This window comes from Zingiber officinale, chromosome 1B (assembly GCF_018446385.1).
Source record: "Zingiber officinale cultivar Zhangliang chromosome 1B, Zo_v1.1, whole genome shotgun sequence".
Taxonomy (NCBI): Eukaryota; Viridiplantae; Streptophyta; class Magnoliopsida; order Zingiberales; family Zingiberaceae; genus Zingiber; species Zingiber officinale.
In genome coordinates, this window is record NC_055986.1 from 137,441,204 (window position 1) to 137,513,049 (window position 71,846).

At 39.9% G+C, this 71,846-nt stretch overlaps 3 protein-coding genes and 1 non-coding gene across 4 annotated transcripts; all 4 read left to right on the forward strand.

The window, feature by feature from the left end:
• Window positions 1-12,717: 12,717 nt before the first annotated feature.
• On the forward strand, window positions 12,718-14,415 carry LOC121981453 (geranylgeranyl diphosphate reductase, chloroplastic-like). The gene is made up of 2 exons (XM_042533983.1): window positions 12,718-13,736; window positions 13,805-14,415. The coding sequence occupies exons 1-2, from the start codon at window positions 12,751-12,753 to the stop codon at window positions 14,238-14,240; spliced, it is 1,422 nt and encodes a 473-aa protein (XP_042389917.1). The 5' UTR covers window positions 12,718-12,750; the 3' UTR covers window positions 14,241-14,415.
• A 4,862-nt stretch (window positions 14,416-19,277) lies between these two features.
• On the forward strand, window positions 19,278-19,358 carry TRNAL-CAG. The gene has a single exon. It is a non-coding gene; the product is annotated as a tRNA-Leu (tRNA).
• A 4,785-nt stretch (window positions 19,359-24,143) lies between these two features.
• LOC121981460 (ABC transporter B family member 19) lies at window positions 24,144-32,035 on the forward strand. Its single transcript, XM_042533994.1, has 10 exons — window positions 24,144-24,580; window positions 24,679-24,733; window positions 24,895-25,070; window positions 25,139-25,339; window positions 26,564-26,823; window positions 27,096-27,412; window positions 27,492-27,715; window positions 28,253-29,078; window positions 29,155-29,396; window positions 30,656-32,035. Exons 1-10 carry the CDS (start codon window positions 24,326-24,328, stop codon window positions 31,862-31,864), a joined length of 3,765 nt encoding a protein of 1,254 aa, XP_042389928.1. The 5' UTR covers window positions 24,144-24,325; the 3' UTR covers window positions 31,865-32,035.
• A 31,127-nt stretch (window positions 32,036-63,162) lies between these two features.
• LOC121981471 (protein TPR3) lies at window positions 63,163-71,734 on the forward strand. Its single transcript, XM_042534005.1, has 27 exons — window positions 63,163-63,305; window positions 63,747-63,855; window positions 63,960-64,139; window positions 64,233-64,346; window positions 64,433-64,591; window positions 65,699-65,876; window positions 65,952-66,075; window positions 66,154-66,269; window positions 66,380-66,542; window positions 66,652-66,761; window positions 66,844-66,913; window positions 66,988-67,061; window positions 67,145-67,240; window positions 67,319-67,414; window positions 67,542-67,669; window positions 67,761-67,995; window positions 68,072-68,236; window positions 68,322-68,411; window positions 68,511-68,657; window positions 69,494-69,604; window positions 69,697-69,876; window positions 69,951-70,079; window positions 70,153-70,248; window positions 70,412-70,600; window positions 70,678-70,844; window positions 71,176-71,433; window positions 71,526-71,734. The coding sequence occupies exons 2-26, from the start codon at window positions 63,776-63,778 to the stop codon at window positions 71,384-71,386; spliced, it is 3,408 nt and encodes a 1,135-aa protein (XP_042389939.1). The 5' UTR covers window positions 63,163-63,305; window positions 63,747-63,775; the 3' UTR covers window positions 71,387-71,433; window positions 71,526-71,734.
• Window positions 71,735-71,846: the final 112 nt, after the last annotated feature.

Below are 71,846 nucleotides of genomic sequence, written 5' to 3' on the forward strand. Positions count from 1 at the left end.
CGTTTTAAAGTCATGAAGAAGAACTACCTCCGCTCGGATACTTTTAACGATAAGGTCATCGATCGGGCTCTACGCCTCTTCGATCTGGCCATCGATGGGATGATCGATCAGCTCCGCGAGGGAGGTCATCTGTCGGCAACTCTGACAAGCAGCATCATTAGCTAGGATAAGCTCACTGCCGCACTGCCTGATGATGTCTTGGACTATATTGAGTGAGACCGAGTGTTCCTGAGTGAGGTCGAGCGTTCCTGTAAGATGTAAAATTTTTGAAGTTTAAATGCATGCTCGTCCGTTCGGACGAGCTTTACCTCCTTGTATGTTTTTCAACTCCTTTTGATTATTTGAAAGAGCTCGTGGCCTCATTTATGATTATTCTATCAGCTGACCAACCCCTCTGGTATTTGGAGTTCATGATTCCACGATCCCTCGCTCGGCCCTGGGAGTATTTTAAAGAATAGTGTTGAACGGTCGCTATATTATGAAGACTTCGAGCTTTTGAGTAGCCCAGGCTCACGGTCGGCTATTCATCGATGCTTGCCCGCTCACTGAGCTTTCGAAGACTGCTCAACCCCTAACGGGGGAGACAAGGAATCCCGTATGCTAGTTCGAGACCAGAGAAGACCACTCGACCTTGAACGGGGGAGGTTGAAATCCGATGTGCTAGTCAAAGACCAATGAAGCTCACTCGACTTCTAGAGCTCGTAGCTCCAATATAACCCAAAACCCGGCTGATTGGCTCGGAAGTCTTTGACTCAAGGGTTTATAGTCGCCACTCGACTGTTGATGAAGACCCGGGTTATAGGTCGTCGCTCGACCATTGTTGAAGAATATGCGAAGACTCGAGTTTAAGGTCGCCGCTCGACCGTTGATGACGACTCAAGTTTAAGGTCGTCGCTCGACCATTGATGGAGACACACATTTAAGGTCGTCGCTCAATCGTTGATGGAGACACGCATTTAAAGTTGTCGCTCGATGGTTGATAGAGACATGCATTTAAGGTCGTCGCTCGACCGTTGATAGAAGCATGCGTTTAAGGTCGTCTCTCGACCATTGATAGAGGCATGCATTTAAGGTCGTCGCTCGATCGTTGGTGGAGACAAGGATTTAAGGTCGCCGCTTGACTACGGATGGAGACAAGGGTTTAAGGTCGTCGCTCGACTACCGATGGAGACAAGGGTTTAAGGTCGTCGCTCGACTACCGATGGAGACAAGGGTTTAAGGTCGCCGCTCGACCGCTGATGGAAACAAGGATTTAAGGTCGTTGCTCGACTGTTGATGGAGACACGCATTTAAGGTCGCCGCTAGACCGTTGATGGAGACACGCGTTTAGGGTCGCCACTCGACCATTAATAGAGACACACGTTTAAGGTCGTCGCTCGACTGCCGATGGAGACAAAGGTTTAAGGTCACTGCTCAACTGTTGATAGAGACAAGGGTTTAAGGTCGCCGCTTGACCATTGATGGAGACACGCGTTTAAGGTCGCCGCTCGACCGCCAATGGAGACAAGGGTTTAAGGTCACCGCTCGACCGTTGATGGAGACACGTATTTAGGGTCGCCGCTCGACCGTTGATGGAGACAAGGGTTTAAGGTCGTCGTTCGACCGTCGATGGAGACAAAGGTTTAAGGTCGCCGCTCAACTGTTGATAGAGACAAGGGTTTAAGGTCACCGCTCGATCGTTGATGGAAACACGCATTTAAGGGCACTGCTCGACCGCTGATGGAGACAAGGGTTTAAGGTCCCAGCTCGATCGTTGATGGAGACAAGAGTTTAAGGTCACCACTCGACTGTTGATGGAGACACGTGTTTAAGGTCACCGCTCGACCACCGATGGAGACAAGGGTTTAAAGTTGTCGCTCGACCGTTGATGGAGACAAGGGTTTAAGGTCGCTGCTCGATCATTGATGGAGACAAGGGTTTAAGGTTGCAGCTCAACCACCGATGGAGACAAGGGTTTAAGGTTGCCGCTCGACCGCCGATGGAGACAAGGGTTTAAGGTCGCCACTCGACCGTTGATGGAGACCCAGGTTTTAGGTTGCTGCTCGACCATTGTTGAAGAATATGCGAAGACTCGAGTTAAAAGTCGTCGCTCGACCACTGATGGAGACACGCATTTAAGGTCGCCGCTCGATCGTTGATGGAGACACACGTTTAAGGTCGCCGGTTGACCGTCGATGGAGACATACGTTTAAGGTCGTCGCTCGACCGTTGATGACGACTCGCGTTTAAGGTCACCGCTCGACAGTTGATGGAGACACGTGTTTAAGGTCGCCACTCGACCGTTGATAGAGACACGTGTTTAAGGTCATCGCTCGACCGTTGATGATGACTCGCGTTTAAGATCGCCGCTCGACCGTTGATGGAGCCATGCATTTAAGGTCGTTGCTCGACCGTTGGTGGAGACAAAGGTTTAAGGTCGCCGCTCGACCGTTGATGACGACTCACGTTTAAGGTTGTCGCTTGACCGTTGGTGGAGACAAGGGTTTAAGGTCACCGCTCGACCGCCGATGGAGATAAGGGTTTAAGGTCGACGCTCGACCATTGATGGAAATAAGGGTTTAAGGTTGCCGCTCGACCGTTGATGGAGACACGCATTTAAGGTCGCTACTCGACCGTTGATGGAGACACGCGTTTAACGTCGCCGCTTGACCATTGATAGAGACACGCGTTTAAGGTCGCCGCTCGACCGTTGATGGAGACAAGGGTTTAAAGTCGCCGCTCGACTGCCGATGGAGACAAGGGTTTAAGGTCGTCAGTCGACCATTGATGGAGATAAGGGTTTAAGGTCGCCGCTCGACCGTTGAGGTATATGCATTTCAAGAGGCCTCCACTTTTTATTCAATTTTTGCCCTGCATTCAGGAAACATACAAAGATACATAAATTCACTTGCGCATCTCTCATCTGACCTTGTTGGGTTGGAGATAATTCGCGCTCTACAGTCGTTCTACCTTCTTCTTATGTTCTCAATCAGTCGTAATTAATATGGTGGCCTCCGTTCGGCTTGGATGATTCTAGACTTCAGGGTTTACCTCTAAGCGCGGGTTCTTCTGAGCTCTTTTTGTTTCGGTCTTGACCATCTCAACGTAGCATCGCTGAGCGGCCAGCTGATCACTTCTGACTTCACCCACACGGTCATCCACTAGGAACTTGATCTTTTAGCAATAGGTAGACACCACAACCCGGAATTCATTGAGGGTCGGTCGGCCCAGGATGACGTTGTAGGCCGATTGTGCGTCCACCACGATGAAGTTTGTGGTCTTAGTTCTCCTCAGTGGCTCTTCTCCGAGAGAGACAGCCAGTCGGGCTTGTCCGAGAAGTAATACCTTGTTACCTGTGAAGCCATAAAGTGGGGTCGTCATGAGCAGCAGCTCACTTCGATCAATTTGCAATTGATCAAACGCCTTCTTGAAAATAATGTTCACTGAACTCCCTGTATCAATAAAAGTTTGGTGAATAGTATAATTAGCAATTAGCGCTCGAATGATTAGCGCGTTGTCGTGAGGGATCTCTACTCCCTCCAAGTCGCTTGGGCCGAAGCTGACCTCGAGCCCTTCGGCCTTCTCCTTACATCCCATGGCGTGGATCTCCAAATGCCGAGCGTATGTCTTCCTGCCTCAGTTTGAATCATCGTCGGTCGGCCCTCCGGTGATCATTCCTATTTATCCTCGGGACACGTTGCTTCTATTTTCTTCTTTCCAAGCGGATGGTCTACTTTGTTCGGTTGAGATTCGGGAGGGATCGACGTTATCCCTCCCCTGGTGCAAATCGGACCGCTCGGGCATTCCTCTTTCATACTCTCGTCGCTCGCCGATCTGGGGTTGGAGATCAGTGGCGGTATCCTCTTGAGGCCGGTCGGCTGACGACGGGTGTCAGACCACGATAATCTCGTGTGTTATTAGTCGATGATTGGTGAAAGGAGCAAAATATGGGCGTCTATGCCTTGCCACTCGTCGTTTTCGGCCAACCGGAGGTCATATATTGCATGACATGTGTCCTAGTCTCCTGGTACAACCACTCTCCCCCCGCTTTCAACTCTTTTGGGCGGTTGATGGCTACTCGATGGTCGACGCTCGGTCGGCGCCGAGGGTTCGATCGGCGCCTCTTTTCTTCTGGCCGCTTGGGCTTCTTCCATATTTATATACTCATTGGCTTTCTTGAGCATGTGGTCGAAGTCCCTGAGTGGCTTCCTGATGAGCGACCGGAAAAAATCTTCCTCGGCAAGTCCTTGAGTGAAGGCATTCATTATGGTCTTGGATGAGACCGAGGGGATGTCCATGGCAACTTGGTTGAAGTACTGAATATACGCTCGCAGCGCTTCCTTGGGCCTTTGCTTCAAGGCAAAGAGGTTGACGCTTGTCTTCTGGTAGCGTCGGCTGCTGGCGAAATGATGCTGGAACGCGTCTCAGAAATCTTTGAAGCTTCGTATCGAGCCGTCCGACAGTCTTCTGAACTTGCGTTGCGCCGATCTGGAAAGCGTAGTGAGAAAAACTCGGCACTTTATTCCGTCCGTGTACTGGTGCGGCATGGCTTCGTTGTCGAACCAATCCAGATGATCATCTGGATCGGTCGGCCTGTTGTACGTCCCACCTGCTAGTGGGGTGTAATGTCTAGGCAGAGGGTCTTATAAGATCCCCTCTAAGAATTGTCGATTGATCCATCCGGGAGACGTGTTACCTTGGGGCGCCTTGCCCTTTTGCGCGTCCCGACGATCCCCGCTCTTGATGTGCTTGGGCTATCTCTGAGGGAGTTTGGAACAAGGCTCGATGGAAGGGATCGGCGCGGGCGGCGCTTCCCCCTATATGCCGATCAACCTTATGTTCTGCCCCCATACAGAGATTTTCTCCGCTCGGTCTTCTAGCCCCATTCGTCTCTCAGCCGCCGATGTTGCAGGTTGTGGCACTTGTCGATCAGCTAGCGCCTGCTGTTGTTGCTGCTCGATCATTTTTGTCACTCGGGCTTGAACGAGCATCTCAATCTCTTCTTGGGTGAACGTCACAGTGGTGAGTCATCCAACGTCCTCCATCTTCTTGGCTCGGATGCAGACTACGTTCCCACAGACGACATCAAATATGATCATGTTCGAAAGTTGAAGAGACGGAAAGTTGGGGATGTGGCGCTCACGCTGACCTTCTGTGGACTCCGCGCGGACCTGCAATACAACCTACGTCAGTGTTGAGCTAGGGAAGGGGTCCCTGACATTAACCCTCCGACGCTCAAGTCAGTCATTGACGATAAGGAATGAAGCGGAGCAACAAGAATTGTAGCACAAACAGTGAATTCGCGTGTATTGCGTACCTTCGTCGATACTTGGACCCCTCTTTATATAGAGCTCCGGTAGCGCGTGCGCGCGCTTCCCAAGGTGAACATGCTTCCCAAGGTGAGCACGCTTCTCAAAGCTTTCCCTGAAAAGACTTGTCAGTAAAGTGTCCCTGACACGGTACTTTAACGGGCCGAGCAAATCTCTAAAGTGACAGTAGAAGCTTTCGTCGTACGATCTTCTGGTAGCCTATACCCGATGTTAGCGGCACCAACTCCCAAAAGTATGTTGAGGGATATCAACGTACTATACCACCAGGACGAGCGGGTTGGCCGCTCGGCCGTCTATTCGCCGCTCTGGTGCCCTGTTCGGTCGGCCAGAACCTCGATATTCCTTGCCTGCTTGAACGAAGTTCTACTCTGCCACTGTCGAGTCTGCTGTCAGGCCAAGCGAGGTAGCCGCTCGGCCGAAGTTGAACTCTGTCGATGCCAGGCCTCGTTGTCTGGCCGAGCGGGGCAGCCACTCGGCTCGGCTTCTGCACATCGTTCTCCCTTGAGCGTCGATTGTTTGAATGCTCTTTGTGTCGAAGGCGACGGTGGATCGAATCCTTCTCCCTGGTAGGGGCATGGTTCGCCCGACCGATCGATCCCCTATACGTCTTGACCGTCTTGACTTTGATCTCCTCTGACCTCCATCGTGGCAGCAGGGTAGGACCCCTCGTCATCATCGCATCATTATTTGAAATAAAAAATGAGGGTATTGGACATTTGAAGGAATGTGAGTATTTTGAAAAGATGTATTTTCTTTCGCATTTGAAGAATTTAAAAGTGATACGGTGTTTAAAATGGGCCCCTTTGGGATGAGTCAAAGTCTAGGAGACCGGCTAACATGGGAGCCAAAGTCAAAGGGTGGTCGACATCATTCGGAACAAGAGAATGGCTAATCGAATCGACCGGACCTCTAGTCTGACAACCTTGGTTTCGAGCCTCATGCGCGGGTGGAAGGTTAAGTCAGGGGCTTATCTGATCGGGCCTTGAAGACAAGTTTCTTAAACAATACCAACATGAAGACAAGTATCAATTACTCTAATTGAGTGTTCTAGCCGATCGGACATATAGTCCAATCGGACACACTAGTCGCTTGGTTGCTTACGGGTTGAATAAGGAAGTCGAATGAAAGCCGAATCACCCACTACATTCATAAATACCGATCGGTTACTGTTTGGAAAGAAGGGTCAGTCGGACTATATCAATAATGTGATTGGTTGGTCAAAGTAGTCTGTGGTGAGTTCCACAGCCCAATCAATTAGTACGCTTTTTTTTTACAGTTTGTGCTATGAAGGATAGAGAATATCCTGTAGATAAATCACACTTTCGAAGCTTCCAGTCTGTCAAATCATAGAGATTTGCGGGCTCATTTTAAGAAATGTGTCAAAGTCACTTTATGACCTTTCCTTTCTTGGAAGTGCTTCAAAATCTGTGCATATACACAACAATAACATTATAAAAGGAGTCTTAATCTACTGGTGCTAGTACGTGATGTTATATGTAAAATACTAAATAAAATAGTAGATAAATAATAAGGTTTAATAGACTAATAGCCTTAACAAAATTTTTAGAAATTTTTACGGATTTAATCGGAGACCATAGGGTGTATTTTGAGGGATAAAATTATAGGCTTTGGAAAAGGTCTGTTTAGAATACCCAAATTTGGGAGTTGATTAATTCTATTAACCTAAGGTATAAAACCAATACCTAAGTTTATTTTCTCTAATTTCCCTTTTTCTTCTTCTTCTCTCGCCGATCCCTTCCCTTCTCCACCCGCGTCAAACCTCTTTGCCCCAAACCACCGCCGAACCTCCTTCCCTCTCCCTCTCGTGTGTTCCCGCAACTAGAGCCGCCGGCCTCTCCTCCTCTTCACGCGGGCACCAGCTGCCGCATCTTCTCTTCCCCTGGGCCCTCACATCGCGACGCCGTCCTCTCCGTCCTTCCTGCCCTCTTGCGAGTTCCCGGATGCCGCCAACCTCTCCTCACGCCAGCACCTGAGGCACCGCACCACCGCCGGTCACGACGAGCCCCAGCCGCCGACCTTTCCTCCTCACATGAGCAGCACAGCCGACAACCTCTCCCTCACACGGACAGCACAACGGCGATCCTTCTCCCTCGCACGAGCACCGCGAACCACAGTCGTTGATCCTCTTTTCTCCGAGCCGTGCCCTAAGTGGTCCGGCAAGTATTCTCCATACGTGGGTATGAGATCAGGGAGGTAAGGATTAGGTGCTAGGTGTTGGTGCAACCTTAGGTCAAGGTTGACCTGGTTGACCCGACTCGAGTTGACCTGACTCGAGGTGTATTTTGATGTTTGACGAGAATAGAAAAGTTGTATCTTGATGTTTGACAAGAATACAAACTTGGGAGATTGTGGGTGCAACCTTTGGTCAAGGTTGACCTGGTTGACCCAACTTGAGTTGACCTGATTCGGGTAAAGTCCAAGTATGGAGACTTGGCACGGAAAAGTCCAAGCAGGGAGCTTGGCACGGGAAAAGTCCAAGTATGGAGACTTGGCACGGAGAAGTCCAAGTATGGAGACTTGGCACGGAAAAGTCCAAGTATGGAGACTTGGCACGGGAGAAGTCCAAGCAGGGAGCTTGGCACAGGAGAAGTCCAAGTATGGAAGCTTGGCATGCGAAGTCGAAGAGGGCTCGGCAGCTCGTTCTTCGGACTAGGTCAGAGAGGGCTCGGGAGCTCGTTCTCTGGACCGGACGTGGAAGTCAGAGAGGGCTCGGTAGCTCGTTCTCTGGACTGGATGAAGTCAGAGAGGGCTCGGTAGCTCGTTCTCTGGACTAGATGGAGTCAGAGAGGGCTCGGGAGCTCATTCTCTAGACCGGACGAAGTCGGAGAGGGCTCGGTAGCTCATTCTCCGGATTAGGTCAGAGAGGGCTCGGGAGCTCGTTCTCTGGACCGGATGAAGTCGGAGAGGGCTCGGTAGCTCGTTCTCCGGACTAGGTCAGAGAGGGCTCGGGAGCTCGTTCTCTGGACCAGACAGAGTCGGAGAGGGCTCGGTAGCTCGTTCTCCGGACTAGGTCAGAGAGGGCTCGGGAGCTCGTTCTCTGGACCAGACAGAGTCGGAGAGGGCTCGGTAGCTCGTTCTCCGGACTAGGTCAGAGAGGGCTCGGTAGCTCGTTCTCAAGACCAGGAAGGCCTTAGGATTTAGGAATGAGAAGCTCTAAATCCACATGGGCATTGGATCGGTCAGCAGACCGATCCAGTGATACTCAGGTTTATCTGATCGGTCTGGTGACCGATCAGTAACCGAACAGAATGTTTCTGTGGGTTAACTGATCGATCTGTAGACCGATCAGGAAGCAATGGACTTCAGAGAGCGATAGGAGGGGATCGGTCTATGGACCGATCCACCTATAGTTTGATCGGTCCACAGACCGATCAGACTTCGAAGCCAACTCTCTGTGAGAGTTGGTTGATCGGTCTGGGGACCGATCAGCCTAGGGCCTGATCGGTCCACAGACCGATCAGGTTGGAGCCTGATCGGTCCAGGCCTAGCCGTTGCGACACAACGGCTAGATTTCTGTGTTGCTCTTTGTCTTCTTCACAGGTGCAGCAGGTGCAGGATATATATCGAAGTCAAGGGCCTCTACAGTAACTGTTGTTCTGGTTCCTCACTCTTGCGATCTGAGCTTTGCTGAGCTCTGTGTTTCTGAAGCTTTGTGTGAGCTTCCCTCGGCTGGTTTGCTGATCAGCTGCTGTTGACATCGTGAAGTTGCTGTTTCATCGAACTCCAGTCGACGAGAAGGCAAGCAAAGTGTTTTTACATTTATATTGTTCTTGTTTTCTTTCTCTATTGGTTGTACTCCATTCTTGTTGTTGCAAGAGAGATTGTGGCGAGGTTTCTCCACCCAGAAGGAGTTCATATTAGCCGGTTTTCCGGGGTCTCATCCACCGACGGATTGATAGGGTTCGTCCACCTTACGGACACGCCGAGGAGTAGGAGTATCATCTCCGAACCTCGTTACATCATCGTGTTTGAGGTTTGATCTTCTCCACTTTCGTTTCTACATTGTATTTCCGCTGCGCTAACCTAAATTGTAGGAAGAAACGATAATTTGAGGTCGGCTATTCACACCCCCCCTCTCTAGCCGCTATCCGAAGGTCCTAACACTAGGTTATGATGATTGTCTACTTGGATGAGTCGTGATTTGAGTTTTCGGTAGTGTTCCTGTATGTTCTTGCTTGTTCTTGCATCATTACGGGTTTTCCTCTCTGATTTCCGCAATGAAATTGGGTATAACAAGTGAATAGTCGACTTTATTCGGTTTCTTTTGACGATTTGAGTTAGGGATCCTGTTCTTGGTAGTCTCGGCTAGATGTAATGGTATTTGGCCTCCTCTTAATGTTGCCGAAAGCTTTGGGATAGGTTGTAGGTGCTTTTGCGCTTTGATTGATACTGCCCTTGCTGCTCCCTATTGTTTCTAACATGCTGGACGAATTCAAAAGTGTGGATTTCAACTCAAGTTTGTGTTGTATCATGTCTTGCATCACTGTATTTTTGGTGGATGTAGTGTAGGGTGATTGGAGGTTAATTTATTGGTAACCTTGTTTTCCCATGAGCTAATTGCTGATAGATCTAGTAGGTGGAAACATGAGTTCAATGTAGTTTCTTTTCCTTGTGAAGGCTTCAAATTTCCTTTCTTCTGGACAGATTTCAAATTTCAAATTTATTTCTTTTTCAGTTTTAGGATGGTGTAACAGATTTTATTGGATTGGGGATTTGTCTCCATGGTCATTTTATTTTCATGATGGTTTCGGGCTTCTAGTAGCAGATTCGATTGTTGACAAATTGACTTCAAAGTTGTAATGTTTCCGCATAGGGGAATGGATGGATTTAGTTAACTGGTTCATGTTTGACATAGCTATAATATGCATCATGTGTTTGCAGGATTTTTATTTGATACGGTGGTTTGACGTTGGGTTGGTTTGGCACGATCTTCGCAATAAAGGCGGGTACTTCTTACTTTGACTCTTTAGTTCTTTGAACTTAGTGCATGAGTTATCTTTGGATAGAAACTGCTTTAACTTTGACTCCACTCTTATTTTCCTGCGTTTGATACTTCCACTCGATCTTTAAGATATTCGTTTCCATATCTATATAGTCTCTCGTTGTTATCTATGATACGTAGCAGATACTAGATACCATGTTTGCATGTTTGGATTGTTGTTTACTTATGTTCCGTATTGAGCATGTTGGCTTCATGTAGCATACCTAATTTCTGTTTATATTTGTATGATGAATGTTGTATGATGCGCATCATATCATTGCATACATGTTAACGACAAATTCTCCCTTGCAGTCGAGAGAGTCGTTAACTAGTGTCGTACGCTCGACCACTCGAGAGAGTGGTAGATGGAGCAGATGCCGCTTGTCCTGTCGTGCCGTACTCGGCCACGCATGGGTAGTGGTAGCTGGAGTTGCGAACAGCAGGGACCCCCCTTCGCTGTGTAGCTAGTTAGCTACTCAGCACCTGTCCACTCGGTCACTCGAGAGTAGTGGCGACCTTTGAGTGGTACAGTTGTCATCGATCCGACCTCTCGACCATACAGAGGTCGTGGTGCAGAGAGGTGGGCGGGGTGACCATCCGTGCATACACTGTTATTATACTTGTTTTGACTGCTGTTGGTTGCACATGCTGTTGTTGCTTACATATGTTGTTGTTGCTAGCTTATGCTACTGTTGCTTACTTATGCTGAAATGCTTATATATGTTAAGATATATATCTGTTGTATGTGTTTAGACTGACTTACCTATTGGTAATATGTATATACCTCACATGTTACCCTTGTAGTTATGAGAAACTCTGTAGCAGAGTTGTTCTACTCCTGATTTTACTAACCTAGGATATGGTTACAGGTACGAATATTTATTGTAATTTTAGTTTAGTATCTGCTATCTTTTCCTTTTATGACACTGTATACTGTTGGCACTCTCTATTTATATGTTATGTTCATGCACTATCTTTCCTATACCCGCTGAGTTCCAATACTCACCACCTCACAAACTGGTTTTCTTTCGCCAGGTAACAGGTAGATGATTGAGAAGTTGCTTGGAGAGTCCCGGCTGCCAGCCCCACGTTACACTTGAGGATAGTTTTTTTTTTTTTGGTTACTGTTTGGGTGGTATGCTAATTTTGCGTATTTTGCTTTTGAATAAGTCGATGTGGATTTTGAAGTCTAGTGTGGTGGTTACATGTATTTTAGTTAGTGACTTGTTGGTTTTACATTCGTATTATTTTGTGATTTTCCGCTGCATTTACTTTCAGCCGTGTAGGCTTATTATACTGCATGGCTGTGCTTATATCCAGCCGTGTGGGCTGTTGAATATGTTACATGTTGTGTGTATATGAATTTATTGCTCCATATTATCACCGGTACAGGGGAGATGCTGTCGGATTTTTGTCTGGCAGAGACTTTCCTTTGGAGCGTGACATTATATATTTCTACATGCTCATTGCTATAGTTTTTTTTACTATTTCTCTCCAAGAATTTATCACTGACTTGAGCGTCGAAGGGTCAACGTCGAGGAACCCCTTCCTTGATACGACACTAATACTTTTTGTGACACGTAAGATAGTGAGAAGTCTCCATCCAATCAATATCAGAGCGGAATATCAAGTTAGTCATTTTTTCAACTTTATAACATGATAAAAAAAATTATAAAAGAAGTATTAAATTTTCATCTATCTCAACTATAAATAGAGAAGTAAAGAAAGATAGGAGAGGAGAATCATAACATAAATGAAAATAAAAAAAATGAGAGATGTATTTATAGATTTTTATTAAATTAAGTTTAACAACAACTTTTTTTAACAAATATTAAAAAAAATCTTTTTAATTTAAAACAACTTAAAGAACGGCTCTATCGTTATGAGCAAGGATTTTTTTATCATGGTCCATTATATTAATTGGAGAGATTTAATGATCTCTATCTATTAAATAGATGGGGGCTATTGAATCTTCCAATCACTATCTCTGGTCTAGAAACGAATAATGACAGATTGGACCAGAGATTTCCGGCTGCCTAAATGCCACTCTAGAAGACACGTTCACATTGAGAGCTCGGAGCTCCCGTGGATGCCCCAAGAGCTCTTAGAAAAAAATAAATAAATAGTAGAAATAAATTAACCTACTACAACTTCCCTTCTAAGATTAATAAGTGGATGTTCCTACTTTGGAAGACATAAATTAAATGCCCGTGCCATGTGCTACGTGGCCTGCCCTTAACCAGTTATATTGTCCGAAAATAATTTAATGAAATTTTATAAGAGAAAAATCTCCCCACCTCATCCACATCGGATCCGAAGCGTCCAACCCTCCCATCCAACGGTTCAAATCCACGCAATCCCCGGGACGCTATCCACAGTCCGCGCCGGTGAGCACAAATATCGGGAAAGCCCAGTCGGAAGCATCGAAGCGGAACCAAGATGGCCTCTCTCTCCGCTGCTGTCCGCTCGGCCGCCGGTGACTCCCTCCGCCCCTTCTCCGACCTCCGCCGCGACACCCACCTGCTCGGAGCCTCTGGCGCAGCGTCGATCAAGTATGCGCCGCCTGCTCCACGACGTCGCCTCGCGGTCCGCGCTAGCCGGGCGAGTCCCCGCCTCAATGGGCGCAAGCTGCGGGTGGCGGTGGTGGGCGGAGGCCCAGCAGGAGGCGCGGCGGCGGAGGCGCTTGCGAAGGGCGGTGTTGAGACGATTCTTATCGAGCGAAAAATGGACAATTGCAAGCCCTGTGGCGGCGCGATCCCCCTTTGTATGGTGGAGGAGTTCAGCCTGCCTCTCGACCTGATTGACCGGCGCGTGACCAAGATGAAGATGATCTCACCCTCCAATGTTGCCGTCGACATCGGGCGAACCCTCGGCCCGGACGAGTACATCGGGATGGTGCGCCGCGAGGTGCTCGACGCGTACCTCCGGGGTCGGGCCGCGGAGGCGGGGGCGTCGGTGATCAACGGGTTGTTCCTGCGGCTGGATCAGCCGGAGGGTCCCAGTGGCAGCTACACAATTACATACACCGAATACTCGGGAGGGGGCGCAGGGGAGAAGAGAACGGCGGAGGTGGACGCAGTGGTGGGGGCGGACGGGGCGAACTCGCGGGTGGCGAAATCGATCGGGGCAGGGGAGTACGAATACGCGATCGCATTCCAGGAGCGGGTTAAGATACCGGAATCGAAGATGGAGTACTACAAGGAGCGAGCGGAGATGTACGTCGGCGACGACGTCTCGCCGGACTTCTACGGGTGGGTGTTCCCCAAGTGCGACCACGTGGCCGTCGGCACCGGCACCGTCACGCACAAGACCGACATCAAAAAGTTCCAGGCGGCCACGCGGCTAAGGGCGAAGGACAAGATCGAGGGCGGCACCATCATCCGCGTCGAGGCCCACCCCATTCCCGAGCACCCTCGCCCCCGACGGTATGCTTCCTGTATCCACCGCTACCTCGCGGTTCATTACTCAATCTGAAGCATGACCCATGAAACAGAGTACTGGGAAGAGTAGCTCTCGTCGGCGACGCGGCCGGCTACGTGACCAAGTGCTCCGGCGAAGGGATCTACTTCGCTGCCAAGAGCGGGCGGATGTGCGCGGAAGCCATCGTGGAGGGGTCGGAGAACGGCAGCCGGATGATCGAGGAGAGCGACCTGAGGAAGTACCTGGCGAAGTTCGACAAGATGTACTGGCCGACCTACAAGGTGCTCGACGTATTGCAGAAGGTGTTCTACCGGTCGAACGCGGCGCGGGAGGCCTTCGTGGAGATGTGCGCCGACGAGTACGTGCAGAAGATGACTTTCGACAGCTACTTGTACAAGAAGGTGGTGCCGGGAAACCCCCTGGACGACCTCAAGCTCGCGGTCAACACCATTGGCAGCCTCGTGAGGGCAAATGCCTTGAGGAGGGAGATGGACAAGATCACCTTATGAAACAAAAAGGAGGGAATTTTAACGGCAATGGCACAAAACCAGGCGTTTGCTTAGATCAAAACGGCGTGATTTATTTGTAATCTATGACAAGAAATTAAGCTCATTCAATTTCCTTAGACTGATTAGATATGAGCTATTATTCATCCAATAAAAGATGCTGAGCTAATTTGAAGTTTCTGGGAAGAGTATGGATCGAAGGAGAACAACTGCATTCTCTGATTGGCACCTTGCTGAAGAAAAGAAATAAAAACATATGATTCAGAAAATGTGCACGGTTCAATCTAACAAACTGAAGAGGCCAACTGCCTGACTGTTGTTACTCAGAAGTTTGAGAATACATTTTATCTAACACGTGACTGTCTGCCTAGCGGAGGGTGGCAATGCTACCATAAGATCTGGGGTTAAATCTCTATTAATAATCGGGTGTTTGTTATTTTCTATATGTTATTTAATTGTTTCAAGCTAGTAGTTATTTGTGATTTTCCTTTTCTGGGTGTTTGTTATTTTCTATATGTTATTTAATTGTTCCAAGCTAGTAGTTATTTGTGATTTTCCTTTTCTATGTTAGTCTAGGGATGGATTGGTAGAGATGTTAGAAACATAATTTGATTCTAGATAAGTATAAATACACTTTGGGATTATATCATATGATACCCCTTGTAGAGACTTGTTTGATTAAAATTGAATAAGCCTTCGTAATATATCCTATTTTAGAATGTATAGGGCATCTTACCGATCGAGGCATTAGAGCATCCATGCCAGAATTTTCATCCAAAATTTAAAATTTAAAGTAAAAAATACTTTATTAAATTTATATATTCATTTTTTATTACATAATATATCAACTTCCCTATAATTTAACACATATTCAATTTTTTATTATTTTTTATCTTTCTTTCCTATTTTTTTTTATTATTGATAGAGGAGAGAGAGAAATACTATTTTAATATTTAAGAAATAGAATTATTTCTTAAATTTAGATAATTACTATTGATAAAATGTATATTAAAGGTATAGATAGGGTAGCTCATATATATGTTTTCTTATATATAAAATATAAAATTTAAGGTAAAAATTTAGTTTAGGATAATTGATGTGGATACTCATTCACACGAGATATCTTATCCAAAGACTTTACTCTAAATTTTAGATAGGATAATTAAAAAAAATTTTACATTAGCTATCCTATTCATTCTTTATATTTAATATTTATGAATAATATTTCTTTAAATTTAGAGAATAGATTTTATTTTTTAAATAGTATATAGAAGAGAGAGAAAAATAGAAAAAAAAAATTATATATTATATTATGTAGTGAAAATAAATATTTAAATTTAATAAAGTAATTTTATTTTAAATTATATATTTTAAATAAGAAAGTTGGTATGAATCCTAGTCTAACGGCCTTCCCTTTAACAACAGTGAGGAATATAGAATTTCCATTTCATAATTTTTTTTTTTCCAAAAAACGATTCCATCTTAGAAAATTGACACGGACAGGAGATTAATAACTTAGATTACAGGTTCAGTTTTAAGAACGTTGGGCCATCTATAGCCACTAATTGCCTTTTGTATTTTGTGTGTCGATTTCTAAGGTTTTTCCTTTTTTGTTTTTTTCAATGATTGTACAGTTGTCATGCGTAAGAAAAGATAACTATACTCATCTTAAATATTTCTCATAGTCCGGTCCGTCTTCAACTTATATAATAGGTGATTAACTTATAGTTGATCATTAAATTGGCTAAGGGGTAAAAGGGATTTTTTTCCCTCATTGTGTCGGTAGGATCGATGCCTGTGAGAGGAGGAGACGCAACGGAAAATAAAAACAATAAAAACAAGCGAAACAACACAAGGTTGGTTACTTGATTTGGACCCTTCGACGACTTCTACTCTAAGACTCAGACCTTCAGATCTATCAATGGGCAATCCACTAAATTTTCTTCTGGAACCATCGAAAGAATAATCCGAATACAAATGAAGAAGAAAAGTATAATAACCTTACATTTTTCTTTTGCAAGTATATAAAAGAAAATGCACAATAAAAGAATTCATTACCAACGCTTATGGGGATTGAATTTAATTGAGGTTGTGTGTTGGTGTTGGTCTGCCGATAGCGATCGGGCATAGTAGAGTCGTAGTAGTTGGTGAATGAAGCAGCAGATTGATTGTTGGAGCTTGTATTGAAGTTGTGTCTCAAGTGCTGCTCGTGACCTCCTTTTAAAACTCATTTGAGCCGCCTTCTTTAAGGCTTATCAGATTTGCAACGTTCACAACTTATCCGCACAAAGTCTGTTGTTTATCTGTGTGAGAGCACCTCCAACGTGCTTTAAGGAGTCTCCAACAGATACGCAAGGGTGCCTCCTATTGACTCCAAGGCGCCTTTCCTTAGCGCAAACTTTATTTCCTTAAGGGCGCCTCCAAGCGCTCTGAGGCGCCTCTGGGCTAAGCTTCAGAGCGCCTTCGCCACACAGGAGGCTCTGCGCCTTTCTGTGTAGTTACTTCAACTGAGGTTTACTTTCACTTTTGTTCCTACAAAATATGTTAGTCCAAATAATAAAGATATCCTGCAACACAAAGTTATCACATGAATAAAATAAATAAATTTATGACTTAGATCCTATATTGGGAAGACAGAATATAGTTATGGTCTCAACTTAAACTTTCAAAATATATTTAAATTGTACCGACGCCTACAACCCCATTGAGTTCGTCCTCACTGGATCACTCTCTCCTCCAGTGCTTACCTCCACTCACCTGTGAAACATCTGGTCCTCTAGACCTGTTTGGACTTTCTCTGTTCCTGCTTAGTGTATAATCAATCTGATCTACTAAGACTTACTTGTAACACTGAGTTAGCACAATAGATATAAAATAATGTTAGCAATATTAAGAATTCGCTGGTTTGGTCAACCGCGTAGTCGACCACATGCAGTCGACCAGAAACCAATCGATCACACATGTTTGGAGTTTACTTTTCCAAAACTTCTCATTACCTAGGGTTACCTCCTCCTAGGGTTGCCTAGCTTTACTTACTAGGACTTCCAATGTCTGGCTTCACTCACTAGGACTTCCATCATCTAGTTTCACTCACTAGAGTCTGACTTCACTCATCAGAACTTCCCCTTGCCTAACCTCCAGTTAGGACTAGTTACTTAGTAGACTTTTCACCTTACTATCATTCGGTAAGGACTTACCCTTGCTAGTCATGACTAGACTTTTCTCTTCCAAATATCAAGTTCTATTTATATTAACCCTCAGTCAACCTGACCATACTTGGGTATATTGTCAAACACAAAACTCTAGAGGTCGATTGCACCAACAATATCTGCCACCAAACTTGACTAGAAATGCCATTTTGATTGATAACTGACGAGAGGAACATAAGATCAAGAGCAAATAGATGTGTTTCCCAAATGATTCATGTAGTAGTATTGTCATGTATAAGTCTGGATCGATTTCTAGCCAATGCAAAAGCCCCACGAATTACCTCATCCCCTACATACACTACTATTGTTAGGCAAAACTCCTCATAATTTACTTGCTTGTATTTAGACAGGGACCGGTGATACTGAGCCGCCTATGGTGAGCGTCATCATCTTTTATCATACATTGACGGAGCTAGCCTAGGTGATCTATTCGGGCAAATCCCTAGTTGTGGGGCATGAGTGCTAACACCGACACCATCACCTGAGCTACCTTCCGCTTTCCCTCACTTTTTTTTCCCTTTCTCCTACCATAAATCTCCTTCTCATCCTCATTGGACCTAGGTAGAAGTTAATGTGGCTCCATCCTTGTTGCCGCAAAAGAACAAATAAAAGCTCTAAGTTACGGTACAATGGTAGGACTTTTGTAGTTAATCAAGTATTTATGGATCAATTTTTAATTATGATATACTGGATTAATTTTCTTCGATGGGAAAATAACGTTGAAACACTGACTAGAAAGTGGGGCTTCATTCATGCTTCCTGATTTATTTTAATGGCTAAGAGCTTATGAGAGGAACTTAAGGATCAAGAGAAAATAGATGTCTCGGGTCTCTGGTCTCTGGTGCAATGTTAAGACACTTTCATAATTAATCAAACATGAGTTGCTTCCTAGTTGTGGCATATTGCGAATTAATTTCCTCTTATGGAAAGACAACCTTGGAACGTTGACCGTAGAACAACATATCGTTCATGCTTCTTAATTTATCTTAATAGCCGATAGAAAACTTCCATAGAGATTAATAAATTTGAAGAGTTGGATATCTGAAGTATTAAAAAAACAAATAGAATATACTTATGCCTATTGTACTCGAACTATTGACACTACTAGGTTGCCATGTTAGGAGCTACAGTATTTTTGAATTTATCTAGTGGATGAATCGGGGACGGTCACCAACCTCCACGATTAGTCAGATGAAGGTCTGCATTAGAGCTGTAAACAAATCGAGCTGACTTTTGGGTGTTTAAGTTTATGCGATAAGGTAATCGAGCCAAACTGAGCTTAAAATGAATTAAGCCTTCAAAATGATTGTTCAATCTTGGTTTTTTTTTTTATGAACTTGAGCTTATTTGAAGCTTGACTTGAGTTTGGTTCATTTAGATATTATCGAGCTCTCAATTCAAGCTTGACTTGAGTTTGGTTCGTTTAGATGTTATCGAGCTCTCAATTCAAGCTTATTTGATTATTTAAAACTTTTACTTATTTGATTAGTTTTTGAACTTAATAATTCAAACTTATTTGTTTTTTTTTTATTTAACATATTGATAAGAGTTTTATTAATGAACATGGTTCGTGAATATTATTCACAAATGTTGTTCACGAATATTAACAAACTGAACACATATATGTTTAAGTTTATTTATTTAGTTTAATGAATTGTTCAAATTTATTTATTTAATTGATCTTATGTATATTGAACAAAAATAACAAGCTTTTATCAAGTCAAACAAAAAACTTGTTTATAAACGTTGGGCTCATTTACTACCTAGTTTGTAAAAAAACAAATAGATTACTTTAGTTTAAGTTTTACTTAAACCGTACCATTGTACTAACGTCAAGATGGCCGAGTTGGTCTAAGGCGCCAGTTTCAGGTACTGGTCCGAAAGGGCATGGGTTCGAATCCCATTCTTGACAGTCCAAGTTTTTTTTCTATTTTCATCACTCAACATTTTAATATACGTTGTATTTCATTTATTTTTGTTGAAAAAAAATCTGCTGTATATTTTAATTTTCTCTTGTGCTTCAATTTAGTTAGGGATCCTTCCATTTCATTAGCGTTTTATTACATGAAAGAGTCTTGTGGAGAATGAAGCAAAAGGAAAATAATACAGCATATTAAATAATTGTTCTGCAGTATAAGAATTTGTTTTGCTTAATTTTCATGAGTTTTAACGATTATTTTTTGTTTTTATCACAAAATGACAAAAATATTCTTATTTCACATTCAATGCAAACACAATCCCGGTGAAAGTCAATAAGTTTAATTAATGATATTACAAAGATTTAAAATCTAAATATTTATTTTTTAGTGCAAGTTTTTTTTACTCAATTTTTATCAACATTCTATCACTTTGTATCTTGAGATATTATCATGTTTCATTGATGTAAATCAATTTTTATTATATAAAATTATAATGTTACTCCAACGGATTGACATAGTTAATATATGCATAAATGCTTAATCCAATAGATCGTGAGGTTAATTTTTAATAAGTGTAAAATGATTCATTGAGTGTCTGATCTTCCTCATATAAAAGGTTAAATTAGGGTAAAATATCTCATGTGATTCACTTACCTATATTTTATGCATGGTCGATGATATTAGCCGATTGAGTTGAACGATACCATCTTTATTATCATACAAATTTAAGCACTAGAAATTTAAAGGAAAAAGTTTACCTCTTTTAAATTTTTTGTTAGAGAGCTCTTTGTCAAATTTTTTCACATGTATATTTTTCATGAAATTTATTTCTAACTTTTTTTTCTTCTTTTTTTTGCTTCAAATATTTAAAAATACACTCTAGCTTCTTATTTAAATGCCAGTTACAATTGCCATTTTCTTACTTAAATATGTTTGTTATCTACAAAATTAATGTAGGATCTTTTCTTATTAATGCCTCATTTAAGTTCGATCATATTTAGATTCGCTATCTAATGACATTTATAAGTATGTTGTTCTTTATCATTGCCACCGCAAGTGTGAGCCATAAAATGATGTCTACCTCAATGCCTTTTGCATTGAGTAAGCTACAAACTTGCCCACTCCTAAAAACAAATAATAATTTGAGAAAAAAAATATATATCAAATGATGCTAATTAATCATTTGTTGATCTTATGATTAGCACATATCTATTTCATGTGTCCCATGCAAGTTCAAAGCAAGCATCACTTTAGAACACCTTTCGCAAAGCACAATTAATTTGTGGGTTAGCATGCTATTCTTCAAGTAAAGAACTACTTAATTTAATCTAAAAAAGATGAAGTTATCATCATATGTGATTAGGTCCCTACCATGTGTCAAAAGGCATGTTATCTCATCCCATCATACGGTTTATCGATCATCTTCAAATAATTAATAACCTTAATTCTTAACTATAATATTCCTCGAGTTGTAAATATTGTTAAGTAGTTCTAATGTTAACTGAGGAGACAAAGGGTGGTGGCATTAGGTGTTCATCTTTAGAGAATCCCTCCACAAAACACTCGAATGCATATCGAGAAAGGATTAGATTAGGCTTTACAATTAGAGTTGTATAGATTAATAATTAATCCCAATATAATTAATTAATTAAACTGACTTTTGCAGTGGGTGATGGCTATAATTAACCAAACACTTTAGTCAAGCATGAGCTAAGCCTCCTTGTAAAAGCCACTACAAGTTTAGTCATTCATGTAACCTTGTTCCCCACCATATATAAATACTAATCATTCACCTGATTACTTCTTGTTGCCTATTGATTAAGGACTTAATCTTTACTAAATTCAGGACCATCACTATTAAAGACAACAAGTTAATCAATTGAACCATTAACTTGAAGCTCGAAGAGTATATCGACAAATTAGTAGAATGACACTTTTTATACAAAGATTTTAGATTGATTCTATTGAAAAGAAAAGTTAATATGCTAATTCACTATGCTAAAATGGTGACATTAGCTTAATTCTACTATGAATAACCTTTTTTATGTATACGAGAATAGAACAATTGATTGACCAAATATAACTTCTTCTATTAATCTAAACTTACAACATATTAACAGTGAGAACTTATTCAAATAGATTGTAAATTTAAATTATATTATAGAGAAAATAATTAAATGTTTTGGTAAGAATTTTTTTCAATGGTGTCTAATTAGGAATTTGTTAGTAATATTATTCGGCAATTTATCAAACAATGTGAATATACATTTTTTCCAAATACGTGTATGGTTTTGTAAATGTCCAAATAATAGTCTTTCTTCCTTTTTACAGTTCATCATAAAAATTGCTTGCAACCTCTTTTCTCTATTTTGCATGGAATAAAAAAAATTCTTTTTCCTCTCCGGACAATCAGCATAATTGTGTTGTTGAATTTTAAAAACCAGTAACATAATAATTTTTTTTTTAAAAAAAAATCAGCAATACGATGAAAAAAAAGTATGTGTTACTGATTTTCTTTTTACTAATAATAAAAAAAAAATCGAACAATTTTTTACTGTATTGTTGATTTTTAAAAATCAACAACACAATAAAAAATGGTATTATTGATTTTTGAAAATTAACAACACATGATTAATTTTATAGATTACTGTGTTACTAATTTTTCGTGTTAAAAATGTTCAAACGATGTAAGTCTCTCTTTTCCTTTCTTTTTTTCTTTTTATTTATCTCTTTTTTCCTTTTTTTCCATCTAAAAAAATTCCAAGTCATTAACATAGTGTATTGTTGATTTATCAAAAATCAGCAAGACCATGTGTTTCTAATTTCTAAAAATGAGTAACACAAATTATTGCTAAAAAAATTTAAGTAACATCATATATTGTTGATTTTCATAAATATACAACAGAGTGTTATTGAAAAAATTCTAACAATATTGTGTGTCTGTGTTGATGATTTTTAGAAATTAGCAACAAAAGTGTTATTGGAATTCCAACAACACCGTATGTCCGTGTTGCTAAAAAAAATTCCAACAAATCGTATACCTGCGTTATTGATTTTTTTCAGCAACAGAGTGTTGTGTATGTGTTACTGATTTTTAAAAATCAACAATATAGACACAGTATTGCTAGATTTTTTTTTCAGCAATATCGTATGTTTATGTTGTTGAATCAACAACAATCCGTGTTAAACAACACTGTATGTCCGTGTTGCTGTTTTCTAGAAATCAGTAATAAAAGTGTTGTTGAAAAAAATTCCAACACCGTATATCTATGTTATTGAAAAAATTTTAACAGCATCTACTCTGGAATTTTTTTAGTAATACATAGTGTTGCTGATTTTTGAAATCAACAACATAGAACTTTGTTGAAAAAATTAGCAACATAGGCATAGTGCTGTTGGAATTTTTCGGTAACACAGAGGCACGATTATTTTCGAAAATCAAAATTAACAATACATACATACGGTGTTGTTAGAATTTTTTCAACAAAACTTTGTGTTAATCAGCAACACACTCTTTGTTGCTGATTTTTTTAGCAACATAGATATGTAATATTGCTGATTTCAAAATCTATCATGGGATTTGACTAAAATTGATTTATAGATCTAGACAAATTTGATTGGGCTTATTTTAGGTCATGTGAATTTTTAAGATCACAAGGTGTACGACATATTTCATTATTTATTTTGACATCTCTGGATTTGTTAAAATTTTATTGAAAGAATTAACATTAAATTTTAATATGATTTTTTTTATTATGATGTTGCTGATTTTTAAAGTTTAGTATTTTTAAAAATTAACAGTATTATGTTGTTGGTTTTTAAAATTAGATAACATAATGATGATTGAGTGGAGAGAAAACAGAAATATTATTTTTTTATACATGTAAATAGCAAGAAGAGAGAAAAAAAAGGGAGAGATGGTATGTAATTTTTATGAGATAAAGAAAGATATATAATATTGTTTGGATATTTGTAAAACCATGTATGTTGAGAGAAAACACATGGTCGATTAATCAAATATATTCTATTGCCAATCCCACGTGATCTTTCGGCCTCTGCTCCGACGTGGCTTCGATTCCCACGTGCACCCGTCCCTCTTCAAGTTTCTCTACTATATGCCCGTCGTACGGCTCCAGGACATCTAGTCCGTCCGATGATATCGTCCTTCGTGTATCAACGGCCGAGGGCGCCAGCCGGACGGATTTTTTAAACGGACATCGACCGGTTATAGAATCGACTCACAATTCGCCCCCAATATCTCACCGAATCACAGGTTCTCTGGCGCGGGACCCACGCGCGAGGGCTACTGGGTAGGCCAGCGGATGCACGGTAAGTAAATTTTTACGCTGCTCTTTGGGGATAAAATCGTAATTGTGCGTGTCCCTTGTTGTAATTTCGACTTCTAATTCTCCGCCGACCAGATTCGGACTCTGCTCTTACAAACAAAAATATTGAACAAGATAATTGAATTTAAGGTGATCAGTCCGATATTAAGAAAGTTTTTATTGACCGTATAAATTGAAAAGCGTTTGCGATGGCCACAATTCAGAAGTCCAGTATCAGTGGTTGCGCCTGGGGTGGGACCTTGTCTTACCGTTCCTCCGTCTGGTGCAAAATCCAGGTGAATTAGCGGTCATGATAGCGTCAATCCTGCATACGAGCGGCCTTGATTTTGACTGACAATTTCTGTACCTGGAAGTGACGCGTATTCGTCACACTCACGGTCACCGCAGGTGACGAGATCTCTCTCGCCTCTTATATTTGTTTACTCGACCCTTCTCCAGTTTCGTTGTCATTGTGGTCCATAGCGGAGCAGAAGCTGCAGTAGCAGAGCACACACTCCTTTCAGGCTCCAATGGCGGATATCATGTGCTCTGCATCTTTGATCCGAGCTCTCTCCTTGTAGAGCAGCAAATCCGGACGTAGATCTGAAAGCGAAGCAGCGGAGTGCGGCACTACCATGGCGGAGGCGGGGGACGCGAAGGCGGCAGCGGCGGATGGGGGAGAGAAGAAGAGGCAGGAGCAGAGCGCAGCGTTCTACGAGCTCTTCTCCTTCGCCGATCGTTGGGACTACCTGTTGATGGCGGCGGGGAGTGTGGGAGCGGTGGTCCATGGCTCCGCCATGCCCGTTTTCTTCCTCCTCTTCGGTGACCTCGTCAATGGCTTCGGGAAGAACCAGCATCACCTATCCGTCATGACCCATGAGGTCTCCAAGGTCAGTTCAAAGCCTCAATGCCTCATCTCCTGTCTCCATTTCAAAAGATCCACCTTCTTGTCTTCTAATCGTCTTCCCGTTCGCTCTCTCTCTCTCAGTTTGCCCTCTATTTCGTCTACCTTGGGTTGGTGGTTTGCTTGTCCTCTTATGCAGGTGAGCTGTTAAAATACTGTTTTTCTTGAACTTAGCACTTCCTGGCGAGCTTACTTCTCGTCTCGACGACCGTTCCGAGCTCGGGAGGAATGCCATCAACAGCGGTCTCCTTCAGACCGAATCGAGTTTCATTGCCTTACCATTCGATGATGTGCTCGCAGAGATCGCATGCTGGATGTACACTGGTGAGCGGCAGGCCAGCGCGCTTCGCTGTAAGTACCTGGAGGCGGTTCTCCGGCAAGATGTCGGATTCTTCGACACCGACGCGAGGACCGGCGACATAGTCTTTAGCGTCTCCACTGACACCCTCCTTGTCCAAGACGCCATCAGCGAGAAGGTGACCTTACCGACCTTTCCTCTTCTTCCTTCATGCCTACCTCATCATCTTTCCTTAAATGCACGCAGGTCGGAAATTTTATCCACTATCTTTCCACCTTCCTAGCTGGACTGGTGGTAGGTTTCGTTTCAGCCTGGAGATTAGCCCTCCTCAGTGTCGCGGTCATTCCCGGGATCGCCTTTGCTGGAGGACTATACGCTTACACTCTCACCGGGCTTACATCAAAGAGCCGTGAATCGTATTCCAACGCCGGCGTTGTCGCCGAACAGGTAATACTTTTGAGCGCCACCATGACTTTGAACCTCTTCTAGGTGTCTGCATGCGGTGATGTGAAGGTGCTTCACTGTGTCGAGAGGAATGGTCGTAGTCTGAGGTGGGGTAAACGGGGTGGTATTTAATTTGTGGGTGGAGCCTCTTCTGGTTCGGCCCTTTCTTGATGGCGTGTGCGGTCGATAGTGACTTCTCCTTTTGCTCGTTGCTCTCCCTCTGCTTATTGATTAGGAAATAACTGGAAATTATGAGGCAGCTGGCTAATGCCTAGCAAGGCTTAACTTTTTGTTACCATTCTAATTTGTGAGGTTGTATTAATCTGCAAATAGCTGCCTAAATTGACCACCCTGGTCTTGTTCCTATTGCGTTGGTCTGAATTGGTCCCCTTTGGATTCCTTTCGATGTCAAATCCATGTGCCATCTATCCTGATTGATCCTAATCCTTTGGATTTGACAATATTTATGTGGACCTTTCTTGAATTTCAAATGAGAGCAATCCTGTCTGCACCTTTCAAGTCTAAATTAAGTGGGGGCTGCCTAATTGGAATTTTTTTAGTTTACAAGTAAGATTTTGCATCTGTCTGTCTCTATGTTAGCATATTCATAGTAGCTTCTTGTTCCAGTTCATGGGTTGGGACGGAATAGTAAGAGTTTGCTATGATTTTGTGCTGTAAAACTATCAATGCTAAAGACATACTATTATTTTACATGGGGTTATGAGTTTATAACTAGAGTGAAAAAGACCATCTAATGCCTTTTTTCCCCTTAAATTTCATTGTTTTGTGACTGTTTGGCACATGTTATTAAGTGTAAGGGTTTTGGCTTTTCGAATTTATTACCTTAGTACCCACATGATTTGCATGTTGGTAGGGACTAGTTATGAAAAGCAAATTGTATATATCTGAATCTAATAATATTTATTATATGTCGAAAGCAAATTGTCTGTCAGTGGAGGTCCATTAATGTTGAAAACCCTAGTATTTATAAATTATGCCAATCTGAATCTAACTTGATTGCGATTCCTTCTTATCTTGTATAATTGGAATTTTTGGTCTTTCTATTTGATAATGAGAAAAATCATAAGATCATGTTTTGGAGTGCATAAAATATCTTCCTTTAGTGCCTTCTAAGTTCATTGTTGTTTCATGTAACACCAATTCAAAATGTTTTATTTAATTTGGTGGATATTTAATTCATCTTGTAAATATGAACCCCTTTCATAGGCAATTGCACAAGTTCGGACTGTGTACTCCTTTGTTGGTGAAAGCAAAGCACTAAACTCCTATTCCGAAGCAATCCAAAACACACTGAAACTTGGATACAAGGCAGGGATGGCTAAAGGCCTTGGAATTGGCTGCACATATGGAATTGCTTGCATGTCATGGGCTCTGGTATTTTGGTATGCTGGTGTTTTTATTAGGAATGGGCAAACTGATGGTGGGAAGGCTTTCACAGCAATATTTTCTGCTATTGTTGGTGGCATGTGAGTTCCTAAATTATGTTCATGCTTACAACTTAAAATCTTACAATTTGCAAAAAGTATATGCCATAATGCCAGAGATCTTTTTACATGTTTCCTGTGATAGATTGTTTATTGATAGGTGGTTAGCAACAATTTTTGTAAGATTATCTACAGAAATGTTATCTCAATGTACCAATTGATAGGATGCAAACTTAAGTGATTTTGTAGTGTTCTTACTCATACTGTTGGAGAACAACTATTGGTAGATAATCAATCTATTTATGTGATTGCAGGAGCCTAGGTCAATCATTCTCAAATCTTGGGGCCTTTAGCAAAGGAATGACTGCTGGATACAAGTTATTGGAGATTATCCGACAAAAACCCTCTATAGTCCAAGATCAATGCGATGGGAAGTGTTTGGAAGAGGTTCATGGAAATATAGAATTCAAAGAAGTAACTTTTAGCTATCCATCAAGGCCAGATGTCATTATCTTCCGAGATTTCTCTCTTTTCTTCCCAGCAGGGAAGACAGTTGCAGTTGTTGGAGGAAGTGGATCAGGAAAGAGTACTGTCGTGGCTCTAATAGAAAGATTTTATGATCCTAACCAAGGTATCCAGTCTGGAATTGTCTTGAACGAATGCAGTATGATAGTCACTTTTACATTTTCTATTTCTTGCTATTCTTATAGGGCTGGTGCTGCTTGACAATGTTGATTTAAAGACATTGCAGCTAAAATGGCTGAGAGAGCAAATTGGCCTGGTTAATCAAGAACCTGCACTATTTGCTACTACAATACTTGAGAACATACTGTATGGGAAACCGGATGCAACATTTGCTGAAGTTGAAGCTGCTGCCTCTGCTGCTAATGCTCATACCTTTGTATCACAACTTCCAAATGCATACAGTACCCAGGTGACCTAACTAGTTTAGATGTTGGAAATTAAACTTATGCCTTACTTTCTGTGATTGTGCCCTTTGCTTTTGTTATCTTTATCATTCTAAATAATTTTTGGAAACTTCCTAATTTTTTTTTCGCACCTCTTTTTAATGAAACAAAGGATTTCACTGTTAAATTGCTTCTGACAGTCTGAAATTAAGATAACATTCTGAAAGGATTTCACTTAATTTTGTCATCATTTGGTTTGAACGATCATTTTCTGTTGACATTGATCTTGTTCTTTAGTTCTTAGTGCTGCCCTTTATAGCCATATCTTGTAATTGGGATAGGCGTCGGCCTGTCAGTATTGTGATTGATCACTGATCATTGAGTAAGCCTTTTAGATGCTATAGTCGATGACAATTTAGTAACTGCATAGATAATTTGAAACTCATTTTTTGCATGTTGCCTTATTCCATCATTGACAAACTACTGTCATTTTGATAAGCTACAGCCAGTTTTATATTATGAATATAGATTGTCTGATGATCGCTAGTACTTTCCTATTCAAGGTAGGAGAACGGGGAGTCCAGTTGTCTGGTGGACAGAAACAACGAATTGCCATTGCCCGGGCCATGTTAAAGAATCCCAAAATCCTTCTCCTTGATGAAGCTACTAGTGCTCTAGATGCTGGCTCTGAGAGCATTGTCCAAGAAGCCCTCGACCGCATCATGGTCGGAAGAACTACTGTGGTTGTTGCACATCGGTTGTCAACTATAAGAAATGTGGATATGATTGCTGTGATCCAGCAGGGTCAAGTTGTGGAAACTGGGAGCCATGAAGAACTACTGTCAAAAGGGGCCTCTGGAGCTTATGCCTCTTTGATTCGGTTCCAGGAGATGGCAAGGAACAGAGATTTTGGTGGTCCATCCACTCGAAGATCCCGATCTTCACGACTGAGCCATTCACTTTCCACAAAATCATTAAGTTTGCGATCTGGTAGCTTAAGAAATTTGAGCTACCAGTACAGCACTGGAGCAGATGGCCGCATTGAGATGGTGTCTAATGCTGATAATGTTCGCAAGTATCCTGCACCTCGAGGCTACTTCTTCAAGCTTTTGAAGCTAAATGCACCTGAATGGCCTTATACAATGATGGGTGCAATTGGATCAGTTTTATCTGGCTTCATAGGCCCTACTTTTGCAATCGTTATGAGCAACATGATCGAAGTTTTCTACTACAGGGACCCAAATGCCATGGAGAGAAAGACCAGGGAATATGTGTTCATATACATCGGCACTGGCCTTTATGCAGTTGTTGCCTACTTGGTTCAACATTACTTCTTTAGCATTATGGGAGAAAATCTTACAACTAGGGTGAGGAGAATGATGCTTGCCGGTTAGTGCGATTTTCTGTCCTTGTCCTTGAGGTTGCTTTTTGGTTTAAGAATCAAACAATTCTTAGTAATTTACAGCAATCTTGAGGAATGAAGTGGGCTGGTTCGATGAGGAAGAGAACAATTCAAGCCTGGTGGCTGCACGTTTAGCCAACGATGCGGCTGATGTGAAGTCTGCAATAGCTGAAAGGATCTCTGTAATCCTGCAGAACATGACCTCACTGTTAACTTCATTCATAGTCGGCTTCATCATTGAATGGCGCGTTGCTCTACTCATTCTTGCCACCTTCCCTCTCCTGGTCCTTGCCAACTTTGCTCAAGTAAGTCGTTATGCTTATACTCTTGTCCTGCTCAATTACTTGCTGTTTGATCTGCTCTTGAATTGAGTTTGCATTAAATGATGAAGTTCAAAATCGATCATTTGACCAAAGAAAGAAAATATAATTTACTATTCATTTGGTGGGCTGGGTCCTGATATCTTTCTGCAAAGGACCGCCTGTGAAATATGAAACAGGAAATATTGTAGCCTAAAGGGCTAAGATTGTCATAGGATACTGCAAGCCTGCAACATACATGTGCTTTCCTCTGGCACCTACAGAACTAGTATTGGTTCTGGCAACGATAGTGTTGCCCTGGCCTTATGGACACACCAATAATTAAATTCCAATGGGGATACAAAGCATAGGAAGGGCCCGCCCCTAGAATTCATGCAATCTATTTTTTTACTTGCAACACTTGCGTTTCTCGAGGCTGTCAGACCTCACACTCTCCTTGCAGCTCGAGTTACTTTGCTACCACAACTCTGCCTGCCATCTTTTAATGGTTTTGTCTGAGCGTGACAAAAAAGTCGATACTTTTATCAGGAAAAAGTAATGGAAGAAAATGTTAAGCGTAGGTTGGCCAGCCTGAGCCTGCTGCGGCTGCCATAGCAGTAGCTTGGACTTTAGAGTGATTCCCTTCGCGTGATGCGATTAATGCTATGTACTCCCAAGTAATATCAGGCCAGTAAAAATCTTTCTTCTCTGTACATTGACCGCACTTGGAATTTAGCATGAACATGTGATCCTCATAATATGATTATATTTGAAAAAAACAAAGTAGAATCAACTGGCTCAATCTGTCGGTATAGAATATGATTTCATCATATACCAAGTGTGTGGATATACAACTGTGTTCTTCAGTTGAGCTGTCTAAGAAAGCTAAGAGCAGGCATACACATACCATGACTGATTATTCTTGTTAGATAGAGCAAGATTTTGCCATACGTGTACCATCAAAGAGAACTATTTGCTTTTGCATGAGGCTGGATGGTTAACAGCAACGTTCTGAATGTATTAGCTTCCTTATATTTATTATTATTTACACTAAACTCGCTGAAGAGAGACAATTGTGTTCCTAAAAGAGCCGTTCATTGTGAATAATATATTGACAAAGCAATTGCCTAAGTCCAATATGAGCTTTAGATTTGAGAGGTTTATGAGCTTAGATTTGTTAATGACATATTTGTATGAATGCTTTAGATTTGTTCTCTGCGTGGCAGGTGTAATTGACACATTTGTTTTATTGTAAATGTCATCAGCAACTCTCACTTAAGGGCTTCGCCGGCGACACCGCTAAGGCCCATGCCAAAACCAGCATGATCGCTGGCGAAGGTGTTAGCAACATCCGCACGGTGGCCGCATTCAACGCGCAGGATAAGATACTTTCCCTCTTCGCCAGCGAGCTGCGCGTTCCCCAGCAACGCAGCCTCCGCCGGAGCCAGACCTCGGGCTTCCTCTACGGCCTCTCCCAGCTCTGCCTCTATTCCTCTGAAGCCCTCATCCTCTGGTACGGCGTTCATCTCGTTCGTGACGGCTCCTCCACCTTCTCCAAGGTCATCAAGGTCTTCGTTGTCCTTGTCGTCACCGCCAACTCCGTCGCTGAGACTGTCAGCCTCGCCCCTGAGATTATCCGCGGCGGCGAGTCGATCCGCTCCGTATTTGCCATTCTCAATCGAGGCACCCGCATCGAGCCCGACGACCTTGACGCTGAGCCGGTGGACTCCATCCGTGGTGAGATCGAACTACGGCACGTTGACTTTGCGTACCCTTCTCGTCCTGACGTCGTCATCTTTAAAGACTTCAACTTGCGCATCCGTGCCGGCCAAAGCCAGGCTCTTGTCGGCGCGAGTGGATCCGGCAAGAGCACCGTCATAGCATTAATTGAAAGATTCTACGATCCCACGGCGGGCAAGGTGCTGATCGACGGCAAGGACATCAAACGACTCAGCTTGAAGCAACTGCGGCTCAGGATCGGGCTGGTGCAGCAGGAGCCGGTGCTCTTCGCCGCCAGCATCATGGAAAACATTGCTTATGGCAGGGACGGCGCCACGGAAGAGGAAGTAGTCGCCGCAGCGCGCGCTGCTAATGTGCATGGCTTTGTGAGTGCGCTTCCGGAGGGGTACCGGACGGCTGTGGGAGAGCGGGGCGTGCAGCTTTCTGGCGGGCAGAAGCAGCGGATTGCCATCGCCCGGGCGGTGCTCAAGGATCCAACGGTGCTGCTGCTGGACGAGGCAACCAGCGCGCTAGACGCTGAGTCCGAGTGCGTGCTGCAGGAAGCGCTCGAGCGGCTGATGAAGGGGCGCACCACCGTGCTGGTGGCGCACCGCCTCTCCACCATCCGCGCCGTCGACTCGATTGGGGTGGTGCAGGACGGCCGCATCCTGGAGCAGGGCAGTCATACCGAACTCCTCACGCGGGCCGACGGGGCCTACTCCCGGTTGCTGCAGTTGCAACACTATCATGTCTGACAACGATGCCGGAGACCACTACCGTTCTAATCGGTGGTTGCAGGTGCCGTGGTATTAACTGGAATGCTGCTGTTATGATCTATAAAATATTCTGTCGGAACTCGAACTCAATTGGTCTTTTAATGGTGAAATGCAACGTAGAGGTCCGAAGTGCTGGTGAACTTCCTCAAACTAAGAAATACTTTTACACGCTTTAAGAATTCTAGAAACTTCTATATTTCATTCAAACTGGTAAATGTCGAGTAAACTTAACATCAGGTGGCTACTCAAACTTTATCTCGAGTCAAGAATACAAAGTTCTATTTATATGAAGCTGAGCTGAACATGAGGCCATGCATGGTTTATGAACTTCGAATGAACAATGCAACCAGATCAACTCACACATTGAACCTAGCCACGATTCTGGCATGAATGGAGGATAGGGAATCCAAATGTCCCGTAACCATACCTTTACTCCATTTATGTCAGAGTCCTCCAAATTTCCTGGATTCCCTCAAGATCCTGAGACTCAAATGTGTCTAGTTTCAGTGAATGTAGTTAAACATTTGGAAAACAAACTTAAGCCATTAAGAGAGTGCTTACTTTACAAAATTCACAATCAATGTTCAGTGTTGCTTGTGATAACTGAACAGAGGATCAGGGAAAATGATAAGCAAGGACAGCCTATAAATAGGTCTGGGAGCTGAGCCGAAGAGGTCAAGAAGAGTTGAATGTCCTCTGGATTCTCTCAAACACTTCAGTAGGCCTTCTTGAGACTAGAATGGAAGCAACAGAAACTTGTCCTCACTGAAGTGTTTGGGGGAACTCTGGGTGTCACTCAGCCATAAGCTCTCATGTGCGATGATCTTTTCATATGTACCAGTTCTTCGTGTTCTTCGTGTTTCTTGCTTCTCGCAACAAGAGATGCACCTTTGTTTTTACTTGTAAGTCTGATGAATTTTACTGCTGGTTCACTGGAGCGAAGCCTTAACTAGCTATTACAAGTACTTCCATGCACTGGTTTATCCAAATGAGGAACGATTCTTGCCGTGACAACCCTCCGCGACACAGTTGGCAGCCCACGTGGCCAACTCCACCCCAGCCCTCTCTCTCCGCTTCATTCGCAATTCAAGTCCCCTCGCGTCAAAAGTCGCGTGCCCTAACTCTCTTCTTCTCCCCCTCGCGAAGCAGCAGCGACCGTTTCATTCCCCTCGCGTCAAAATCCTCGGCGTGCCCTAACTCTCTTCTCCTCCCCCTTAAGAAGCAGCAGCGACCCCTTCTTCCCCCTTGGAATTTCTCCTCCTCCCCTCTCACGAAGCAGCAGCCTCCATCCTCATTTCTCCGCGACAACCCCCTCCTACCTCATCTCTCCATGACGACAACCTCCCTTCCTCCGCGACCGACCTCCCTCCGTGAAAGATGAGTGAGTTTTTGCCTAACATAATCTTGGGTGCTGCTAATTTCTGAATCTTGGCACGTAGTTGTGCATTGCAACCCTCATCTCTGTTCTATGTTTCATTTCTGGTTTATGTTATTAACTTTTTAGGGCATTAGGGCATGTTCTCTGTTTTTTTTATGGTTTATGTTATTAACTTTTCTATTAATAAATGTAGGTGAAGAAACTATCATGGAAGAAGGAAAATTTGATTCAAATGAGATGAAGGATAACACCGATCATGTGGATCAAGACCTATCTCCATTTACCGTCGAAGAAGTCAAGCTATCTGAGATTGGAATGATATTTTCCTCTGAAGAAGAAATTCGTACGTTTTATAATTCCTATGCTACCAGTGTTGGTTTTGGTATTTTGAAGTTAGGTGGTAGGAATGGAGATGATGGAAAACAAAAATATTTTTCTATTAAAATAATATCTCAAGCAAAAAATGCTTTACACCCTCGACCTTCTAGTAAGACAAATTGCAAAGCTAAGATTAATGTAACTGTTCGAAATGATGGGAACTTTGTGATAACTAGTGTAGACCTTGAACATAATCATCTCTTGAGCCCTGAAAAGTCGCAACATTTTAGATGTAATAAAGTATTGAATTCAGCTACGAAGAAAAAATTAGAATTAATTGATCAAGCTGGAATAACTTTAAGCAAAAGTTTTTACTCTTATGTAGTTGAGGCTGGAGGTTATGAGAATTTATCATTTGATAAGAGAAAATGTAGAAATTATATTTCAGAAGTTAGAAGGCTGAGGTTAGGGGAAGGAGATGCTGAAACTTTGAGTAATTATTTTTGCTGCATGCAAAGTAGGAACCCAAACTTTTTTATGTGCTGGATTTAGATGGTGAATCTCGAATAAAGAATATTTTTTGGGCAGATGCAAGATGTAGGGTTGCGTATGATTACTTTTGTGATGTCGTGACTTTTGATACAACTTATTTGACTAATAGTTATGACATGCCTTTTGCTACATTTGTTGGGGTGAATCATCATAGGCAATCTATTCTGTTGGGATGTGGATTAATATCAAGTGAAGACTCAACAACATTCACATGGTTATTCAACTCGTGGTTGACATGTATGCACGGATGTGCTCCAAAGGCTATAATCACGGACCAATGTCGTGCAATGACAATCGTAATTGAAGAGGTATTTCCGAATTCTCATCATCGTCTATGTCTTTGGCATATTATGAAAAAACTACCAGTGAAGTTAGGTGGTCATGCTCAATACAAAATGATAAAGAAACAATTGAAGACCATTGTTTATAACTCTCTTACAGTTGATGAATGTGATGAGAATTGGTTAAAAATGTTTGAGGAGTTTAAGCTGTAGAACAATGATTGGTTGAAATCTTTATATGAGGAACGAAATAGATGGATACCTGTGTATGTTAAAGATCACTTTTGTGTCCACAACTCAAACAAGTGAAAGTATGAATGTATTTTTTGATGACTATGTTCATTCTAAAACATCTTTGCAGCAATTTGTTGAGCAGTATGATAGTGCATTGAAGAAGAACATTGAGAATGAAAAAAAAAATTGGATTTTGTTTCTTTTAATTCTATCATGCCAGTTATTCTTGGTCATTCTATTGAAAGACAATTCCAAAATGCCTACACTAACAATATATTTAAGTTGTTCCAAGATGAAATAAGAGGGTTGATGTTTTGCGATGCCTCTTTGTTGAGGGAAGAAGGGACAACTTTAATATTTGAAGTAGTAGAAAATATGTTGGGAAATAATGGACAATCTGGAAGAGAAGTTTCCTTTAGGGTACATTATACCAAGTTAGATTGCCAATTGAAGTGTGTGTGCCGTTTGTTTGAGTTCCGGGAAATTTTATGTAGGCATGTGATCAAAGTGTTGATGAGAATGAAGGTTATTGAGGTTCCTATGAGTTATATTATAGACTGATGACGCAAAGATATTAAGCGTGGGTATCAAAGCATCAGTAACATATATGATGAATATGGTTGTAGTGAAAAAAGACTTTGGTATAATACTCTCACCTCATTGATGCAAGAGGTTCAACAACTTGGAGCCGAAAGTGACGAGATTTGTTCTGTTTTGGTGGAAATCATGAAAGGCACTAAGAAAAAACTTATTATTGCTATGGAGAACGGGCAATCAAGGGCTGGACAACTTGAAGAAGCATCTACATCTGGGGCAAAAGTGATACACTCTCCATTGAAAGTAAGAACCAAAGGTCGTCCACCCACAAAGAGGAAACAATCTAAGGTTGAACAAATTATGAATAAATCAATTGCAAAGGGCCGAAAGAAGGTATGTGATGCACATAATAGATACCTAAAGTAATTGTGTGTTATTGTTTTGTACAAGTATATTTTTATTGTTTTAGCTAGTTTAAAGTTTGTTTATAATCTATCTAGCAGCTATGAGTACAAATTTTCTTTTGGTACTGTTTTTTGGTTCAAGATGGAATGAAAATTCAGGTTAGTTAATGAAAATGCTTGATATCATTGGCTTTGTTTTCCATTTCCACGCAAGTAGAATTTTATAAGGCTTTGGTGTAGGTAGAGCCGTCAATTTGGGTTGGGCCCGTCGGGTTGGCCCGCCTCGCCAAACAATTTAAGCGGGTTGGGTTGGAATTTTATCAATCCAAGTCCGCCGTGGGCCGACCCGCCTAGGCCCGCGACCCGCGCGGGTCGGCCCGCTCGGGCTTGGGTTGGCCCGCGGGTTGAAAAACACATGTAAACTAAGTTTTAAGTCAATTTATTATCTTTCTTTGTTATAATTTTGAAATAAAAATAGTACTTTTCATCCAACATAAGTACTCGTTTGTATTCATTTATATTTAAAATACATGTTTATGTATACATTTAATTGTAGAAAACTTTTTCGAAGTAAAAGGTTGAAGATATAAAATATTTTTTATTTTTTTTAAAAATTTTTGATGGGCCCGCGGGTTGGCCCGCAAAACCCGCAACCCGCCTTAGAATGGGTTGGGTTGAAAATTTCCCAACCCGCCAAGTTGGCGAGTTGGCCCGCCCCGCCCCGCCAAATGGTTAGCCCGCCATGGGCCGACCCGCCCCGCCACGGGTTGACCCGTCTGACAGCTCTAGGTGTAGGGAGAATTTTATAAGGCAGTTTTAGCCATCATTGGCTTTGATATCATTGCTCTCTGCAGGTAGTTTTCAGTGCAAGGAAGAACATCGAATTTTGTTAAGTGCTGGTTTGGAAGAACATGGATTTTGCTTCTAAAGTTGCAGTTTCTTTTTGATATTTGAATTTATCCTATGTTAGCTGGAAGTTTTGTAGGTTTGTGAAGCAAGAAACCAATTGTTGATGTACTGTTGATTTTGTATCCAAGTTATCAAACTGGACTTGATTAATATATGTTGCACGTAAACTGTGACACTAAAGGTTTTGATTTTGTATCCAGGCTTCTAAAGTTTTGCCTGTCCTTTCTGATTTGGGTTGTCTGTAAACTGTGACACTAAAGGTTGATTAGTTTACGAGCTCCTTAGTTTAATATGTGTTTTCTCTATATTTATGTTTTTTTTGTATTCATAAACTAGACAAATAAGATCATTTTATGTATGGTTGGTTAAATCCAAATCATTTCAAAATTCAAATTAGCCAAAATGGAGGATTATTAGGATCCATCAGGTATGTACAACTTAACTTTACAGTTTTACTCGATCTAAATATCTGTGGCCTTCAAAGTTCGATCTCTATTGCATAACATAACACATCTTCAGGAGTTTTTTTTTTACCTTTACTATGGTTTGTTAGATTTTTCTCTATCTCTAAAATTTGCTCCTACTGTTGTGGGTGATATCAATTTTGGTCTTATCTTTTCAATGTTAATTACATTTGCTTATTAGTGCATATAAAAAATAACAATTTTGTTCTATAAGTAAACTTTTCTGGAGGATAAACTTTAGCCAATTCTAAACTACCATAAATTACATTTTCATGTAACTGAAAATTTTTAGAGGAACGTTCATCTGGCAAGCAGCACTCGCAGGGCTCAAAGCAGCAGAAGCAGCAGAATTCTGCATCATGGACAAATGTAGTTGTGCATTCATTTCTCTTTATCTTGGCAATACAATAATACTCGACACTAATTAACAAGATGAATTAACAAAATGAATTCAATAATAATATTTAATCAATAATAAAATGCTCCCATAATTTCAACACTAACATTATGGCTCCAAATCCAAACGTACAGTAGTTACATTACAACATCAACACAATTTAAAACAACCTATCTAGATAAACTAACACTAGCTAAGAGAATCAAGTTCAAGCCCACTAATATCCAGATGAATTTCAGTACATTGATTATCCTCAGATTATGTCCATGAGCAGCAATGCATTCAATTTCACTTTTGTCAGCTGAACTATTATCGGTCGGCACCCACTGTTGCCATCCATGTTGCACACATCTGTAATACTGCCTCCCGGGATTCTTAGTTGATTTAGAAATACACACCAATGTATTTCGTCCGCAGTCTCTACATGTTACAGGTTGAAATCTCGTATTGTCGATGGTACTAAAACTTGATGATGTCATGAAAAAAGCAGAAATCAGACCCTGAAAAAGACAGATAACAGAGCCTTTGAAATAAACAGAAAAAGGGACAAGAACTGAAACAATCTGAGTAAAAATAAAACAAAAAATAGAAGAGAAAAAAAATACAAAACAAAGATAGAGCAAAATAGATAACAGGGTCGGAAATTAGACAAAAACATAGACATATTAAAAAAGCGTGAAATATCCTACATTTACTAGGCAATTTGAATCAACACTCTTGTAGGGAGCTGAGAGCTAAATTATATGAATCAACACTCTTGTAGGGAGCTGAGAGCTAAATTATATGAATCAACACTCTTATAACTAGGCAATTTGAATTATAAAGGAAAAAGTAGGTATCAAGAAAGGGAAAAATAAACTCCTCAATTTAATCACTTAAAGAGATCCTTCCACCAAGAAGCAATAGATCCAAAAGCAGAGACAAGATAGTAATTGTAAACAAGCATTGACCAAATGCTAATATATTGTTTCAGAACACAAACAAACAAGTAGGTCAAAGAAAAAAAATCCTCCACGACATAATGTAGGTAGCAAGAGTAGTTCATAGCATGAATGAATCTAGAATTGAGTTCCCAAAATGATAGCTTTGTAAAAAGTTTCCAATGCTAGCAAAAAGTTATATTCACTATCCAATGCCATTAAAATTCAATATCTAGTATGTAATGAATTTTTCATGTCCATTCTTATATGATTTCACTCAACCCAAAGATCCTACATTCCTACTTGCCAAGAACATAGATGAGGGTTGCAATGCACAACTATAAGCTAAGATTCAGAAATTAGCAGCACCCAAGATTAGGTTAGGCAAAAACTCACTCGTCTTTCATGGAGAGAGGTCGGTCGCGGAGGAAGAAGGAGGTCATCATCGCAGAGAGATGAGGTAGGAGGGGGTTGTCACGGAGAAATGAGGATGGAGGCTGCTGCTTCGCGAGAGGGGAGGAGGAGAAATTCTAAGGGGGAAGAAGGGGTCGCTGCTGCTTTTTGAGGGGGAGGAGAGAGTTAGGGCACGCTGAGGATTTTGACGCGAGGGGAATGAAGCGGTCGCTGCTGCTTCGCAAGGGGGAGGATAAGAGAGTTAGGGCACGCGACTTTTGACGCGAGGGGACTTGAATCGCGAATGAAGCGGAGAGAGAGGGTTGAGATGGAGTTGGCCACGTGGGCTGCCAACTGTGTCGCGGAGGGTTGTCGCGAAAAGAATCGTTCCTCTATCCAAATAGAGCTAACCTTATATTCAATCCTATTTCAGTTGAGTTCCTATTTATTTTGTTAACATTGTTGGGACCAAAAAGTAGCTAGAGGGGGGGGGGGGTGAATAGCTCGTCGCGTGCTAGGTGCTCGTCGTTGTTTGTTTCTTTAAGGATATGCAGCGGAAATACAAGAAACAAAAATACACAAAGCTAACAAGGATGGTTTACTTGGTATCCACCTCACAAGAGATGACTAGTCCAAGGATCCACACCTACTCACGCACCCTCCACTAATAAACACTCCTTTATGGTAACTACCAAAGGCGGAGAAGCCCTACAATCTCTCAATACAAGAAGAGAGCAAAGGGAATAATAAATACAACAAATCTTACAGGTTTTACAGCTGAAAACCCTAACCCTAGCTTTTCCTTCTTCTTGTGTTCTCGCCTCTTGACTTGGATGTCTCTCCAAGATCCTTTAAGAACTGGCGATCTGAACCTCAAGAGATGCTGTGGAATCGCTGGTGAAGATCGGGAAAAACAGTAGAAGTTCTGCCGAAGAAGACGCACGCCAACGGCCTTTATCTGCTCCAACGGTCGGATCCCGATAGATTGGATTGCTCCCAATCGATCGGGGAGGCTTTGGATTGATCCACGGATCGATCCAGAGCGCCTCTATGCTCTGGAAATTCGCCTGGATCGATCGGTTGATCGATCCAGGGCTTATCGCGACATACAATACCTTCCCAATCGATCCACTGATCGATTGGGACCTCTGGATCGATCGGCTGATCGATCCAGAGGCATTCTGTGCGCTCGCGACTTCCTCCCAATCGATCCACTGATCGATTGGGACGAAGGCTTCTCGCAGGGACACCCCAATCGATCGATCGATCGATTGGGCTCCAGCCAATCGATCGGCTGATCGATTCGGCTTCTGGTTTTTGCCCAAAACCAAGTCCCAAGCCTCCCAAACAAACATCCGGTCAACCTTAACATGTTGGTTCATCATGCCTAGCATCCGATCACCCTTGACCTGCTAGGACTCCCTCACCAAGTGTCCGGTCAACCCCTTTGACCCACTTGGACTTTTCTTCATCTTGCCAAGTATCCGGTCACTACCTTGACCTACTTGGACTTTCACCAGATGTCTGGTCAACCTTGATCCATCTGGATCTTTCCATGCCAAGTATCTAGTCAATCATTTGACCTACTTGGACTTTCACCAGATGTCTGGTCAACCTTGACCCATCTGGATTTCCCCGTGCCTGACTTCACTCACCAGGACTTCTAATCTGCCTAGCTTCACTCACTAGGACTTCTCTTATGCCAGGCTTCACTCACCAGGTCTTTCACCTAGCTTCACTCACTAGGATTTTCACCTGGCTTCACTCACCAGGACTTTCACCTAGCTTCACTCACTAGGATTTTCACCTGGCTTCACTCACCAGGACTTTCACCTAGCTTCACTCACTAGGATTTTCACCTGGCTTCACTCACCAGGATTTTCTTCTGCCTGGCTTCACTCACCAGGACTTTCACCTAGCTTCACTTACTAGGATTTTCCTCACTGCCTAGCTTCACTCACTAGGTGTTTCCTTCTGCCTAACATCCGAGTTAGGACTTCCCAGTCAAGTATCTGATCATCCTTGACCTACTTGACTCTTCTTCAATCAACCTTGTATTGTCAAACATCGAAACCCAAACCAAGACTCAAGCTTGGTCAACCAGGTCAACCTTGACCTGAGGGATGTTGCACCAACAAACATTTCAAGTGTTTAAAATTTGTCCGATTAATCTTATTTTTAAGACATCTTTCTTTGAATTCGTCTATTCAATAAATTGAAAGCACTCTTAAAAGTCCAACTAATCTTAAAAATTGAAAGCACTCTTAAAAGTCCAACTAATCATAGCTCTGTTTTCATATATATATAGCGGCCCTCCCCTAGTTTGTACATCGGATAAATTCGAAAGTACTTGTGATAATTCATTCAATAACCAACTTCCACCGTCAAAAATGAAAATTTGCCTTATTCTATTAGGTTTCAAACTATGGTACTATGATATTTTGTTGAAATGCATTCTTGCTTCATTGTGTCAGGAGCTTATCTATTCTATCTTAGTATTACTGTGAAGCAAAATTATCGCTCATCTAGAATATTTTGTAGGTCCGTGATCGTTCGATAGAGGGGGGGGGGTGAATATCGATTCGAAAAGTCAAGTAAAAATACGCAGCGGAAAAGTAAATGAACACAGTTATTTTTACTTCGTTCGGAGCCTGTGACGACTCCTACTCGAAGGCCCGTGGTCCTTGACCACTTTCGTTGGGCAATCACTAGCAATTCGAATATAATTACAAAATGAATACAGGAAATGCTAATGAAACAAAGTAATACCGACAAAGAAATTAACTAAAAATCGAAGGAGCACCTCGTCGGAGCTTTGTCGGCGTCGCAGGAACGTAGAGCAGCAGGACTAGCAGTAGAAGAGTTCTCAGATTGATGATTGATTGTATGAAGCTCCTGCCTGGGGCTTCTTTTATATGTCGCTCCGGGCGCCTGGATTCTTTCCGGGCGCCTGGAATGTGACGTAGCTGCTCAAACCGAGATGCTCCACGTGGCGACGACTTGGCTGGATATAATTTGCTTTCCGGGCGCCCGGACCACCTTGTTCCAGAAAACTCCTTTTTCCTGCAAAACAAAGTTAGTCCGAGGCAATATATATCCTGCAAGATAGATTGTTAGCACATTTTATAATAGTATGAATTAGCACAAATAGTATGACTTAGATTCCGTCTTTCCGAGACCGGAATCTAGTCACGATCTCGACTTAGATATCCGAAATGGATCTAAGCCGGATCGACGCCTAATGTTCCCTTCCCGGGAACGCGTCCTCGCAGTCACTCCCCTCCAGTGACTTACCTCACTTACCTGCCAGACGTCCGATCGACCCGTCTGGACTTCTCGCCAGCTATCCGGTCAGCCCGTCGACCTAGATGGACTTCTCGCCAAGCGTCCGGTCAGCCCGTCGACCCGCTTGGACTTCTCGCCAGCTATCCGGTCAGCCCGTCGACCTAGCTGGACTTCGTGCCAGACATCCGGTCAGCCCGTCGACCTGTCTGAACTTCTCCTGCACACTCGATCAAAGTGTCAGACAACAACAAAACTAACTTAACCTATTTGTCATTCATCAAAACCTAGGTTAGACCGTTAGTGCTACCCGCACCAACAATCTCCCCCTTTTTGATAGAATGACAACCTGGTTAAGTTAGTGAAAGAACGCAAAAAACAGGTACATCAATTTTAAAGTTAGTTTTAGTGTTTTCAATTTGATTTATCTAACTTAACCGCCTAACCCTCCCCCTTTGACATTCATCAAAAAAAATAAGGGTAAACAATCATAGTGTAGAGTTACTGTAAAAAAAAATAATCACAGCTAATCTTGAAAAATATCTGAGTTTGGTTCAAAATTCAAAGATAAAAGTACAATTTTTAAATCCAAGTAAAAAAAATCAAGTTGACTTGGGGGAGACAAGTTGAATTTTGAAAAGTATAAATTTAAAGTTAATCAAGTTTTAACTTTTCAAGGGTGTAAAATTTTTAAATCAGGTTTTTCAACTTTTCAAAAGGTAAATTTTCAACTTCAATTTTTCAAAACAAAGCAAAAATTAAACAAGTAAGATTAAATTTGCCAAAATAAATTTTTAAGGCTAATTTGATAAAAGCTAAATTTGAAAAGTTTAATTTTCAATAGTCAACTTTTTAAATCAGGTTTGAAAATTAGGTGGGATTAAACTTCCAAGTTTTTCAAACACTTAGTTAAATTTAACTTTTTGTAAACTAATGTTCAAACATAAGTTAGTTTTAAAAAGCATTTTTCAAACACACAAAATTTTAATTAATTTCTCCCCCTGAACTTGATACTTAAATTTAAACAGCTGTCTAACCAATTAGGTACTAACTAACTATAAGAAGATAGTAGCTTTCACTTGGTTAGTCAGATTAAGGTGATTATAAACAGTCAGTGTTTGACTTGACTGATGATCTTAATCTGATTACTGTCTGATTTGTATTTAACGTCCAGACTTATGCTGATGCACTGAAATAAGCATCTTAAGTCCAGACAGTTGGCCTATGCATCTCACCCCTTTCTATGTTTGTCAAACACAAGCAAGGTAAACCTAAGGTGTTGGTGAGATGCTCAAAACTAGTCCTATGGGTACATGCTTTCTAAGGATTCAAAACTAGTCTAAGGCCAAAACTGTTTTTGAAAATCTAAAAATGGAAAGTTTTGAAAACAAACAAGTTTAACTTATAATTTGAAAGAATTATTTTTGAAAACAATTTTGAAATTTAAAATTCCTAGTCTATTGAGCACATCCCTAATTTTCGACGTAAGTTGCTAAACTCACTTTCAGGGAGTGGTTTTGTGAAAATGTCTGCTAAATTTGATTTGGACTCAATGTATTTGAGTTCAATATCACCTTTAGTAACATGATCCCTGATAAAGTGGTGCCTAATTTCAATATGTTTGGTTCTTGAATGATGCACAGGGTTCTTGGTTAAGTTAATTGAACTTATATTGTCAATTAATACTTTTACATTTGTGATGTTTAAGTTGAAATCTTTTAGAGTATGCATCATCCATAATAATTGTGCAACACATTCACCTATAGCTATGTATTCTGACTCAGTTGTAGATAGAGCAACACAATGTTGCTTTCTACTAAACCAGCTAACAAGTGATGAACCTAATAATTGGCATCCACCACTTGTGCTTTTGCGGTCTAATTTACATCCAGCATAATCTGAGTCAGAATACCCTATTAGTTCAAAATTATTGGTCCTAGGATACCAAATTCCTACATTTGTTGTTCTTTTAAGATATCTAAAAATTCTTTTAACTTGTGTCAAATGGGATTCCTTAGCACAAGTTTGGTATCTAGCACACATACTAACTGCAAATAAAATATCAGGTCGGCTTGCAGTTAAGTACAGTAGGCTACCTATTGCACTCCTATAATATTTTAAGTCAACTGATTTTCCATTTGGGTCATTATCTAAGATTGTGTTTATTGCCATAGGTGTTTTTATTTCTTTTGTATTTTCTATTCCGAATTTTTTTAAGTAATTCTTTAGTGTATTTGTGTTGATAAATATAATTTTGTTCATTTGTTTGTTTGATTTGTAATCCTAAGAAATAAGTTAATTTTTCTACTAGGCTCATTTCAATTTTTTTTTCCATTAGATTAATAAATTCCTCTAAAAAATCTGAATTTGTTGAACCAAATATTATATCATCTACATATATTTGTGCAATAAATATGTCTGTATTTAATGATTTAACAAACAAGGTTGGGTCAATTTGACCTTGGTTGAATCCTTTAGATGTTAAGTAGGATGTTAGTCTTTCATACCATGCCCCGGGTGCTTGTTTAAGTCCATATAACGCTTTCTTTAACTTAAATACATAATCAGGGTGTTCTAGACTTTCAAACCCAGGAGGTTGACCTACATAAACTTCTTCTTTAATTAGTCCATTAAGAAAGGCAGACTTAACATCCATTTGGTATAGTTTGAATCCCTTATGGGCTGCATAACTTAGTAACATTCTAATGGATTCTAATCTGGCTACTGGGGCATAGGTCTCATCATAGTCAAGTCCTTCAACCTGACTAAACCCTTTGGCAACTAGCCTAGCTTTATTTCTAGTAATTTCCCCAGTTTCACTTAATTTGTTTCTAAATACCCATTTTATTTCTATTATTTTCTTATTCTTAGGTGGTGGTACTAGGTCCCAAACTTCATTACGCTCAAATTGGGCTAGTTCTTCTTGCATGGCTATAATCCAGTCTGGGTCTAGTAGGGATTCATCCACAGTTTTGGGTTCTATTTTTGAAATCAGGGAGATTTGACTCAAGTTCCTAAAAGATGATCTGGTTTGAACCCTTAGGTCTGGGTCACCAATTATTTGATCAGTTGGATGGTTGGGATTCACTCTTATAGTTCTAGGGGGTTCATTTTCTTGATGTTGTTCCTCTTCTTCATGACTTAGAGTTTGGTTGGTTTCTGGAACAAATTCAGGTGGTTGTGTAAGTTCTAAGTTTTGTTTAGTTTCTTCAAATTTTACATGTAGTTTCTTCAATTTTTAAGGTAACCTTATTGTAAATTCTATAGCCTCTACTATTTAGGGAATATCCTACAAAGATTCCATTTTCAATTTTAGAGGAGAATTTTCCTAAGTGTTCTCTTATATTTAAGATGAAAACTGGGCACCCAAACACTTTAAAATATTTTATATTGGGTTGTTTATTATAAAATATTTTATGGGTTTTATTTATTGTTGTTCTGTTCTGTACATAGCAGGCTGTACTAACAGCTTCTGCCCAAAAGTATTTAGGTAGGTTATACTCATTTAACATTGTTCTAGAGGCTTCAAGTAAGGTTCTATTTTTTCTTTCTACAATCCCATTCTGTTGGGGGGTTTTAGAGCATGAAAATTTATGATGGTAACCATTTTCAAGACAAAAACTATTAAAGTTGTGATTTTTAAATTCTCCCCCGTTGTCACTCCTGATTCTTTTGATTTTAATATCTTTTTCATTTTCAATTTGTTTGCAGACATTTATAAAAATTTCAAAAGTTTCATCTTTATGTTTTAAGAATTTTACCCAAGTAAACCTAGAATAATCATCTATAATTACTAAACAATATAAGTTTCCATTTATAGATTTGACTCCATGGGAGTCAAAAAGGTCTAAATGTAGAAGTTCTAATATTGAGTTAGTTTATGGTTGATTTGTTTGTTTGTGAGTGGATTTAGTTTGTTTACCTTGTTGACAAGCATTACATATGGTTGAATCTAAGTTAGGTAATTTTGGTAAACCTCTCACAAGTCCATTTAGTTTACTTATATTTCGAAAGTTGGTGTGAGACATTCTTCTATGCCATAACCATGTTTCTTCTTTTTGTGTTAAGTAACACTTAATGGAAGAGATTGTTAAGTTGATGGCATAGATGTTGTCTTTTCTAAAACCTTTTAGGCTTATGGTGGGAGTATCTAGATGTTTGATTAAACACTCTGTTGATAGAAATTTAACCTTATACCTAGTATCACATAATTGACTTATACTCAGAAGATTGTATTTAAAATTTTCAACAAGTAAAACATTTGTAATTATAAAGTCTATTTTTAATTCAATATTACCTATACCAATTACCTTGAGTTTGCCGTTGTTTCCAAAGACAACTGTTCCTAAGCTTTTGTAAGTGAGTTGAGTGAACTTAGTGTGATCTCCAGTCATATGTTTGGAGCAACCACTGTCCAAAATCCACTTGGTTTCCTACAGTAAGTAGGATTTAAAGTTAGTCTTTTTATTTATGACCAGACAAAATTTTAAGTTTAAAATTGGAGTTTTGACATTAATTTTTAAGTTTAAAATTAAAGTTTTGAAATTAATTTTTAAGTTTAAAATATTAAAATTTTAAAATTAATTTTTAAGTTTAAAATTAAGGTTTTGAAATTAATTTTTAAGTTTAAAATTAAAATTTTGAAATTAATTTTTAAGTTTAAAATTAAAATTTTGAAATTAATTTTTAAGTTTAAAATTAAGGTTTTGAAATTAATTTTTAAGTTTAAAATTAAAATTTTGAAATTAATTTTTAAGTTTAAAATTAAAATTTTGAAGTTAATTTTTAAGTTTAAAATTAAAAATTTGAAATTAATTTTTAAGTTTAAAATTAAAATTTTGAAATTAATTTTTAAGTTTAAAATTAAGGTTTTGAAATTAATTTTTAAGTTTAAAATTAAAATTTTGAAATTAATTTTTAAGTTTAAAATTAAAATTTTAAAATTAATTTTTAAGTTTAAAATTAAAATTTTGAAATTAATTTTTAAGTTTAAAATTAAAAATTTGAAATTAATTTTTAAGTTTAAAATTGAAATTTTGAAATTAATTTTTAAGTTTAAAATTAAAATTTTTAAGCCTTATTCATCTCACCCGATCTATATTATCAATCAGGGAATCCTATGATTTTGTGAGATGAAATTGGTTTGGTTACAGAGTTTGGTTTAACTAGCATTAGATTCAGGTTTAGTTTTGGTCTCTACAAACAGGCATTCTTCGGATAAACTTCTAAGCTTGGTGAGTCACATGGACGTCATTAGAAGTAACCAACCTTTCGAGATTTTTCGAATAGTCCTATCCACGGAGCTTAGTACTCAACCTTGGTCTAACTGATTAGGATCCATTTAAGGGTAGCTTCGGTCAGTTCCACTTGGCCAAATGCACCAGATCGAAACCATATTTTTCTAGACATGCGTTGCCCAAGTTTTCCTAACGTACTATCATCCAAAAACTTCACCAGTATCATGATTCAAGTTAAACTTGGTCTCTAATCCTAATTACCCTGCCGAGTTAGTTTGCTTTAGATTACCCTGTCGGGTAAGTTAGTTTTGGAGGTGTCAGCTATTCTGGAGCCTCCCCCTGAATTATTGACCATTAATTTAAATTTTGGTTTTAGGTTTGTGTCGATTCTTTTTATAGTTATGGTTAACTTGGTGATAATTTTGTTGATTTTTAAAGAGTTTAGACTTTGAATTTGATTTAGGTTTGTATTTTGGATTTTGGTTTGGTTTATTCGATTTTATATAATGTATTTTTTCTTTAGGTATATAATATTGATTAAGTCCTACTTGCGTGGTCAAACACGCTTTTGGAACCCAAGCTTGATTAGTTGATTTGTATTGAGTTATTAATGACTTAAAAGTTTTATTTGAGTTTAACTTGTATCCGAGTCCGGTTTTATTATAACATGCTTTTTGATTGTTCAGGATTACGTCAAGATTTTTTGATCTTGATGTAAATTTTTCTAGCATTTATTTTAAATTGTTAATATCATTTTTTAATGATAGATTCTCCTCCTCAAGTGTTGAATTTTGAGTTGGATTTGAATTTTTGATTTGTTCTTTGAGGTTTTGATTTTCCTCAAGAAGTGATTTGTTTTCATTTTCTATTTTAATTAATTTACTATTTAAACAAGAAATAATTCTAAAATTTTTTTTATTTAAATTAAAATATACCTCATTCGGGCATTCGGAAACGAGTACGGACTCGTGGCTTGTTTCGGGTTCAGACCCGTCTTCATCTTCCGACTCGTCTTCTGTTTCAGCTTCGCGGGCCATCAGTGCGAGGTGGCTCTGATGTTTTTGCTCTTCTTCCTCTGATTCGTCCGAGGAGTCGTCCCACGTTGCTTTGAGGGCCTTCTTTTTGGTTGGCTTCGGTTTATCGAACTTCAGTTTTGGGCATTCGTTCTTGTAATGTCCCTTTTTGTTGCAGCCGAAGCAAGTCACGTTCTTTTGATCTGAGGGAGAACTGATCTTCTGAAGGTCCTTTGTGCTGAAGCTCCTTTTTCTCCTGGTGAACATTTTTCTTACCAGGTTCACCAGGTGTTCTTCATCTTCGGAGTCTTGGTCGGAATTTTCTTCATACTCAGGCTTGCTCTTCTTTTCTTTGGAGGAGCCTGCAAACAAAGCTATACCTTTTTCGGCTCCAACATTAGTTTGTTCATGTAATTCTAATTCACAGAAAAGCTCATCTAATTTTAATTTAGAAAGATTTTTAGAAATTTTGTAGGCATTTACGATTGATGCCCACAAACTATTACGTGGAAAAGCATTTAATGCGTACCTTATTAAGTCTCTGTTTTCCATCTGGTGGCCTATCGCATGAAGCCCGTTAAGGATGTCCTTGATTCTTGCGTGGAGCTGATTCGCCGTTTCACCTTCCTACATTTTTATATTAAAAATTTTATTTAAAAGCAGGTCTCGTTTTGTTACCTTGGCGTTGCTCGTTCCTTCATGCAGTTCGATCAATTTGTCCCATAGCTCTTTAGCGTTTTTGTGTGGACCGACTCTGTTCAGTTCTTCTCTTGTCAATCCGCACTGTAGAGTGTTGATCTCTTTATTTTCTGTTGATGCCTTTTTCTTCAAGTCTGCTGTCCAGTCTTCAGGATCCAGTAGATTCCCGGAGTTGTCCACTGGAATTTTGTAGGGTCTCGTAATGCTCATCCACTAGTCGAAGTCTGTTTTGAGGTAGACCTCCATCTGCTTTTTCCAGTACGGAAAATTGTCCCCGTTGAAGAGTGGAGGTCGTACTGTGCTGAATCCTTCTGTCTGAGACATTTTAGTCCTGCGCACAGACGAAAGAAAAGAAACAAAAAAAATCCCAAGACTTGGTCTTGGATTAGTAGTGCGGGAAGAGAGAGATGAGTAGTAGAAAAAAAATCTAGATTCGTGTTGCACCAATTTAGATTAATTAAAAAAAATATTAAAGTAATGATACACCAGTTTTAAAATTAAGCGTCGAACTGAAAACAAAAAAGGAAAAAAAATTTCACCCCCAGTCTGATTGGTGGTTGCACCAAATCAGAGCGGTACCTGCTCTGATACCACTTGTAGGACCGTGATCGTTCGATAGGGGGGGGTGAATATCGATTCGAAAAGTCGAGTAAAAATACGCAACGGAAAAGTAAATGAACACAGTTGTTTTTACTTCGTTCGGAGCCTATGACGACTCCTACTCGAAGGCCCGTGGTCCTTGACCACTTTCGTTGGGCAATCACTAGCAATTCGAATATAATTACAAAATGAATACAGGAAATGCTAATGAAACAAAGTAATACCGATAAAGAAATTAACTAAAAACCGAAGGAGCACTTCGTCGGAGCTTTGTCGGCGTCGCAGGAACGTAGAGCAGCAGGACCAGCAGTAAAAGAGTTCTCAGATTGATGATTGATTGTATGAAGCTCCTGCCTGGGGCTTCTTTTATATGTCGCTCCGGGCGCCTGGAATGTGACGTAGCTGCTCAAACCGAGATGCTCCACGTGGCGACGACTTGGCTGGATATAATTTGCTTTCCGGGCGCCCTGACCACCTTGTTCCAGAAAACTCCTTTTTCCTGCAAAACAAAGTTAGTCCGAGGCAATATATATCCTGCAAGATAGATTGTTAGCACATTTTATAATAGTATGAATTAGCACAAATAGTATGACTTAGATTCCGTCTTTCCGAGATCGGAATCTAGTCACGATCTCGACTTAGATATCCGAAATGGATCTAAGCCGGATCGACGCCTAATGTTCCCTTCCCGGGAACGCGTCCTCGCAGTCACTCCCCTCCAGTGACTTACCTCACTTACCTGCCAGACGTCTGGTCAGCTCGTCAACCCGTCTGGACTTCTCGCCAAGCGTCCAGTCAGCCCGTCGACCCGCTTGGACTTCTCGCCAAGCGTCCGGTCAGCTCGTCGACCCGCTTGGACTTCTCGCCAGCTATCCGGTCAGCCCGTAGACCTAGCTGGACTTCGTGCCAGACATCCGGTCAGCCCGTCGACCTGTCTGGACTTCTCCTGCACACTCGATCAAAGTGTCAGATAACAACAAAACTAACTTAACCTATTTGTCATTCATCAAAACCTAGCTTAGACCGTTAGTGCTACCCGCACCAACATATTTCTCATCGTCGGTGATACGGTACATAATGGTAGAGTTCGATAAGACCAGTGAGTCAGAAGTCAAGGAGATGTGACAGTTAGAAGTCAAGGGAATGTGACAGTTAGAAGTCAAGGGGACGTGATAGTCAGAAGTTAAAGATATATGACAGTCAAAAGTCAAGGGGGCGTGTCAATCAATAGTTAGGAGGGTGTGACAGTCAGTAGTTAAGAGGACGTGACAATCAACAATTAGGGAAAGAAGAAGTTGGGTCGTCTGACATCATCAGCCGCATGATTCCAGGTCAGGTGCTTACAGATCAGGATGTCAGATCGGAGACAATATGTGCAACCGGGGTAATGCCTGACCTACTCCGACTGGTCAAATTTTCTCAGCTAAATCTACATATCTAGGCTTGATGCTCTCAGTAGGCCACCTCCCGGTCGGCTCTTTAACAATTCAAATCGGAAGATGGGGCTCTTGCCACAGCTCGTCCTTCTCATCAAGACTCGAGCTCGGTGTTATACTTGAAAGATCATCCCGAATTGCCCCTAGTCAAATCCGGGCGAGACAGAAGGCACTAGGCGGCAACAAGGTCAGGGAATCGTAATCGTCTGTCAGAAAATAACTGTTGTATGTTAGGAAATATTCCAATGACTTGCGGTCATCTGCGAATGGAACCTTCTTCCAGTCCTTGGGAGGGTGCCACGTGTCCTCCATCATCCGACAGGTCCTGACACCCGACATTCTCTGACATCCGTCAGGCTCCAGAGGTACACGCGGTCATATAAAAAGGGAGGTTCTCTCCCTTGAGCAAGTACGCTCTCTCACACATTCCCACTTGTCATCTGTAGCTCTTTTTTTCCTTCGTATACTTTTCTTCTGGGAAAAAGTACTTGACTTGAGCGTCGGAGGGCCTGCTCCGGGGACTTTTTCCCTAGTTTCTGGCCTCTAACGTTCTATGTGTTTGTTTGAGTGCGCGCAGAGCTCAAGTACCACCGGCTTAGTTACCACCGTCCGTCAGCGCCAGGTGGGGGTCCATTCTCTTGGCACATATGATAAGGGTTTCCTAGTCGCCTCTCCGTCAACACCATTAACAGCTCATCCGACTTTCGTCTAACTCAGATTCCGGATAGGATTAATTTGGCCTGTGATACAGTGCATAATGGTAGGGTCCAATAAGGTCAGACAGTCAGAAGTCAAGGAGACGTGACAGTCAGAAGTCAAGGGGATGTGACAGTCAAAAGTCAAGGAGACGTGACAGTCAGAAGTTAAGAAGACGTAGCAGTCAGAAGTCAAAGGGATGTGACAGTCAAAAGTCAAGGGGACGTGGCAGTCAGAAGTCAAGGAGACGTGACAGTCAACAATCAAGAGGATGTGACAGTCAACAGTTAGGAAAAGAGACAGTGGGACCGTTTGACGTCATCAGCCACATGATTTCCGGTCGGGTGCTTACAGATTAGGATGCCAAATCTGAGACATGATGTGCAACCGGGGGTAATGTCTGACCTGCTCCGACTAGTTGGGTTTTCTCAGCTCGGTCTACATATCTAGGCCTGATGCTCACAGTAGGTCAACTCCAGTCGGCTCTTTAGCAATCCAAACAAGAAGATGGGGCTGTCGCCACAGCTCGTCCTTCTCATCAAGACTCGAGCTTGATGTTATACTTGAAAGATCATCTTGAGTTGCCCCTAGTCAAACTCGAGCGAGACAGAAGGCACTAGGGGACAACAAGGTCAGGAAATCATAATCGCCTATCAAAGAATAATTGTTGTATGTCAGGGAATATTTCAATGGCCTGCGGTCATTTGCGAATGGAACTTTCTTCCAGTCCATGGGAGGGTGCCACGTGTCCTCCACACCCGACAAGTCTTGACATCCAACATTCTCTGACATCGATCGGGTTCTAGAGGTACACACGGTCATATAAAAAGGGAGATCCTTTCCCTTGAGCAGGTACGCTCCCTCAGGCATTCCCACTTGTCTTCTACAGTTCTTTTTTTTCCTTCATACATTTTTCTTTTGTGAAAAAGTACCTAACTTGAGCATTAGAGGGTCTGCTCTGGGACTTTTTCCCTGATTTCTGGCCTTTAACATTCTGTGTGCTTGTTTGAGTATGCGCAGAGCTCAAGTACCGGCGGCCTAGTTACCGCCATCCGTCAGCGCCACGTGGGACTCCGTTCTCTTGGGCACATACGATAAGGGTGTCCTTGTCGCCTCTCCATCAACACTAATAATAGCTCATTCGGTCTTCGTCTGACTCGGATTCCGGATAGGATCAATTTGACTTGTGATACGGGGCTCGATAAGGCCAGACAGTCAGAATTCAAGGAGACGTGACAGTCAGAAGTCAAGGGGATGTGGTAGTCAAAAGTCAAGGGGACGTGGCAGTTAGAAATCAAGGAGACGTGATAGTCAGAAGTCATGGGGATGTGACAGTTAAAAGTCATGGGAATGTGGCAGTCAGAAGTCAAGGGGACGTGACAGTAAGCAGTCAGGAGGACGTGACAGTCAGAAGTCAAGGGGGTGTGACAGTCAGCAATCAGAAGGACGTGACAATCAGAAGTTAAGGGGGCGTAACAGTCAGCAGTCAAGAGGACGTGACATTCAGCAGTTAGGGAAAGAAGAAGTGAGACCGTCCGACGTCATTAGCCGCATGATTCCCGGTTAGGTGCTTACAGATCAGGATCCCAGATCTGAGACATGATGTGCAACCGGGGGTAATGTCTGACCTGCTCCGACTAGTTGGGTTTTCTCAGCTCGGTCTACATATCTAGGCTTGATGCTCTCAGTAGGCCAACTCCAGTCGTCTCTTTAGCAATCCAAACGGGAAAATGGGGTTGTCGCCGCAGCTCGTCCTTCTCATCAAGACTCGAGCTCGATGTTATACTTGAAAGATCATCTTGAGTTGTCCCTAGTCAAACTCGGGCGAGACAGAAGGCACTAGGCGACAACAAGGTCAGGAAATCATAACCGTCTGTCAAAGAATAATTGTTGTATGTCAGGGAATATTCCAATGACCTGCAGCCATCTGCGAATGGAACTTTCTTCCGGTCCATGGGAGTGTTGGAGTGTATACTGAAAGCCTAAGCTTTTGTAAACATTTGTTTTGAATAAAGAATCACATTTGGTCAAATTATCTACATTTGTTTGTAGTTGTTCAATTAATTTATATTGTAGATAACATAGTATGTGGTGTCACATACAGAAGATGATGTTATCAGTACCTTATAAATTATAAACAGTGGCTCACGACCAAAATGGAAATGAACAAACCATTAGAAGGTCGTAGTGTAATTAAGTATCAGTTTATCTTGATTGTATAATTACACTAGTACACTCAGAGTATATTGAGTAGGACCATTTGAGGTCGTTTCTTTTATACTGACTTTATAAAGAAACAAAGACCTCAGTTATTATGGAAGTGTGTGCTCTTAATCCTAATGTAATAACAAGCACATATATTTGATATTTATTTCTTTAATTTATCAATGGGTGAGATTTAGTTCGTTGAATCAATAAACCCGATAAGTTGGGAAATGGTATCACTTATAGTGTGTGTTGTTGATTATAGAAGGAAACTGTGTCCTAGAGATACTAGGTTGATAATGTCCTCAAGAGGAGCTCATAAAGATTGTCATGTTAAACCCTGCAGGTGGACTTAGTCCGACATGATAATAAGGTTGAGTGGTACTACTCTTGGACTTAGATATTAATTAAATGAGTTGTCAGTAACTCACTTAATTAGTGGACATTCAATATCTTAAACACATGGAGACTAACACACTCATAATAAGAAGAAGCCCAAAAATGTAATTTGGGATTGGTGCGGTAGTTCAATGATAGTTCTCTAGTGGAATGAATTATCGTTGATAAAATTAAGTTGTGTGTTCGGGGCGAACACGGGATGCTTAATTTTATTAGGAGACCAAAACCAATTCCTCCTCTCGGTCCCTATCGTAGCCTCTTATTTGTAGAGTTCTATACCCACCTATACCCACCTATACCCACATTCTATACCCACCCAATAGGGGCCGGCCAAGCTAGCTTGGGAAACAAGCTAGGGCCAGCCTAGGTATAAGATTGGGTGGCCGGCCCTAGCTTGAACCCAAGCTAGTGGGGCCGGCCAAAATAAATTAAAAAGAATTTTAATTTTAATTTTTATTATGTGGAAGAAATAATTTATTAAAGAGAATTAAAATTAAATTATCTCTCTTGTAAAATTTACAAAAGATTAAAGGAAGAGATTAGATCTCTTTCCTTATTTGTAAATTGGTGAGATATTTTATTTTCTCTTTAAAAATTATTCACATGTTGATAAAATTAAAATTATAGAAATTTCTTTTATTAACCATGTAGAGATTTTTAAAGACAAATTTTAATTTTTAAAATTTCCGGAAACAAATTAGGAAGTTTTAATTGTTGATTGAAACTTGTCTAATTTGTTCTCCAATGATGTGGCCGGCCAATGTAGATTTAATTGGGAAATTTTATTTTATTTTTATCAATTAAATCATGTCAAGGAAATTAAGGAAATTTTATTGTAATTAAATTTCCTAATTTGCCTAGGCCAAGGAATATAAAAGAAGGGGTGAGGGTGCCTTCATGAGATACAACCTCTATTATTTTCTCTCCCTCTTTTGTTCCTTGGTGTGGTTGGCCATCATCTCCTTCTCTTTCTCTTGTGGTGGCCGAATCTCCCTCTTCTATTGGAGTTCTTGTGGTGGTCGGATACTACTCGGAGAAGAAGAAGAAGAAGGAGAGAAAGCTAGTATCTCTTGGAGCTTGGTTAGTGTTTTGATTTTCTTCCTTGGTGAAGCTTTTCCTTTGTGGCCGAACCTAGCAAGGAGGAGAAGGTGGTTGGTGGTTTCTCATCTCGGAAGATCGTTGCCCACACAACGTTCGAGGTTAGAAGAGGAATACGGTAGAAGATCAAGAGGTTTTTCTACAAGGTATAACTAGTAATTTTTCTTTCCGCATCATACTAGTTATTTATGGAAATAATACCAAATACAAGAGGCTTACGTTCTAGAATTTCGAATATGTTTTTCGATGTTGTGTTCTTTTGTTTTTCTTTTCCTTGTGATTTGATTGTTCTCTTCGGTTAACCTAAAGTTATTTTAGGAAATTAAATATTAGATTTCTATAAAAGGTTTTGTCTAGTCGGTGGTGGTTGCTCCCATATCCAAGAAGGCCATGTGCCTCGCCACGTCAGTACTGGGAACCAATTATGGAAATTAATATTTAATGGAATTAATAACTTAAGGAGACTTGGGTCGAACGTGTTAAGTTCCGCAGGAGATCCAAGTCAAAACCTAAAAGAACAAATAGATTAAGTTTTGGATCAAACGTGTTAAGTTCCGCAGGCGATCCAAAATTTAATTTAAAAGAACACATGGTAGCTAGGAAAAGGTTCAGACCTTTGTACAAAATTTTTGTACAGTGGAACCTATAGGTTTTCCGAGTAGCAACCAACAGGGAGGGTGCCATGTGTCCTCCACACCTGACAAGTCCTGACACCCGACATTCTCTGACATCGATCAGGTTCCAGAGGTGTAAACGGTCATATAAAAAGGGAGGTCCTCTCCCTTGAGCAGGTACGCTCTTTTGCACATTCGTACTTGTTTTCTACAGTTTTTTTTCCTTCGTACACTTTTATTCTGGGAAAAGTACCTGATTTGAGCGTCGAAGGACCCACTCCAGGGACTTTTTCTCTGGTTTCTGACCTCTAACGATCCGTGTGCTTGTTTGAGTGTGCACAAAGCTCAAATACCGCCAACTTAGTTACCGTCGTCCGCCAACGCCACGTGGGGGTCCGTTCTCTTGGGCATATATGTTGATCCCCGGGTAGCTTCTGGAGTATGCAAACTGATCGTCGAGACTAGTGTTCGACACTATCTCCGTAAACGATATTGCTCCGCTACGGTGCTTAACGGATTGTTGCAATTCGTTCCCAAGATACAACGACGACGAACGTCTCGGAATCGTAGCACTCCGACTTCCGAGACCAGCGAACCTTTTAGTAGACTTCTTGGACTCTTGAATGCACAAGATGAGATGAATGCTTGAGGAAGAGAAGAGAGGATTGAGTGTGTATTCCATCATCTGGAGGGTTCTATTTATACTGAAAGAAGAGGTTGAGTGTCCTTTGGGTGAGTGGATGTGTTCCTTGGGCTGGATCGATCTAGATCATCCATTCTGAAGGGTTGTAACCCTTCACCAAACCCACTTCAATCTCATCCATCAGATCTGAGGAGTTGTGACCCTCAGATCCCGCCTATTGTCATCGGCCATCGGATCTGGATCCATTGATTCGATGCTTCAGATCAAGTCTCATCCCAGGCCGTCAGATCGTTACTCTTTGCGATCCAACGCTCTAGATCGCATCACAAGCGATCCATCATACCTATTTGATCAACGTTGATCAACGGTAGCCATCCATTCCCTAAGTCAACTGTCCAGTCATCTCCCTTTGCCCACGAGGATGCCGCATAGGTACTGCCACGTCAGGTACGAGCCTGACATGTCACCCGAGTGCCACGTAGGCACTGCAATGTCACCTGGAGCATAAATTTAAGCTCCTCCTACAAAGCGCCCATTGCGCACGTGGCGGGCTCACACCTGCTCGCCCTGGGCTAAGGGGTCACCTGTCCTTTTATTTTTGTGTTAACTCCATTAACACATCTTCATTAATAAGTAGAGAATACACATCGAGAATTTCCGATGTGGGACTATTCTCCCATGCACTTTATTAATGAATAATAAATGTTATTTTGGGCTGACTTTAAACATTAATTTCTCATTCACCCTTAATCGGTTTTGAGCAAATTAATAGTCTAAATCTATCTACGCGAATCGTAGATTTCAATTTTGAAGTCAATTACGACTTTCAACAATTGATGGCTTCCTTCCTCTAAATCGTTTTGGTCCATTTAAGGCTCCAATATCCAACAATATATGATAAGGGTCTCTCCGTCAATACCGGTAACAGTTCATCTAACCTTCGTCTGATTCAAATTTCGGACAAGATCAATCGATATTATAATAAAATGAATGAAATAAATCAGATCCTATAAGATACTTAATTCGTTAAATGATAATAAATTTATAATAATAGATAAAAGATTAATTTCCTATGAACACATGTAGAAAAAAAAAGCGCCCGTCTCCTAAGTATTTGACAATCGTCTGTAAAATAAATTAATCCTAAAATTTCTTCCCCTTGGGTATCACGAGATGGACATAATCATGTTTTTACAATCATAGTAGCTTATCTTAAAAGATCTTGCACACTATCGTCTGCCTTGAACGGTTTGGTGGTATCTGGTGGGGTCACCTTTACTCTTCTAGGTTTTATATATAGGACTTGAGATTTGTGCACAAACTGATTCCACGTGTCAACTGCAAATTGTTTTGTATCTCTAAGGCCATGTTAGTTGAAGGTGTGGACTGAGCAAGTTGTTTAAGTGATGGGAATTAGAAAAAATCCTTATGAAAAACTTACGGAAAGGATGAGAAAAAGAGTGATCGTCCAGAGCTGCGCAATGCCGAGTTAGCCGTGCCTGTGGCTGTTCGTGGCTTGTTGCCGCGTGGGCAGCCCGTGCAGTGCCGCCTTGTGCAACGTCGCCGCGCAAGGCGATCATGCTAGGCGCCGGCCTTGCAGTGCCACCCGAGTAGAGTCGCAGGACCCTTAGCTTGTGTGGTTGGGACTGAGATGCGATTGAAGAAGGAGAGTCATTTACGTCGGATTTGAACGGATATAATAATTTTTAAATAATTGATCCAATCTGTTCGTCCATTATTATTTTATAATAAATAGATAAGAAAAAGGATGGAAAAATTATTGAATAAAAGTGAACGGAGATGAGAGGAAGAGGAAAGAGGTTTTATTGGGAATGAGATTTTAGTCTCATATTGAGAGTTTCATGATATGATGATTAATTTATATTAATTCATATATATTAAAATTATGAATAAATATATGAGCAGAGACTATCTTTCATGACAATAATTTAATTTGTATTGACCTTGTTGACTTGAATTTAATTCTGATAATTTTAAATTAAGCTAAGTCTTTAAAAATTTTCGGTTGTTTTGTCCAATAAAAATCATTCCTTTTTTAATGAAATAAATCCAAAAAAATCCGTATTGAAGGAACCTCAGTTGTTAAATCTGTCTCTCAAATAAGAAATAAGTAGGGCATACGTGTTGCAAAAAACAAAAAGGAAGTGTTTTGAAATTCAACTAATTAATACCATATGTTTATTCACGAGCAATAAATAATTTTCCATATTATGGTTAGCCGGTGGATAAATTCTCGTGAATTAAAAAAAAGCAAATTATATTGGTCCACGTAGGTGGTCTTACTTTATATTGTAAGATTTTTTGTAATTTAAATCCGTGATCACTAGAGCTGTTAATTTGGATTGGGTCCGTCGGATTGGCTCGTCCCGTCAAATAATTTAAATAGGTTGGGTTAGAACTTTATCAACCTAAGCCCACCGTGGGTTGACTCGCCTAGGCTCGCGACCCGCGCGGGTCAGTCCGTAACGAATTGGGTTGACCCGCGAATTGAGAAACACATGTAAACTAAGGTTTATGTCATTTTATTATCTTTCTTTATTATAATTTTAAAATAAAAATAGTACTTTTCATCCCACATAAATATTTGTTTGTGTCCATTTATATTTAAAATATATATTCGTGGATATATTTAATTGATGAAAATTTTCCGAAGTAAAACGTTGAAAATATGAAGTATTTTTTTTTAAAAAAAAAACTAATCAGCCCACGGGTTGACCCGTCAAATCCGTAACTCGTCTTGGATTAGGTTGTGTTGAAAATTTCCCAATCCGCTATGTTGACGGGTCAGCCTGCCCCACCTCACTAAATAATTGATCCCATCACGAACCGACCCGTCCCACCATGAATTGACCTGTCTAACAACTCTAGTGATCACAGAGTCACTTGACATCAATTTTACTACTGCCTCAACTTGGTTCATGGTTATCCTGAGTAATCTTGATTATACTTGATTATCCATTAATGGTTATCTACAATAATTATATTTTCAAAACCACGATAATTATATTTTCTTTTGAGTTTTTCTTGATTCTGATTTTTTTTTTAAATTTTGTAACATCAGCCAATGTCAACAATTGGGGCATCAGAATCAGAATACCTTATATTGTCTTAGTTTTTCTCGATTACGGAGCTTAAGCAAAAACAAAAAAAATTCAAAATAATCCTCACAGCCATCGGATCCGAGCGCAGAGGTGACAGCAAGCGACGACAACAAGAATTTAGATCCTCTGTCTCTAAATTTCTCTGTTCCTATGTCCCATTATCGATCAGATGGATCAGATTACATCTCAAAAATACCTTACATATCACGAGGATACTGCACACATCTTAAAGATGTCACGGTGCCTTGAGATGTAATCTGGTCCGTTCGATCGACATGAGACACGGGGACAGAGAAATTTGGGGACAGAGGATCTGAACTGTGGCGACAGACGGCGAGCGCTAGTAAGTGTTGTAGGAGATGATAACAGTCCATGGGCGTGGTTGGCGGGCAGCAACAGGCATTGCCGAAGGTGGCAGTAGATCGCCGGATGATAGCAACGAGTGGTGGGCGGTGGATGACCGTTGACCGGTAGCAATCGACGGAAGATGGTTTACAGGTGACTGTCAGCAGAGCGGGGAATTGGGAGAAAGAAGACCGATTTTTTTTAACTTTAGTAAATTAAATTAATTAACTCCTAATTATAATTGGGATAAACTAAATAGATTTAATTTAAATCCTAATAAAATTATCTAAACGGTTTAAAATAAAAATATTATCCAATTTTATTTATTTATATTTATCACTATTATTATTATATATTTATTTTAATATTTTAATTTATATAAATTAAAATAACAAGATTTTATTGTATTTTCCTAGCCAGAGTAATACAGTAAAATGTAAGAACATCTGCATCAGATACCCTATTCAAAAATTTTACCTTAAATTTTAGATAGGGTAACTAAAAAATTTTTACATCAGCTACCCTATCCATTCCCTAAATTATGCATTTATGAACAGTACTTCTCTAAATTTAGGGAATGAATTTCATTCCCTAAACATTATAAAGCAGAGAGAAGAAATAAGGAAGTTGATATATGATGTTTTGAAAAGTGGATATCCAAATTTAATAAAGTAACTTTTTTATCCTAAATTATGTATTTTGGATAAGGAAATTGGTGCGGATGCTCCTAGATTATATACTAAAACCTCTATAAAAAAATAAATATTTATTGTATTAATTATATTTTATTCTCCATAATTTTTATAATCATATAACTAAGATTATATATGATAATTAGAATCAAACACTCTTAAGGATTTCACCTTCTATTCTCTCGGATGGACAGTTGACTTTTATTGTTTTAGAAATGAATAATCTAATTTTCCCTAGATACAGATAGAAATTTCCTAGACATAGATAGAAACGGATAAGCAGATCAATTTCCAATGAAGCCGATGGACAATACAATACTATGTAATGATTTGTTCAGTTTATTTATTTTTATAAAAATAATTATGAGGTCAGTCATGTTAGACATTCGGGGTCAACGTATAATCGTTTTACAGAAATAATAATAAATAAGCTCCCTAAATAATGAGAGTTGGAATCTCACAAAAGACACATTACACTTAAAAATTCAAATTACTTGTGACTTGAGACATCTGTTAGGATACATTTGCGTTTCTTAATTTATCATAATAGTTGGTGATAATTTTTTATAAAATCATATCGATCACCTTTAAAATTAATTAGATGGTAAAAATTTAATACCTAAATTTAAAAAAATTAAATAGTCTATATAAAATAAATATAATAAAAAATCTAATACCCTTACATGTTCGGTCAATAATATTATTTTGATTGTCCGGGGATTATGACACGGTGTTCAGACCTCTACGTGTGGATCTTATAGAAATCAAATGGTCGAGACTCAACTTTCGTGAATTTTATGAGAATTTTTCTCTAATAGATAGTGGGCTGTGAGTCTAAGAAAGCCTAGGAAATGAATGCCATTTTGGTTATTTTAAAGTTGTTTTCTAGGTACAACAGAAATATGTTCACTAATTTAATTTTAATAATTAAGAGAAAGAAAAGTAGAATTGACGTACGACTTCAGGTGGACGAGTCTTTTCACAATAAGATTCTGAAAATAAAGGCCTGTTAATTTCTATCAAAATGTTTTAAGTGTTTAATTAATTCATTAGAAATAATTAAAATCACATCATTGACTTGATGCAGATGTGACCTCGGTTTTATCTCGATCAGGAACATATGGCTGCAGTTCATTCTCATGTGGGGACAAAAGCAATTAATTATTCAAATATCAGTGTTATAAATCCTCGCAAATATTCTAGAAAAGTTAAGGAAAATAAAGTAAAAAATATATTAATTGCACTACTTTTTTGTTTTTGTTTTGCACAAAAATCAAAAGGCAATCCTTCCATTTTTGTCCAATTTAAATGAAGATTAAATAAGATGAATTGAATAGAATTAAATGTTTTGTCCTTATTATTATTATTATTATTATTATTTTAATTTTTTCTTTCCTATATCTGCCCAACAAAATAAATATCAGACAATTTTGAAGTTTAATTTTTCAAGAGTATTATTCTTTAAATTGATAAATAAGACAAAGTAAATGGTAAAAATTAAAAAGTGCTCTTTCTTGTCCATATCATCAAAATTTTTTTTTAATTATTAAAAAGTGTTTTGTTTATAATATTCTTTTCTATGCTAAAATAAACAAAAAAACTTAATTTAAAAATAAAAAATGGACTTATCATTTTTTTTATTTTTGTTAAAATTATTTTATTGATAAAATTTTACCATGAAAAGGTTTGAAAAAAAATCACAAATAGGGATGAATTTTCTAGTAAATCTAAGAGAATCATGTTACTTATTTTAACTAAAGATTTTATCTTAAAATTTAAATAGGATAATTAAAAAAATTTTATATTCAAAATTTTATATTTATAAATAATATTTTTTAAATTTAGAAAATAATTTTTATTTTTTAAATATTATAAAGGAAAAGAAAATAAATAAATAAATAATGAAAAATGGATAATCTTAACTTTTTTATTTCCATAATTTCTTCTGCTTTGAAAATTTGAAAATTTCCTATCATTTTTAGCAATCACCATGTCAGCCGACAATCTCCGTGCCAGATTCTCCTGGTCACGTGCACCAGCCATGGCAGGAACGTGGATGCCATTATGATCCCAGCATCCGTCGCGGCACCTAAAGCTCACTCGTCCTCTGGCTATTGGCGTTTCGAGATACAGTCTGTCCGAACCGAATCATCAAATCCCACGATCCCAGACTGTTGCCACTTCAAAGCTCGCGGACTCCGCTGCAGTTAATTATCCGCAAATGCACCATGTGGGGCCCACTCACTTAATGGGCTTATCAATGTCTTAAAAGAAAAAAAAAAACTTCATAAGAACCGAGCTTATCTGTCGTACTAATAAGCGAAGCTTCATATCAATTTGATAAGCTGATCTGAATATCAACTTGTCTTTCCCTTGCCTTTAAATACGACCCTGCTGCGTCGACAGTGGATATAGATTGCTTATTTCTTCTTTTCCCCTTCTCTTTCTTGCCGGTTAAGGAGCGGGATTGCCTTCTAAATTATTGGTGGTCGTCGCTTTGCTCGGATCGATCGTTGTCGCCGCCGTCTCCCTATATCTTCTTCGACTCGGAGGTGAGCTCGGATCGTCGCCCGCTTCTTTCCGCCTTTTTTTGGCGTTAGAATCGTCGCGTGAAAGTCTCAGCTTCATTTCTTCTGCCCGCACAATTTCCCCCTTTCTTCTTTCCTTCTTGTACTCTTATTTGCTCTCCTTCATCCTCAATTGGAAGTTTTTTGGAGTGCTTCCGCCGTTCTGCTGGAACCCTAGAAGTCCGGTGCTTCTCTCCGTTGCCGGTCTTAGATCTTGTTTGCAGCGAATGAAGGGTTTTGGTGGTGTATGCTTGTTCCTTGGTCATTCTCGCTTCTCGTTCCACTTTTGACCTGTTGAGATGCTTAACTCTGACTTCCACCTTGAATTGGACCGGCGGATTATCTCCAAAGATGGATCTTTTTGTGTTTTATGGCGTTGTTGAGTAGATCTGATTGTTGTATTTGATTTTTTTTTTTTACGATTAGGGTTTGGAGGAAGAGGTTAGTGGAACGAGATGTCATCACTCAGTAGAGAGCTGGTGTTTCTGATCCTGCAGTTCCTCGATGAGGAGAAGTTCAAGGAAACAGTTCACAAGTTGGTTTTGTTTTAAAAAAACTTCTGTTATTTGGTTGTTTGAGTAGCCTTTCTGTGTACCATTATGTGACTTCTTTTCAATCTTTGTGCGGTTTTGGGTGCAGGCTTGAACAAGAGTCTGGCTTCTATTTCAATATGAAGTATTTTGAGGATGAGGTGCATAATGGGAATTGGGATAATGTAGAGAAATATCTCTCTGGCTTCACTAAGGTTGATGACAATCGGTACTCCATGAAGATTTTCTTCGAAATACGGAAGCAAAAGTATCTTGAAGCATTGGACAAGTAGGCTCCGGTTTTGGTTCTTTTGATTTGATATTTCTGAGAAATTAATCTCCAAACTTATTTTTCCTTCGAAAATTATTTTTTCCATCCTAGACATGACCGGTCTAAGGCAGTTGAAATCCTTGTGAAAGATTTGAAGGTCTTTGCCTCATTTAATGAGGAGCTATTTAAGGAAATTACTCAGCTTCTAACTCTAGAGAACTTCAGGTTTGAACTTTGAACCTTTTATATTCAACTAGCATAAACTTTTACTGAGACTTTCTTGTTTCTGATGTGCTAAACATATTTTTCAGGGAAAATGAGCAACTTTCAAAGTATGGGGATACAAAATCAGCAAGGACAATCATGCTTGTTGAACTCAAGAAGCTAATTGAAGCAAATCCCCTCTTTCGAGATAAACTACAGTTCCCAAACCTAAAAAATTCTCGGTTACGCACCTTAATTAACCAGAGGTATGAATCCTCAATTTGGTCAATCTCAAAGTGCTTCATCTTCACGTTGATAAGTTTGTTATATCTATTAACAATTTAGGAAGTACTATTTACAATCTTAAAAGTACTCTGATGATTAATTCTCTCTAGAGTATTGTAATCTTAACATGTTGGATTACAAGCAATTTGAGATTGTACATAATTTTTTATTTTTCTGCCATTTTCTTTATTAATTGTAAAAAAAGTTTTCTTTGTGTTTCTCAATGGATGCCACTTGTCGCATCGAAATCAAAATGTTAAGCATGTTATAAATCCTCCTATTTGTAAATTGAAGTTTTCTAGTTTTTGGAGTTGGAAAATTTTCAACCTAATTGTGTGTTTCTGTCATTTTCATCATTACTTGGGCGTTGGGCTGAGTATTTGGTTAAAACCAAACCGAATAAACTTAATTTTTCTGAATTAACCGAACCGACCAAATTTTCCAATAAAAATCAAACAAACCAAACTAATAAATTAACCAAATTTATGGGAGATTTACCGATTAATTAGGGATTTATAGGTTCACTTATGGAATTTACCGATTAGTTTTTTCTATTTTGGTTTATTTAGTTTATTTGATTTTTTTAAATAAAACTGAAATTCCGAAATAACCTAACCAAATTTTTAAATTTGGTCGGTTCAGTCGGTTTTTTCGGTTTAACTGAACTTTTGCTCACCCTTAGTATGCAAAAATCAACATAATAATGTTTGGTGTATGTGTGTAGAAGAAAATGATTATATATGTTCCTTATGATTTATTTCTATGTTCATGTTTAAATAATTCAAACTATATTATGAATATGATAGTTATTTTAACTTTTAATCTCTTAGAAGCTTCTCCATTATCAAATACAGATTTATCAAAGAGTAACATGGTTAGCTATTGGATGAGATATCTAGATAATAAATGTTGGTCTAGGTAGTGCACACTATGAAATCATGAACATGAGCTTGATATGGTGCATTTAACTATTTAAGAGAGTGTTTTTTGGTTTCCAGTTGCCTGTTGCGTTGGTTTTAACTTTCAACTCTGGAGTATCTGGTATGTGTTGATGAGTATTTGATTCACTAATAATTTATGTTTGGCAGTTTAAACTGGCAGCATCAGCTGTGCAAAAATCCTAGGCCAAATCCAGATATAAAAACCCTTTTTGTTGATCATTCATGTGGGCAACCGAATGGTGCTCTTGCTCCATCACCAGTAAACAATCCACTGCTTGGAACCATGCCCAAAGCAGGAGGTTTTCCTCCATTGGGTGCTCATGGGGTAATTTTCCTATGTTTAATATAAGTGCTATTCACTATGAGAATTAAGTTTTATTACTGACTTGTTTCTTTCCAGCCTTTTCAACCTGCTCCAGCACCTGTTCCTACACCTCTTGCGGGTTGGATGTCTAATCCTTCAGCTGTAACCCATCCGGCTGTCTCTGGTGGACCTATTGGTCTCAATGCACCTACAAATCCTGGTAGTGTGCTGCACTGTGATTGCTAGTGCCAGAAGATTAGTGGTGATAACTTAAGAAATGTTTTGTTCTTGAATGCAGTTGCAATTTTAAAACATCCAAGGACACCTCCAACTGCCAACCCTCCAATTGATTATGCATCTGCAGATTCTGACCATGTATCGAAAAGAACAAGGCCCCTTGGGATATCTGACGAGGTCTGCTCAATGTTTCTGTTCTATGAAAATTTCTTTTTTGTTCTGGACCTGTGATAGATTCTGTTGGTTGCTTGGTGATCCTTTCTCTAATTTTGGACTACATAATTCAGGTAAATCTGCCTGTCAATATACTGCCAGTTTCCTATCCTCAGAACCATAACCAGGCTACATTTTCGCTGGAGGACTTGCCAAAAACAGTTATGCGAACACTGAGCCAAGGATCAAACCCTATGAGCATGGATTTTCATCCAATCCAGCAAACTATTCTTCTCGGTATTTCTTTTCAGTAAATTACTGTTTCCATGCTTATTTTCTTTTGAGGCTTTAGCACTTAATGTTCATTGCCCTTTGATTTGGTTTTTTTTTGGTTGGCATTTCATAGTCGGTACAAATGTTGGTGAGATTGCATTATGGGATGTCGGCACTAGGGACAGATTAATTCTTAAAAACTTCAAGGTTTGGGAGCTTGGTACTTGCTCCATGTCCCTGCAGGTCTGATTTCTCTTCATTGATGTTACGAATCGCTGTTTTGTTCGGTTTGTGATGTTCTTTTTAACATCTCTGTACTTCCCAGACTTCTTTGGTTAAGGATCCTGCTGTGTCAGTTAATCGCATCATATGGAGTCCTGATGGCGCCTTGTTTGGTAAGCTAATTTTGTACAGCGAAACAAATAAGACTTGATGATGCTTATTGTAATATCTCTAAATTATTGTGTAGGTGTTGCTTACTCAAGGCACATTGTTCAAATATATTCTTACCATGGTGGTGATGATATTAGACAGCACTTGGAGGTTTGAAGATCATTAGATGCATTTTATAATTAATTGCTTGCTCCGTTTAACCTTTTTTGTGACTTTTGATATTCAAATAACAGATTGATGCTCATGTTGGTGGTGTCAATGATATTGCATTTGCTCATCCCAATAAGCAGCTTGCTATAATCACCTGTGGAGATGACAAAACAATTAGGGTGGGTATAGAACTGTGAATTTGTGCAGTATTTGTTCTTTCTTTCTTGATGCTTTTATCTAAGTTTGTGGTACATTAGGTGTGGGATGCAACTAGTGGTACAAAACAGTACACCTTTGAAGGTCACGAGTCACCTGTTTACTCTGTTTGTCCACATCACAAAGAAAACATTCAGGTGGTTAAATTGCTTAGACTTTAATTTTCTGTGAAATTGATCTTAACGCTGGAATTACTTATCATCTTAGCTTTTTTCCTTGTTGAATTTTCAAGGATTGTTAACCTTTTGCTTCTTTTACTTGCAGTTCATCTTTTCAACAGCATTGGATGGAAAAATAAAGGCATGGTTGTATGACAATTTGGGATCCAGAGTGGATTATGATGCTCCAGGACACTGGTGCACTACAATGTCTTATAGTGCAGATGGCTCAAGGTACATTTCCAAGACTCTTGGGCCTTTTGGGACAAGCTAACATGTATTGGTTCTATCATCCTCACCATTTAGGCATTTCCTCATTTTTTAGGCTCTTTTCATGTGGGACAAGTAAAGAAGGGGAGACATTCATTGTTGAGTGGAATGAAAGTGAAGGAGCCGTGAAGAGGACCTACCAAGGTTTCCGGAAACGTTCTTTGGGAGTTGTGCAATTTGATACTACTAGAAACCGGTTTCTGGCTGCTGGTGACGAATTTCTGATCAAATTCTGGGATATGGATAATATCAATCTTCTAACTACTGTTGATGCTGATGGTGGCCTACCAGTAATCTCTGTTCTTTTTTTGACTTCTTATGATAAACTCTTATAGAAGAAGTCTTATGTATCAACTTTCAACTTAGGCAAGTCCAAGGATGAGATTCAACAAGGAAGGAACACTATTGGCTGTTTCCACTCATGATAATGGAATTAAAATTTTGGCAAATGGTGATGGAATCCGCCTTTTGCGCACACTTGAAAACCGCTCCTTTGATGCTTCTAGGGCTGTTTCAGAGACTGCAACTAAGGTACCTTTTCGTGAATTAGGGCTAACTACTTGCCTTATTGCATGAAACGAGATGAATTAGTTGATGTTTTTGTTTCCTGATATAGCCTATTGTAAGCCCATTGTCTGCTGCTGCTGTTGCAACTACTTCTGGCATAACTGATAGAACTGCCCCACCAATGGCATTAGCTGGAATGGTCTCTGAATTTTGGTTTTCATTCTAAACTATAGTATAATTTATTTTCATCTTGTCCAATTTTTAAATTCCGGTTCTAACATTGTTTTGAAATTGATAGAATGGTGATGTCAGAAACATGGTTGATGTCAAACCAAGAATTGCTGATGAATCAATGGAAAAATCAAAGATCTGGAAGCTTACTGAAGTCAATGAACCAGCTCAATGCCGATCTTTAAGGCTCCCAGATAGTCTTAGGACAAGCAAGGTTAGATCTCTATAGTTTACAATTTCATGCGTAACATTGTATAGTGATTGTGTTGTATATTGAATGTGTATTTAGGCGAATATTATAAAAAACAAGAAAATACTGTTCGATATGATAATATATCAATACAAGTGAATAGTTTGACATTCTTGTAGTTATAATATATTGAAATTTGCACCAATGTGAAAGATGCGTATGATGTTTGTACTTAAACTTTGTTTTCTTCTTTTCATTGGTTATATTTTTCTAACAAATATCTGATTGGACATAGGGTCAACATCATGAATCTTTTCTTGGGATCAAACAAGTAAATATTATGTTCAATAATCCTGGATTTGCCTGCTGTTAGGTGGAGTTCCATGTGTCAAAAACTTTTTCTTGTGGATCTATTATATAATCACCAAATATTGTCAACATACTTTGGTTTCTTTGTAGAACTGAAAACTAGTAAGTCAGCAACCTATGTCCATATCTCCTATTTGCGTCTGCTTGAGAAATATGTCCAGAAGCGAGTCTGGACATTTTTGAATTATTTCACAATCAATTATATTTTCTGTTGCTTTTCGCTGATTTGAAGGAAAGGTGTTTTAGTATCTATGTGCGCAATTTGTTTACATTTCATGTGCTTAGTGAAATAGTTGCTCAGTTGAAGTTGTATATTAAATGAGATAATCTGGTAGGCTAATGAAGCTAATGTTGTTTCTATTTCTCATCTATTCTGACTGCTCTAATAAACCTGTTAGATCAATTTCAATCTTCACTGAAGATTTAAGTGATTGGATACTAGGGAAGAAAGAACATTATTTGAAAGTCCTTACTAGAACTTTATATTACAGATTTCAAGACTAATTTACACCAATTCTGGGGTTGCCATTTTGGCTTTAGCTTCAAATGCAATTCACCTTCTCTGGAAGTGGCCTCGTAATGAACGTCATTCAAGTGGAAAGGTGAAGATATGACAAATACTTCAACAAAGTACCATCTTTTCTATGTCACTATAAAAAGTCATTTTCAGTTTGCTAATTATATGCTATTGTAGGCAACAACAGGTGTTGCTCCTCAGTTGTGGCAACCACCAAGTGGCATATTGATGACTAATGAAATAACTGATACAAATCCCGAAGAAGCAGTCCACTGCTTTGCACTTTCAAAGAATGATTCTTATGTTATGTCAGCATCAGGAGGGAAGATATCCCTATTTAACATGATGACATTTAAGGTTAGCTGTATATCATATAACAAAACACAGGTCATGTTATATTCTGGATTTGACAATTTTGTACTTCATGGCAGACTATGACAACATTCATGGCACCTCCACCTGCAGCTACTTTTCTTGCATTTCATCCACAAGACAATAATATAATTGCTATAGGAATGGAAGATTCCACTATTCAGATCTATAATGTCCGAGTTGATGAGGTACTTTCCTATGGCAGCAGCATGTGATAGTTAAGTAATGAATTTTATAACCTACAGAATTATTCTTATGCAGGTCAAGAGCAAAATTAGAGGCCACTCTAAGAGAATTACAGGTCTTGCCTTTTCAAGTGTTCTGAATGTGTTGGTGTCATCTGGAGCTGATGCGCAGGTTATTCACTGTTCTTGTCTTACTATAAATAAATAATAGTACATACTGCGTACAATTTGGTAATTCTGCACTTGTGTTTGATAGGGTTTTAGTACAGCACTAAGGAGCTGGCATGCCATAGGCTTTCTCATCTTCAAATGTAATGTTCCTTTTTTCCTTGCAGCTTTGTGTGTTTGGAACTGATGGGTGGGAAAAACAGAGAAGCAGACTTTTGCAAATTCCTTCTGGGCGTACATCAGCAGCAATCTCAGACACCCGTGTTCAGTTCCATCAGGATCAGATACACTTCCTAGCCGTGCATGAGACCCATATTGCTTTATATGAAACTACTAAATTAGAAAGTGTGAAGCAGGTATTTGCATTACATTGTGAATGCTGCTACCTTATAGGTCATGATATATTCAAAAACAGTGAACCTTTCTCTTTCAGTGGTCTCCTCGTGAAGGTTCTGCACCCATTTCACATGCGACATTCTCTTGCGATAGTCAGTTGATATATGCTAGTTTCTTAGATGCCACAATATGTATATTCAATGCCACCAATCTCACTCTACGATGTCGAATCCTTCCAGCTGCTTATCTGGTTGGAAATTCCAGGTATGTTAAAGAATCTATGTTTGTTTTCTACTGTTTAATCTCTCATCAGCAATTTGCACAATGGATGCAAGGCTAGACATGAACCTTTGTGATAACCATTATCAAGCAGTAACTGAATGTGAACTTGCAGTTGTTCCTGTAGTTCTTCAGCATCATAGAAAAATTTGCCAGTTATGTAAATAACCACATTGTAGGAGTCAAATTTTTGCTTTCTCAATGCCTTCTACTGTAGTCTGCCACATATGATTGTTGTTCAATACTTAGACTGAAGTGTGTACTTGAGATTTCCTATGGAGGATTCATGTCTTTTTTTTTAATTTCTTTTTGACAGCTCAACTGTATATCCACTAGTGGTTGCTGCCCATCCATCAGAACCAAATCAATTTGCCTTGGGCATGACAGATGGTGGAGTATATGTATTAGAGCCATTAGAATCAGAAGGGAAATGGGGTGTCAATCCACCCGCTGAGAATGGATCAGCAAGTAGTATGTCCATCACACCCCCTTCTGGAACCTCTAATTCAGATCAACCACAGAGGTGATGGATTCTATTAGAAGCACAAAATTTAACCCTTTTCCTCTAACAGAGGTATGCAGCAGTATCTAAGATGATCCCTACTTTAGTGTGTCTGCCCCTTGATTACATAACACTAACTTCTATTTTCCCTTTTTCATCCGCAGTGGTCTAGTCCTAAAAAGGAGTATTAGGGGGTAGGTCCTACGAGCAGCAGAGGGATTTCTGCAGTAGCTTTTCCTTGTCTGTTGTCTTTACTTGTACGTTGCAAAAGAAAGATTCAATGGCAGAATTGATTATGTTGTTTATGTAATGTAAAGGTTGTTTATGATATGGATCAGAACCCAGAAATCTGATGTATGTTTGAATTGCAATCTCTCCCAGGTAGCTATTTGATTGACTTCAAAGTTTATGCTCCGTTGTTGATCTAAATTTATCATCTTGTTCAGGGAGAGTATTGGTGGTGTTCTACTTATTGTACCTTGGGA

Coding starts and splice junctions, on each gene's coding strand:
- LOC121981453 (XM_042533983.1), top strand. CDS start 12,751: ATGGCCTCTCTCTCCGCTGCTGTCCGCTCGGCCGCCGGTGACTCCCTC. Junction 13,737..13,804: donor GAGCACCCTCGCCCCCGACG/GTATGCTTCCTG, acceptor CCCATGAAACAG/AGTACTGGGAAGAGTAGCTC.
- LOC121981460 (XM_042533994.1), top strand. CDS start 24,326: ATGGCGGAGGCGGGGGACGCGAAGGCGGCAGCGGCGGATGGGGGAGAG. Junction 24,581..24,678: donor TGACCCATGAGGTCTCCAAG/GTCAGTTCAAAG, acceptor TCTCTCTCTCAG/TTTGCCCTCTATTTCGTCTA. Junction 24,734..24,894: donor TTGCTTGTCCTCTTATGCAG/GTGAGCTGTTAA, acceptor ATGTGCTCGCAG/AGATCGCATGCTGGATGTAC.
- LOC121981471 (XM_042534005.1), top strand. CDS start 63,776: ATGTCATCACTCAGTAGAGAGCTGGTGTTTCTGATCCTGCAGTTCCTC. Junction 65,877..65,951: donor CTCCATTGGGTGCTCATGGG/GTAATTTTCCTA, acceptor GTTTCTTTCCAG/CCTTTTCAACCTGCTCCAGC. Junction 69,605..69,696: donor AACGTCATTCAAGTGGAAAG/GTGAAGATATGA, acceptor ATGCTATTGTAG/GCAACAACAGGTGTTGCTCC.